We start from the raw sequence: 72,089 nt of genomic DNA on the forward strand, positions 1-72,089 counted from the left end.
ATGATCTTCACAGGCTGAGTTGCCATCGTCAAATGATCAATGCACAGGACAGCATATTTTCATTTATACAGCTCGTTGCACAACACCTGTGAGCGGAGAGTAATTGATTATTCTGTCATGTAGGACTAATGCATATGCAGCGGTGTGTTCTGGGGAATTTGTCGATGATTCAAATTCAATTCGAACATCTATAGGTCCAGACTTGATTATCTCATTCTGTTTAGAGCAGTCTATTACAATGATCGGTGAAAGCTCTTTCAACTTACGAGGACTCAGTAGACACCCCCCTCCCTCTCCTTCAGCAATTTCGTAGTAAGAAGGACGAAACCTTGCATACATGTCATGCGCGAGGCTGTATACATTTTCATTCCATTGCAGATGTAGATTGCCATATGGGTAGAATTCTGAATTGAGGTAGACTTTGGCGTTAGTTAACTTGCAGTTATCGAACACGGTGGAATCGTTTGATGTATTTGCTCTTCTATCAGTCTGAAACGCAAGTATAATGAATCTGGGTGTCTCGATATGACTGGAGGTCTTAATAGCCCATGTTTGTCTGCTCGCGGTCAGTAACACTGGATACTCAGATCTCCCATGAGCGGAAGGTCAGTGACAGAAATGTACCTGAATTCAACACTTTCAAAAGCTTCAATCGTTCCTCGTCGGATACACTGATGTGAGGCATTTTCCATATTAATTTGTTGATTGTGATCCTATTCTCTTCTTGAGCTCCTTGAATGTACGAGTTATTGTCTGTCGCACTCCGCACGAGAATAAGTTCCTGTTTAGCGTTCATAATAATCTCTCATATCCTCAAAATATCCCATAAGTATTTTTAGAGGTATGCATGCAGTAAATCGCTTGCACTCCTGGGGTGTTCTACCCTCCGCATCGTCTATGAACCATCCAGCATTTTCTAAACTGTGCAGATCTGCTGGTGATGCCGAGACGTATGTTTTAAGGGTCGATGTTAGACCAACATTGCGTGTACGATCAATCTCAGAACCATTCAGTTCATAGCGAATCTATGGAAGAGGAATGCCAATGCGTTGCGTGTCAGCTTGGACCCCACTGTATCGGTGCCATCAGTTTTCTTCAATGACCCTTCGAGATATATGAAACTCTTGCACGGAAGAGTGAGTGTGTCCTGGTGCTGTATGACAATCCTGATTTCATCATTCTTGTTAAACGTGGTTGAAGCGTAAGATTTATGAGAGAAGTATTCTTGACGTATAATTCTGTCATCATACTCTACTGGATCCCCCCCCATGAACCATGGACCTTGCCGTTGGTGGGGAGGCTTGCGTGCCTCAGCGATACAGATAGCCGTACCGTAGGTGCAACCACAACGGAGGGGTATCTGTTGAGAGGCCAGACAAACGTGTGGTTCCTGAAGAGGGGCAGCAGCCTTTTCAGTAGTTGCAAGGGCAACAGTCTGGATGATTGACTGATCTGGCCTTGTAACAATAACCAAAACGGCCTTGCTGTGCTGGTACTGCGAACGGCTGAAACCAAGGGGAAACTACAGCCGTAATTTTTCCCGAGGGCATGCAGCTTTACTGTATGATTACATGATGATGGCGTCCTCTTGGGTAAAATATTCTGGAGGTAAAATAGTCCCCCATTCGGATCTCCGGGCGGGGACTACTCAAGAGGATGTCGTTATCAGGAGAAAGAAAACTGGCGTTCTACGGATCGGAGCGTGGAATGTCAGATCCCTTAATTGGGCAGGTAGGTTAGAAAATTTAAAAAGGGAAATGGATAGGTTGAAGTTAGATATAGTGGGAATTAGTGAAGTTCGGTGGCAGGAGGAACAAGACTTCTGGTCAGGTGACTACAGGGTTATAAACACAAAATCAAATAGGGGTAATGCAGGAGTAGTTTAATAATGAATAGGAAAATAGGAATGCGGGTAAGCTACTACAAACAGCATAGTGAACGCATTATTGTGGCCAAGATAGATACGAAGCCCACGCCTACTACAGTAGAAATAAAAGAAATTATTCAGATTGTGAAGGGAGACGAAAATTTAATAGTCATGGGTGACTGGAATTCGAGTGTAGGAAAAGGGAGAGAAGGAAACATAGTAGGTGAATATGGATTGGGGGACAGAAATGAAAGAGGAAGCCGCCTGGTCGAATTTTGCACAGAGCACAACATAATCATAACTAACACTTGGTTTAAGAATCATGAAAGAAGGTTGTAGACATGGAAGAACCCTGGAGATACTAAAAGGTTTCAGATAGATTATATAATGGTAAGAAAGAGATTTAGGAACCAGGTTTTAAATTGTAAGACCTTTCCAGGGGCAGATGTGGACTCTGACCACAATCTATTGGTTATGACCTGTAGATTAAAACTGAAGAAACTGCAAAAAGGTGGGAATTTAAGGAGATGGGACCTGGATAAACTAAAACAACCAGAGGTTGTACAGAGATTCAGGGAGAGCATAAGGGAGCAATTGACAGGAATGGGGGAAATAAATACAGTAGAAGAAGAATGGGTAGCTTTGAGGGATGAAGTAGTGAAGGCAGCTGAGGATCAAGTAGGTAAAAAGACGAGGGCTAGTAGAAATCCGTGGGTAACAGAAGAAATATTGAATTTAATTGATGAAAGGAGAAAATATAAAAATGCAGTAAGTGAAACAGGCAAAAAGGAATACAAACGTCTCAAAAATGAGATCGACAGGAAGTGCAAAATGGCTAAGCAGGGATGGGTAGAGGACAAATGTAAGGATGTAGAGGCCTATCTCACTAGGGGTAAGATAGATACCGCCTACAGGAAAATTAAAGAGACCTTTGGAGATAACAGAACGACTAGTATGAATATCAAGAGCTCAGATGGAAACCCAGTTCTAAGCAAAGAAGGGAAAGCAGAAAGGTGGAAGGAGTATATAGAGGGTCTATACAAGGGCGATGTACTTGAGGACAATATTATGGAAATGGAAGAGGATGTAGATGAAGATGAAATGGGAGATATGATACTGCGTGAAGAGTTTGACAGAGCACTGAAAGACCTGAGTCGAAACAAGGCCCCCGGAGTAGACAATATTCCATTGGAACTACTGACGGCCGTGGGAGAGCCAGTCATGACAAAACTCTACCATCTGGTGAGCAAGATGTATGAAACAGGCGAAATACCCTCAGACTTAAAGAAGAATATAATAATTCCAATCCCAAAGAAAGCAGGTGTTGACAGATGTGAAAATTACCGAACTATCAGCTTAATAAGTCACAGCTGCAAAATACTAACACGAATTCTTTACAGACGAATGGAAATCCTAGTAGAAGCCAACCTCGGGGAAGATCAGTTTGGATTCCGTAGAAACACTGGAACACGTGAGGCAATACTGACCTTACGACTTATCTTAGAAGAAAGATTAAGGAAAGGCAAACCTACGTTTCTAGCATTTGTAGACTTAGAGAAAGCTTTTGACAATGTTGACTGGAATACTCTCTTTCAAATTCTAAAGGTGGCAGAGGTAAAATACAGGGAGCGAAAGGCTATTTACAATTTGTACAGAAACCAGATGGCAGTTATAAGAGTCGAGGGACATGAAAGGGAAGCAGTGGTTGGGAAGGGAGTAAGACAGGGTTGTAGCCTCTCCCCGATGTTGTTCAATCTGTATATTGAGCAAGCAGTAAAGGAAACAAAAGAAAAATTTGGAGTAGGTATTAAAATTCATGGAGAAGAAATAAAAACTTTGAGGTTCGCCGATGACATTGTAATACTGTCAGAGACAGCAAAGGACTTGCAAGAGCAGTTGAATGGAATGGACAGTGTCTTGAAAGGAGGATATAAGATGAACATCAACAAAAGCAAAACAAGGATAATGGAATGTAGTCTAATTAAGTCGGGTGATGCTGAGGGAATTAGATTAGGAAATGAGGCACTTAAAGTAGTAAAGGAGTTTTGCTATTTGGGGAGCAAAATAACTGATGATGGTCGAAGTAGAGAGGATATAAAATGTAGGCTGGCAATGGCAAGGAAAGCGTTTCTGAAGAAGAGAAATTTGTTAACATCCAGTATTGATTTAAGTGTCAGGAAGTCATTTCTGAAAGTATTCGTATGGAGTGTAGCCATGTATGGAAGTGAAACATGGACGATAAATAGTTTGGACAAGAAGAGAATAGAAGCTTTCGAAGTGTGGTGCTACAGAAGAATGCTGAAGATTAGATGGGTAGATCACATAACTAATGAGGAAGTATTGAATAGGATTGGGGAGAAGAGAAGTTTGTGGCACAACCTGACCAGAAGAAGGGATCGGTTGGTAGGACATGTTCTGAGGCATCAAGGGATCACCAATTTAGTATTGGAGGGCAGCGTGGAGGGTAAAAATCGTAGAGGGAGACCAAGAGACGAATACACTAAGCAGATTCAGAAGGATGTAGATTGCAGTAGGTACTGGGAGATGAAAAAGCTTGCACAGGATAGAGTAGCATGGAGAGCTGCATCAAACCAGTCTCAGGACTGAAGACCACAACAACAAATACTCTACTGGATTGGTTATATTGAGTGATGACGTTATTGCAGGGTTTGAGACCAACTGATTTAAGAAATTCGTAGTTCACAGGTGTTATCAGTTTGCTGTTCAGTAGCGAAGTGGCGCGCTGTATATTGCGTGCACTTGTTTTATACCGCAAGCCCATCTTGTTTTAGATGTAATCGTATAATGATTTCCTCACCGCAAAAGTCAAGTTCATTATTCTGATCCACAATATGCAGCTCCAAATAGCCCAATGTCTGAGCAGTCACTGGAAGGTATATTGCATTGGCAGGTGTCTCAACAATCTTATACCCCGCTGCAACTGAGGGGAAGAATCCGTAAATAGTGTGAATGAGAGTATCGTTGAGATAGGAATTCGTAGCAATGTTACACTCGACACGTATTGTGCTGACTGGGAGTATATCCACAGACTGATTGGACTTGTAAAATTTAGTTGGATCTTTCTTCAAAATCTGCCCTTTTGTGAATCCAAGCAGGGGTCCTATTGAATGTTTCCGGCTAAAGTCAATCATTGCATTTAGAGTCTTTATTTCAGATTTAAGTGTATTGATGTTTGCACGTAGTTCAATACCTTTTCCAGACTGTTTTAAGAGTTCGTTTAAATCTTCAATATCGTATGCACCAGATTCTATTTCAAGAATATCTTTTTCACCATTAGTATCGAGATGCAGTTTATTGTTAGTGTTGGTGATATTCGGGATGCTGTTGTACGTCTCCAGTCCAATCAATGCAACACTCCATTGACCTGCACTCAAACCAATTGGTGGGAAGTAATTTGCACGCAATACAGATGAGCGTCCTTTAAACGTCAAAGTGTACGACATTGCATCTGAACGTCAACTGATGAATGAAGGTTTAAACATCCTGCTTATATACGTTAGTTCTTTTTTGTGAACATCAAGAGAAAGATGATGCAAAGATGCCCGCAGAGGTATGTATTAAAGTCCTGATACCGTTGATAATTGTATAGCACATGTCTTCTGTGAGTGAAGTATTGCTGTAATTCTTCGGGTGGTTGCAGGTCACCAAAGGAGTCGAAATAGTAGACTACCCCAGCGTCTTTCATAACGTACGCCACCCAGTGGGTGCCAGGACCTCCGACAACATCTAAATTCACAATACCGCATTCGCCAGTTTTCCACATAGTCTTAGGTAATGTATCCCTCATAAACACACCACGGAATCTTGGTATCTTGAATTAATGTCTAACAAACGTAAGAAGGTCTGTATTTGTGAGTGGTCGATCTGGTAGAACCGCTATTGGGCTTTTTTTTATTTATGAATAGATCAAGACCCTTCTTGTACGGTTTAAAGTATAGGCCTTTTCCAATGACTGCTGCTTCCATCATGCGGTTATGTCTTCTGCCTCTTCTAACTGGGTTTGCGAGTTTTGCGCATTCTTGACTGTTCGAGCGATAGCTGCAGCCCCACCGGCGAGCGAACCTACCGCTGAGAGCGCGGAGAGGGCTGGGATGAGAAAAGGAATAAAACCGCCGGATGTCTTGGGTATTGGTAGAATGCGAGGTGCTTTAATGGATCTTCTCGTTGGTGATTCTTTGTCCTTCATTGCGTTTTTAGCTGCATACATCGCTGTCAGGATACATTTCTTCAAACAACCCTTCTTGTTCTTCATGTTTAGTGCGCGACGTGCAGCGTTCATAACGCGCTTGAAATTCATCACTCCTAATCCTAACTTGATTTTTCCGCGCATGGTTTTATCAACTGCGAATGCTGCGATGCGTTGACCTATACCAATATCTTTTCTTTTCCGTATCGCCTTAGCTTTATCAGCTAAAATCCTATCTGCAATGTGACGACTTGGTAGATCTTTATTTGCTTCGTATGCAATGTCATGTTCCATGCACGCTTCGTCAAGCAGATTCACTCCCTTATCACCTCGCGCCAAGCGTTTCTGAAGCTTTGTCCCAGGTCTGCAGTAGTTATACCCCGGGATGTGTAATTCCAAAGGTAGTTTGTCCAGAACACCACCGCCTCCTCTAATGTGCCCTCGATCGCGCATGTCAGGCTACTGTGGTGGTTGCGGACGATGAATGTTCATTATATAGCAAATCCCTGGCATCAATCCAACTGTTTTGTGTAGCAGGAAAACCAAGCCATTTGACTAGGGCTTTATTTCCAAGTCGTCTTATGACTCGCTCCACGAGAAAAAGATCTGGTTGTGAGCTCTTCTGCATCTCCTCAGTGTAGAAGGAGCCTGCAATTTCTTCACCTTTATTGTCTTTCAATAAATAAGTTCTAGGATTCGTTCGCTGCACATTTGAAACTGTAAATATCTCAGTTGACCAGTTCGGTAGGTATGATTTCTCAAATGCGGTCTTCTGTTTTGAGATACGCACCAAATCACCTACATTAAATTTCTGTTTGCATGGATCCAGTATCTTAATGTGAAAGTATACCATATCCATGAGTGTGTTATAACGAACATCAATTGGCCGCATTTTTATTGTGCTATGTTTGGTTCTATTATATTGAGCAATTATTTCTGGGAGGATATCTGTCCATTTGTATAAGCCACGAAGGTTAAACCGCATCCACATTCTGCCTTTTATTGTTCTGTTCAAGCGCTCTACGATACTTGCCTTCAGGTGAGTGAATGTCGAGTAGTGATGTATTCCATACCGCTGCATCACTGTCTTGAAGTACCTATTGTAGAACTCACCACCATGATCGGTTTGGAGATTGTCCGGGCATCGATTGGTTCCTATCTGTAGCAAGCGTTTAAAAGCATCAGCGACATTTGGTCCGGTTTTTGTCTTGACTGGTACTACCCATGCAAATTTGGAGTATGTATCAATAACAATTAAAATGTATTTGAAGCCATTATTCTCATGTGAATATTGTCGCATATCTACAAGATCAGCTTGCCACAAGTCATCCATCCCTTTAATGATGACATGCCTGCGCCGGTATGTTTTGTGTGCTGGTTTGTGTAGTTCTCGAACTACGGTCTCCATACTTATTCGATGATACCTCTCTCTCGAAGCTCAGAGATTATGGAGATAACTTCATTCGAATGAGCTGTATTACCTGCAGCAGCTGATGCCATGAGCAGATGTAGTCGATCTATTAGTTCGTTGGGGTCGTCATAATATATATACTGAGGGACTCGATTGTTCACTGTCTTAAGACCAATGTCAATACCATCTCCGCTGCTGGCACCGTTGTTGTTGTTTTGGTCTTCAAGTATTGGTTTTGTAATGGTTTTATACTTCCTGTTGGTTAGGCTTTTGGTGATCTTGTGTACACCAGTCATGTGTAGTATTTGACAGTACGTGTCCTTATCACTAACTGAATAATTTATAGGTTTTTTAGTTGTCTTAGGAAAATAAGATTCATTAAGCCTGGTGTTCGGTCAAACTGTCTATCAGCTATTTGTATTTTGTCTTCTGTTACAGTTATGGGATGCGTGCCCAACATGTATGGTCTTCCTGGGCTAACGCCGAATGTTCTATCTATCTGGCCTCGTGCGTGACTAATAATGAATTCATCAATGGCTTGACTGTCGTTTTGGGTTGTTTTTGTTTCTGGTGAGAGCTGTCGGAGAGACTCAGTAACGGGCTTAAAGGTCTCTCTTGGTGTTTGCTGACGATCAATATACCCTAACCTAAGCAACCGTAATTTCTCTCGGACTGCTTTACGGGCTTGAATGACTTTGTTTGGTCGTCGACATCTCAATGTATACTAATCAGACGTCTCTGCGACATGAGGCTTTATATATGCATTCATTTTCTTCAGCTTCTTAGTATGATCACGATCGCCCTTATCGACAACAATCAGGTCTACATCTATTTTTCTCTGAATATGATCGACCTTCTCAGTTAAGTCGGTTACTTTCTTACTGACTTGATTAACTAGCTCATTTAACTCATTCACCATTCTAAGAAGGGTTTGGTAATAGGTCTCTAGTTCCCTGCGCATACTTGCAACTTTAAGAGCCATAGCTTGAATTTTCGCATCCATGTACAAGCGAATGTTCTGTCTGTGTACACCAATCATCTCAGGTTGAGAGGTGGACATACGCGCGAATTTGTCCATGGTTTGACGTAGACTGATGTGCTAACATCTATTACCTTGTTATATATGCAAAAATTCTTGAAAGTTTCGTCTGTATCTACCATCATACAGTTTTCTTGTTTTATCAATAACGAGAAACCCATACTGTGAATGGTTCCAATAGTTTGCACATATCTCTAAGAAATCATTGAACGACATATCCGTCCCCACATGTGCTTGGTAAATGTGTCTTAAACTAAGATTGTCTTGCTTGAAGGCTATAATGAGATTTGCGTTATCCCTAACAAGTTGTTTGGGGATTCTGGAATATGTTTGACTTAGATAAAATACGTCAGCACCCATATGGCGACCAAAAGAGAAATATTTGCGAATTTGGTCTTGGTTTTCTACTGCAACATCGTCAAATATGAATACTGTTTGGTTTTGTTTCTTCAGGTGGGGGGATATCAGAGCTTTCACTGAATGTTGTGTATGTAACGCCATCTACACCTCGAAATATCTCGTGCAATAGCTGATACTTGGGTTGAAAGAGTGTTTTTGAGAATAGACAGACATGTTCAAATCGGACACCTTGCACATGAGTTAGCAGAGTCATGAGGACATTAGTCTTGCCGCAGTTGGATGGGCCTACAATAATTGCTCTTATATTATCGGGAAGGAGAATTCCGTTTTTCTTGTTCTTCTTCTGCTCTTCACTTGAATCTTCACATGACCAGTCACCGACAACAAAGTCCTTGTGGTGAGGGTGCTTCACCCAGACAGCCATGATAGTAAATGAGCCATGTACAAACAAGTACTTGACATATATAGAAAATATAACTGAGAGGATAATAATAATATTTGTGTGTAGCCAGTATAGTTCGATCAATTAACCGATTGAGCTATACTGCCTACACGAGGAACGCATGTATGAAGAGTAAGATAGTCATAATTTAAGTAGAATTAAAAAATTATTGGATCAATTTGATTATAATAGGAGTGGTGGTCTGAAATAAGAGAAACAGGAGATAAGATTAAATATAAATTATTTATTTAAAAATCATACATTGGATGTACTATTTCTGAGGTGTTATCATAATCTGCACGTTTCTTCTTAGAACCTGTACAATATATACCAAATAATTCTCTTTGGTTGGCAATAAATTCTGCACGTATCTCACGCAATCCGATAGGTGACTCTCAGTACTCTGGTTTTTGACACACGCATTTCAATTGGATGTCTGTAGTTTTAATGGCCATATGCGAACGAAGATGCTGTTCAAAATCGTCAATATATATATTATTAACACGTAGAGAGTTTTTAACATCACTATATGCTGCCTCTATGCTAGGAACCCAACGATTCAGTCTCTCGAGAGCAAACCATATAGAGGAGTCTAGGTTGAATAATTTGATAACTGACGGATGCCTTAGATAGACGCTGTCGACACCTGATTTAATGCATAAGACGCAGTCATCATATACAGTAGTAATGGAAAGTGTGACATCAGCAAGACGAATTTCTGGTGGGGGATGAGTTGGATCATATTCGGTGGTCATTTGTTGATTGATGTAACGAGCGCTCTGCATGACAGATCCCGGCCCAGTCGAACTCGGAAATCGAGACTTTAACACTTTTGGAAATATTTTCAATCTCCATTATAGCTTGGATCCCCCAGACATGATGGACGTCTATAGCAATGTTCACACGTTTGGAACCACTGGAGGTTAAATTATATGTCATGGTGAATAGCGTAGCCGCACTAGACGTATTCTTTTTATTTACAGTATCTAAACTCGGTGGTTGCACTATCACAGGAGTGTTCGATTGTGATGAGTTATATGTAGGCATCCAGTACTGACCACCATTTAGTTGATCTTTAACACCACCAGTGGTTGAATTCGTTGTGTGGTGAGCAGATCGAGCGTCTTCATCACATAAGTTGCTGAGTGGGACGGAGAGCAGCAACTCCTTGTCCTGCTCCAACATGTGAGATACAGGATCCCACGTGGTCGCTACTGGATCAAATGAGTCGGCTGTCGCTGGTGTAGGTCTGGATGAGATGGTTAACGAAGCTAGTGATGATGCAGGTTCGGACGCGTCTGCGGAGGTAAGCATGGTTGCGTTTGACTCTGTTGAAAAAAGAAGATGAATGATTAGATATTAGCGAATAAGTGAAAACATTGAATAATAAGGATAATGAACGAGATAGAATAATGTGAATTATGATACTTACTTTTCCGTTTGATCCTGTTCTGAGTGACTGCACTGGAGGTCGACTGGTGCTTCATGATTGTTCTTCTTAGTCTCCCGCTGACTGATTGACCAAGACTGAGGTCCCGGAACGTAACCTATATATGTCCTACAATGAGGTCATAGGATAGTTGAATCCTATTGGTAGAAGTCGAACATGTGACTCAATTAAGGGATCGTATTGGATACAGCCATTTCCACCACCCCACAAAACCATCAGCTGACTTGATGACAGATTACTCTGGTGGCGGTAATAAAGACTAGAGAGTCAACACGTGCCGGATACACTGCGTGCGACCTTGTTGTTGTCGACTAACGATGCTTTGGAATGGTGACGGTGTTATGAAAACATTTCATAATGACTCTGACGTCATGGCCGCCATCATGGATAACTGTATTTTGGAATGGGACCGGCCTTGTTACAATACTTCTGCTTTCCATACAAATTGTAAATAGGGTTCATCACCTGTGTAGATTAAATCTTTCTCCTATAAATATCACGGATGTTTGCTGGATGGTAATTTCAAAGATTGATAGTTGCGGGTTCGGTATTTAAGAATGGTTTCTGCCTACATCGTATCATGTCCTGTCATTGCATCTTGCTTTCGTTACCATCATCCATGCATTTCACTTTAGCAAAGGCAATTTAACTGATACGCATCCAATATTTTGTAGAGTTACTACCTCATAGCTTGCGAGAACATTTAAAGGACGACTTCTTTATTACATCGGCGGTGCAGCTACGCTTCGTTGATCATACACTGCACCTGCTTAGGAAAATTGTAATTGCGAAAAGTTATTCCGTCAAGCCAGTGTTTTGCTGATAGTTTCGATTTAAAGACACGCTTTGCTTTCTCAATGAAACTTAGGTTTTCAGACAGCTGCAGCAATCTTGAGGTACGATTATTCGAGATAATTCCACTCGTGGTTCTTCACTACAGCCCTGCAGAGTAGTACGGCAGGGCGTGCTATGGCCCACGTAACGACGCACTTCACGATTTTGACCCTGTGCCCCTGGTAACTGGGCTCTCACATAATACTGTGTACAAATATGTATGTATGTTCAGAATAGTTCAAATGGCTCTGAGCACTATGGGACTTAGCTTATCAGGTCATCAGTCCCCTAGAACTTAGAACTACTTAAACCTAACTAACCTAAGGACATCACACACATCCATGCCCGAGGCTGGATTCGAACCTGCGACCGTAGTGATCGCGCAGTTCCAGATTGTACCGCCTAAAACTGGTCGACCATGTATGTATGTAAATTTAAAAAATATTGTATTCGAAAAGGTTTTCTTTTTTTTCTGGCACCTCCCATCAATATAAAACTGATAGTCTTAAAGAGGTATTTTATTTAAAAAATATGAAGAAGAAGACAACTGCATTGCGAAAACAACTGAAAGTTTTTTAATTTCGATTTTTTATCGTATTTGTGATATACCTAACAGTTTTGTTGTTTCATAATTGATTTATATTTGTTACAATATACACATTCTTTTATGAATAAGGTAATTTTTTAATTTCCAATATCTATGAAACACTTGTTAGTACCACAAACACACACACACACACACACACACACACACACACACACACACACACACACACACACACACCATAAACATATAAAATACTTCCTTTACACGGATGCATATTGTACATGTTCCACACAAAATATATAGTCTCTCTCTCTCTCTCAAACATGCAGTCAGAACTGTGACAAACCGTTCATCAAACTATTCCACACACACCCAGTCACGTGGAACACCTTTCTACTAACAAATAAACCCACCCAGACACATCAGTAAATAGTGTGGGTGCAGCAGATTTCCAAACCTATGCCCCCTGATGCACCACTTGTGATCGTGGTAGGACACCCCTGCTTCCATCTGGAATTGCAGTATATACCTCAGTATATAACCTCAATCGAAAGGTCTCCTGATAAGCATTTGTGGTGCAGCGCCAATGCCCTTGAGGAGGCACCTGTTGTCCCTGAACGTGAAATCCTTTCAGGCTGTGCATATCGCCGTGTCTGTCATGCAGACTTGTGGGATAGTCCAGCTCTACCTCTAGGACATATCCCTCAACGGCATCAGCAGCCACATATTTGATCTCTTTCCTCAGTCTGGTCATTTCCCCTTTGGACATCCCTGAGAGCCCTTGAAAAGGTACACTTTGTTGCATGGTTTGCCTGTAGAGACAGTTTACATCCAGGTAAAGGATTAAACTGAAATCGCCAGACAACCTGTACTCCCCCTCGATTATTTGCCTTGGCATACCTGTGCACACATTGGCAAAGTCACTCGTGGACCGCATGTTCCAGAAAGACATGCATCTCAACGTTGGTCAAGAATTCGCAGCTGGCTTGTGTCTTTCTTAACATGGCATCCCACGAGATCTCAGCCATATGCTACAGAAGTTCTCGAAGATGTTGGCGGTCAGATGTACATTGGTGTTCATCATTTTACATGTTCTGATAAATCAGAGAAGCCGAAGTCCTGCTGTTCATTCACCAAGTGCCCGTTCTTTCCATTCATTATGGAAATGCCTCTTAGTTTACTAGAGAATCCAGATATTCGTATGGAAAGACCCCTTCTCCCTCACAAGTTGAAACTCTACATCATCTAGATAAGTGGCTCCCTTTGCTACGAATATCTTCAGGACGCGTTGGTTCAGCAAATTTCTAAAGAGACATGAGAATGAAGCGTTGTGAATCGAGGAAGTGGTGTGATCCTCTTTGAAGCGGCATGTATTTGTCAACGGTGTCAGCAATGACACTGATCTTATCATCCTACTACCCAGACTCGTCAAAGTGCTGAACTAGAAAGTGGGCATCATGCTCACTTAAATTGTGGAAAAGATGGCTGTGTGCTGTGGCAGTTAGTACTTAAAGTTACACGGGTTGTCAGCTGCACTCTGGGACTTCCCCGTTACGTGGGAACAGTCTCTACGGGGAGCTTCCTCACCTCTGTCCAGTCACAGTCCCCAGGTATAACGATCAGCTGCCTGCTTGTACAGTGCATCGTTCTCCTACACGTTGGTCACGAGGACGTTTTCACTATAAATGTTATAAACATCCCGTACAAGACTTTAAAGCTCAGTGAGCAGCCATCTCGCACTATTCCCTTGACATAAGATTTTAATTTTAGAGTTATACGTGCTCAGAACTTGATGGGTAGCCACATGTCACAGTCATCATTTTGTGACAGTGATATGGGAGGCAGAGGCACCACGTTCACACTGTACCACAGGAGCTAGGAGGCGCTCTAAATCGACGTAAACGACGAAGGGACAGAAGTGTTGGTGAGAGGCGTTCTTAAACATCTAGAACCGTTTATCCTTGATAAGCATTTCCACACATATTGTTTCCTGGCTCTAGCAGTCAATCAGGTGTCTTTCAAGATACATGCTCTTGGTAAACGAGACATCCACAGCAAAAATATCTTGCACCTTTTTTGTTTTCATTTCAGAGGAACGTAGGTGAGACATGCATTTTATCCAAGCATTGTGTTGCTTATCGTCTTCAGAGATTAGCAGCAGGTCTACACTTTTTGGATGTTTCTCGGCTAATATGGACTAGAAGAGGGAACCACCTTATTTACGCTCGACTTCTTTGTCGATGTGCCACACAGCATGTTAATGTTTGTCTTCTTCTTATGGCTTTCCTACATTCGGCCATAAACGAGAAATCAGAACGTCAGTGGACATCTGGTGTTTGTTGTGTATCGGTATGCCCTTTATTTTTTGGTTAATTTCTATCACTAGTGAGAAGCAACCATGGAAATCAATTTAAATTCCTCTCATCATGATTCTGGGCATTAGGACATGCTTTTTGTTAGCAGTATATACTTTTGAACAGAGATGTAACTGGACCCCACAATAAGTTGATCAAAATCTTATGAACATAAATCAAGGTAGAGCATACAGCTGAGTGTCTTACAGGACTCCCTTTCCTGCATCTCAGAAAAGTGACTCAGTATGACCACTCTGGTATCGACTCACCCCATGACGTCACGACAGCTCTCCCCCTAACTTGGACAATGCTCTTCCCCTCAACACGTCGAACTCCTAATAGCTCTGCACACGTGAAGGAGAAACAGATGCAGTTGATTAGTATCTAAGGAAGGAGAAATAAAAATCCGTATTTGTATAATAATAGTAAATTCTGACTACTTACAAGTAAAACTGTTGTTGTGTTCATTACTGGAATACACTTCTAGCAACTCATCATCAGTGGGCATGTTTGTCATTAAGGGCATATCCCACATGGGTACTAGAGGAGGTGTATGACGTCGGTAGGTGAATGTGTCTGAAAGAATATGGACAAACCCAAACGAAAACACAGGTGCAAAAGAACTAGTAGCTGGTGGTCGTGTCAAAACACCGAAATTCGCATTGAGAACATCTACAAACTAGAGCATCTCAAAAATAACAAACAAAAAATTTAATACTGTAAAATAAGCGATATCTGCCTCTGAACAATCGAAGTCGTTCCCCAGAGATCATCATCACCGTCATCATCATTATCAGCTGCTGGGTTCAGATCCCATTGCGAGTAACGCCTGCTCACACCTAGAAAAGAAGTGGAACCCATAAGAATCACTTACACTACTAGCTATTAAAATTGCTACACCAAGCAGAAATGCAGATGATAAACGGGTATTCATTGGACAAATATATTATTCTAGAACTAGAGTGACAGTGACATTCTAGGCAGTGATTACATTTTCATGGAATTTCGGTGCATAGATCCTGAGAAATCAGTACCCAGAACAACCACCTCTGGCCGTAATAACGGCTTTGATACGTCTGGGCATTGAGTCAAACAGAGCTTTGATGGCGTGTACAGGTACAGCTGCCCATGCAGCCTCAACGCGATACCATAGTTCATCAAGAGTAGTGACTGACGTATTGTGACGAGCCAGTTGCTCGGCCACCATTGACCAGACGTTTTCAATTGGTGAGAGATCTGGAGAATGTGCTGGCCAGGGCAGCAGTCCAACATTTTCTGTATCCAGAAAGCCCCGTACAGGACCTGCAACATGCGGTCGTGCATTATCCTGCTGAAATGTAGGATTTCGCAGAGAGAAGGTAGAGCCATGGGTCGTAAGACATCTGCAATGTAACGTCCACTGTTCAAAGTGCCGTCATTGCGAACAAGAGGTGACCGAGACGTGTAACGAATGGAACCCCATACCATCATGCCGAGTGATACGCCAGAATGGCGATGACGAATACACGCTTCCAATGTGCGTTCACCGCGATGTCGCCAAACACGGATGCGACCATCATGATTCTCTAAACAGAACCTGGATTCATCCGAAAAAATGTTTTGCCATTCGTGCACCCAGGTTCGTCGTCGAGTACACCATCGCAGGCGCTCCTGTCTGTGATGCAGCATCAAGGGTAACCGCAGCCATTGTCTTAGAGCTCATAGTCCATGCTGCTGCAAACGTCGTTGAACTGTTCGTGCAGATGGTTGTTGTCTTGCAGACGTCCCCATCTGTTGACTGAGGGATCGAGACGTGGCTACACGATCCGTTACAGCCATGCGGATAAGATGCCTGTCATCTCGACTGCCAGTGATACGAGGCCGTTGGGATCCAGCACGGCGTTCCGTATTACCCTCCTGAACCCACCGACTCCATTTTCTGCTAACAGTCTTTGGATCTCGACCAACGCGAGCAGCAATGTCGCGATACGATAAACCGCAATAGCGATAGACTACACACATTTGAACATGCATCTCTCAACTTGCTACTACTCTCATTACTTACCAAGCGTGGACGCAAGGCAGCACGAACGGGTTTATTTCTCGTAAGAAGAAGAACTTCCACATTAACGAGTGGGATTGTGCTGTGACAGAAACGCACGAAATGGAATATGCTGGCTGCAAGTAGCTGCTGATCGGCTACGTTTTCAGCGACACATTGCAGAAACTTGGGAAATCATCTCGACAGTTCTCCAAAAAGAGTGTAGATGTCGCCTGGTAAATAAACATAGCTGACAAAAGAACTGTAAGAAATGAGCTCGGGAGTACCTAAATAAATACAAAAATTTTATTAAGAAAATAATATTTGCACATATCTGCAACACAAGTAAATCCGTTTTTCTCTCCACCACCGTACACTTGCCTAAGGTGTCTGACTGACATACAGTTGAATGATTCCAAATTCAGGATGGCAGTGTTCTTGAAAATATCCTACATTCATACCACCACCTCACGACCTTTGACGTGAATGACGCTCTCTCTGTGATCACAGTTTCGGAGTGGTCAGCCTATCCTCACAGGTCATTCCTGTGTCGTGACGGCTACTGCGATAGTGGAATCGAGTGAATCACGCTACTGTCTTCCAAGACATGTCACACTTTGAAACGTCCCATTTTGAACAATTATACATGACTGTGCTTAAACTGACACACAATATTTTGTTAGCGCAACGCAATCTGACTTTCAATAATCCCTACAAAAGAATGGGCCCTGACTAACATTAAACTATACCTTTCACAAATCACTTACCTCACAAAAATCTTCGCTACTCAAGCTACTGCAATACAGCGAGTGCCACTACTGCCAGCTAAATAAAAGATTCAAACTACTGAAGGCACTAACTACTGATAGGGATAGTTAGCAAATGAAAGATATTAATAGAGAACAAACAATGTATTTACCTTAATATCATCATGTATCTAGCAGTTCATGACAAATTACAAAACTCCGCCATCTCTCTCCCCACATCCACCACTGCTGGCGGCTCACCTCCAACTGCGCAACGCTACGCGCTGTTCACAGCCAGCTGCCTAACACTACAATGGCGAGTATTACAACAATGCAAAGCAGCCACAGACTGCACACAGCACAGCCAGTGATTTTCATACAGAGGTGGCGTTACCAATAAAAAAACCTAAACAGCCTACTTACATAGCCCCCATGCTCCCGAAAAAAAATTTTAGAAATTGGATTGGGCAGTGGCCAATACAGATTTGAAAAAATTTTTCATAATTACAATAACAAAGAAATCAAATGCACACACTTATTGATACTATGTTGGTCAAAAGCTCAAATTTTCTCACAGTCCATAAAGACAGTCTTGATCATTCATCACAGTAAAATTGCAATGTTTTTCTCAAAGTCTGAGCAGTAAAAGAAAATGCACACAGAAGTAGTGGATTTCCATGCAGTCTTGAAGAAGTAGTGTTGTCCTTCCAACGGAAAGACAGTGCTGACTCTTGACATGCATACAGGTAATGGGTCACAACAGAGCAAACCCACAGCAGAGTCAGTCGAAATTTTGAAGAGTATTGGTAGGTAGGTCATCACAGAGCAGACCCACTGCAGTCCTGGTAGAGATAATGGTATTGGTGGGCCACCAGAGGTGCAGACCCACTGTAGTCCTTGTAGAGATGGCCAGCAGCCATCTGTTGCGATTGTGCAGGTGCACATTCACCATCGAAGAGTCTTGCGGAGAATATAGCAAGTCCATAAACCACCACTTGTGCACTCACAAAGTTTTTGGAATTGTCCTTAGAACCAGCAATGCTGTTATCCAGTCCCTTGCTGAATTATTAACACACGTGCAAACACTAACAGTCCCTACTTCTCACATATTGTCCACATACTATGACCAACAGAAACGTGTGCAGTGAAATATAACTAACAAGTTAATAATATCATGAACTGGTGACAATTACAATTTTATAACATAAGGATACAATAACAAAGGTACAAAATACATCATTAAAAACATAACTATACAGATAACATTTGTAGTACAGGCTTTACAAAAGAATCAAACTAACATGTACATCAGTGGAATTATGACATGAGTACATACATAAAAGATCACAATAACTTTTGAAACATCAACTTCACACATGAGCATTAAACAGAACGGAATTAATAATGTCTAACATCTTTACAAAGTAAATAACATATTATTAATGCCAATTATATTCGAGGATAACAGTATTCCTCATCATAGTGAATGTAGCTTAATATTAAAAGAAGAAAAAATTCTATGAAACTACACAGAAACAGGAAGAAAACAAATACACAAGGGTACACAAACACATAGTGGGATAACACCAATAGGAAAGGACAGGGTTCGTTTTCAGTGTAACATTTGGTACTGCAGTCCAATACAAAACTTCATATATCTTTCCTCTTATTTCATCCTTTGTTTCCACCAAAAAAATTCTATCTAAGCATGCTTTCTGTATTTTTATGTTCACACATTTCTTACCTCAACATTTATTTCCAAGAAAATCCTACATAAACCTGTTTTCTGTACTTTTTTCATATAACTTCTCAATGCATTTCTTCCAATTCATCGCAACTCATTCTCTTAGAGGCTACCCCCTCTTAAGCTAACTTAAATCTACTGAGCTCAGATGCTAAACTAAGGGACGAGGCAATGCAGCAGCACAAAACAAGTAACACAAACAGCAAGGACAAAAAAAATCAAATTTGCAAAGCAAGCTACAGTAAATCTAAATTACCAAGCAATTCAACATTACAACTAATATGAGGCAATGCACAGCAAACAAGAAAAATAAATCTGGCTTAGCAGAGTAACACAAATTAAAATTCAGTAGCACTATGCCTGGCAAACAGCAGCTTATATCTAAACATGACATAGCTCAAGCAGAAAAAATAGTACACTAAAGATAACAATGCAGATAAGGGAAATGTATAATCACATCTTAATATCTATGTAATTAAAGTGGTGCACCACAAATTATTCTACAAAAGAAATTACCAAGTACTTGAAAAGAAAATTATAGATGCAGTTACTGTTATTAGTCCCTTCTTATTGTTCTCTCCATTCCAAGAGCTCCTTTTTCGGAGAATGTGGATCAGAAAATAATTATTTAATAAATCTGTTGACAGAAAGTGTTCACATTAGCAGATGCATTTAAGTTTATTTTATAAAACCAATGCTGCAACACAGCTGGAAACCAGATATTAAGTGAAATAAGCAATCTCTTAACTACAAAGACAATAGATGTAAAATGTTTCTAATCATTTCATTAGGCATTTTAGTAAATATCATAAATTACGAGCTCCACAGTATGCTTTCTACAAGGAAATGTCAATAGCGAGGACAATGGCCTCCCCTTTCTTTTTTCCTACCTGTGCTTCTGATGAGGCACTCACTAATGACTTGTTCTCCCGGCGTCTGACACAGCTGCGTGCCCACGACGCATTACGTGCAGGTGGTCACTTAACTTTCTTACGGAAATATTTACAACAGCAGTTTTTGCTACAGTGACAGTCTCATATAAAATTTCACAGGTCGAAAATTTGCGTTACAAATGTGTAGAAACAAAATCCTGTAAATATAACAGCGTTCAAAAAATTTTCGTCAGCATTGTGATACAGTCACGCATTTACGCACATTTCATAACTCTTAAAGTACGATTCTTGGTTTCCAACAACCTTTTCCACAAATCAGAGTCACCACTACTCATTATTCCTTACCTTATTCTTCGACACTTTTTCAATATTTCATGATAACAGATACATAGCATACTCAAATAACTCATATAGCATCAGCTTATTGATCATAAACATACCTCAACAGCATAATACACATCGTCATCATAATAATATCATAACAGATCAATCACATCTCAAAATCGTCGTAGCTTTCTGAATATTTTAAACCTACAAAAAATTATCTGCTCATTTCAAAAGTGTCATCTACCTCAAATGTACTATAAAAATCATGATCTCATACCAAATACATCATTCAAAGCTTTCATAGTATCGCAATGGTTCCGAAAAATATGAGCATTTCTCAAAGTACAGACAAAATACAATTTCGTAAGTGTGAAGTTATCCAACTGTGTAATTACGTAAACATCTGTCACTGATGTAGTAAAAAAAATGTTTATCTCTCAGTTGAATGATCAGATAGCTGTGTAATTTACATGTTAGAGAAATATGGTACCGATGTGTAAAGTTGTATAAGCAAATACCATATTAGCTAGGGCTCCTTGTGCTTGCCAAACACATGGTACACAAAGTAAGCATGTACCCCCCTGAGGATTAATGTAATTATACCCTCAGGTGTTACAGATTATTGCAATGGAATAAAATGTATCACGGAAAACTTTCTTTGTAATTCAAAAACCTTTAAAAATAAATGTTTTAAGTATAAAATTAATCACTCAAATACGTGTACTGTAGCGCTAAACTGTGCGTCTTGTTGTAAGATAATCTCCGTGGAAGTGTCGTAGTTGTCGTCCTCCGAAAGCTAAGTTCTGCAGAAGCCAATGTACTTACCTCATGATACACCAAATTTCAAGTAAACCAAAATGTTGCATTAAAATCTCATTAGCGGTACTGGTAAATGTTCTAAGTATGTGAGCCTTATAGTCGTTACGTAATCGTGTAACTAACAAGCAAGAATGTACACACACAATAACACTGTGACTTCTGTTCACTATAACAATGCATTCGTCATTTCTGTTTAAATAAGTTCTCTTTGTTCTTGACTGGATATTTAACTTCAAACATTGTTGCATGGTAAGAGTTTCTAAAGCATACTAGTAACGTGAAGTGAAACGTTTTATTACAAAGACAAAGTTAAAAAGCAGATTATCTTTCAATAAACGGTTTTACATGTGAAATCTGGTGTAAACCTTTACTCTTCATAGTACTCAGAGTTTGAACTTGAATGCAATTGTCATGCGGTATACGTCGGTAAAGAATACTCGAATTTTTCTCAAGGTTAGCGTCTGTGTTATTTTTCTCTGAGCCAGCCGGCGCAGGTGGCTGCCTGCGGTGCGGGTCATTGTCTGTTCCTTTGTTGGCGCGCGTCGTTATTGGGATTAGGAGACCTAACTTCTACAAATTCACGTTGTCGGAAGTGCCTTGCTCTGTTTGAATCCCGCCAGTTCTGATGCAATTCAGGTCTGTCGTTACGAATATATCGTCTGTCGTCATGTCGGTAGCTTCCGTAGTTTCTTCCTTGTCCGTCACGTGGTGGAGAGTTTCTCCCTGAATCGAAACTGTGCGCCGAACTGTTGCGTCTGAAGTTATTCTGTCTCCCGTAATAATAATTATTTTGGTTCCCATATTGTCTGTTTCTCTGATTGTCTCTGTGATAGTCACTACCGCGGAGAGGTGATCTTTCCCTGTAATTATTACTACTCTGCCAACGGTTGTCATACGGGTGGTGTCTGTTTTGGTCACGATTTGTGTTGTGAGAATATCCTTGTCGCGTCCAGTTATTATTTCTTTCATCGCGGAATTGCAACTGATGTGATCTGTAATTGTTGTGCTCCTGCGTTCCGCGATTGTCAGTGTCACTTTCCAGTTCTTGTAACAGTCCCTGAAAAGCTTCAATGTCGTCTTTGCAACGTCCTGCTAAAATATGTCGTAAATGTTCAGGCAGTTTGATTAAGCTAATGCGGATGAGTTCTGAGGGGCTGTATGGGTTTGAAAGATACTGATTCTTATGCAACATGTCTTCAAAATATTTCATAAGACTGGAAAATTCAGATTGTTGTTATGATGCTATGTTTTACTCGGTCTTGTGTGGCTTGAGACCAATATGCTGAGAGGAAGGCATGGTAAAACTCTCCTTCACTGTGGCAATCGTGAATGACCGATCGCATTCTTACAGCTGGTTCATTCTCTAAGTAGCCACACATAAATTCTAATCTGTGCTCTAATGACCAGTTGGGAGGAAAACAATGAGAGAATTGATGGAGCCACGCTTGTGGATGAATGTCGTTGCCAGAATTCTTAAATGTTTTCAATTTACGTGTAGTCATGAACAGCTTATAGTCAAAATCATCATGTCGGCGAGTCGCATATCGGTCATTGTTAGGTCGTGTCGGCCGTTCCATCTCAAAATTCGGTGCACATTGCCAATTTCTTTCATAACTTCCGAAATGCCCTGAGTTATTATTTTGTGGCTGTTCCGTATTTCTGTGTCCCTCTTCCCGTATTGGGGCGCGAGTATCCTCTGAAATACGTAATTCTTGTATTACCTGTGTCAGCTGATCTTGTACTTCCCGGGTTTCTCTTTTGTACTGTGTATTGATTTGATTTTGATTCTGTTTGAATTTTCTTATTTGTTCATACTCTTCTGTGTCAGTGAAGGCTACAGGTCTTGTGTCATTCAGATCATCATCTACCTTTGTAGATAAGTTAGTGACCTGATCCGAAAGTTCGGCTACTTTCTCCGATAGTGAACACATTTCCTCAGTGTGTTTTTCTGAACCAAGTTTGAGTGTCCATTTGTGCTGAAATCGAATCTACTGTGTCCTTTAAGTTTTCCTGAGTTTTTGCAAGTTGCGTAACCGAATCGGTAGATGCAACTGAGTCAATTTTAGCCCACAAGGTCTCATGATTTTCATGAACAATGGTTTGCAGTTCTTTTATGGCTGCTTCGTGATTCTGTAATGCATTTTCATGCCGCGAAAAAATAGGTTGAAAATGCTCACAAATTTGTGTTTTTACGTCATTACAGAGTTTTTGACATTTCGATTCAATGTTATGTAACTCAGTAGTTAAATCTTCACGTGTTTGTTCAAGCGTGGTGTGAAGATTTTGTTCCATTGCGTCTAACTGTTGCTGTGTTTGTCTCTGGTGTTGTTCCATTGTGTCTAACTTTTGAAGCTTTTGCTGTGTTTGTCTCTGATTTTGTTCCATTGTGTCTAACTTTTGAAGCATTTGCTGTCTTTGTCTCTGATTTTGTTCCATTGTGTCTAACTTTTGAAGCATTTGCTGTCTTTGTCTCTGATTTTGTTCCATTGTGTCCAACTTTATAAGATTCTGTTCTATTGTGTCTAACTTTTGTAGCCTTTGTCCCATTTGTTGCATTAACTGTAATAACAGTGCACTGGTGTCTGAAACATGTTCCTCAGTGCTATTCGGCAACACATTTGAACCAGCAATATTCGCAGTTTGAATAGCAGAAAATGTGTCTTGACTTATTTGAGAAAAGGGTGAGGACGCAAAACCTGAATCTACAGTATTTGGAAGATTGTGTCCTGTCATTTCGGATTCCTGAGGCGAGCTGTTGCCGACCGATCGATCGATAATGCTTCCCTCTTCACTAATTGTTTCACTGTCCACGCCATTGTTTGCCGCCCGCTCCATTTCCCTATGCACAATTACCAAATTACTACTTTGAACATCAGTTAATTCATTACTCGGTGGCGCTAACACACTGCTTTCATTTTCACTGTCATTTCTCAGTTTACTTTGGAGCCTAGTATTACGTTTTTCACACGCCATTATTGTCACAGTATTTCACACGACAACACAGAAAAACACAATTTGAAGATCAAAAATAAGAGAACACATTAACATAGCACTGAAAATAATATCTAGTTAATTGCAGCTGCGAAATACTTGGTGCAAATCTACATGCATGCCACAACTGTTTTACTGTACAACAATGAAAGACTGCAACTACAAAGGAGATTTTCTCTACAATTACGTGCTAGCAATAAACAAAATCTACACTAATTACGCAAACTACAACAAAAAATCAGAAGATTCCAGTGAGGTATCCTCGGCTAAGGGTCGACATATGAAACGTCCCCTTTTGAACAATTATACATGACTGTGCTTAAACTGACACACAATATTTTGTTAGCGCAATGCAATCTGACTTTCAATAATCCCTACAAAAGAATGGGCCCTGACTAACATTAAACTATACCTTTCACAAATCACTTACCTCACAAAAATCTTCGCTACTCAAGCTACTGCAATACAGCGAGTGCCACTACTGCCAGCTAAATAAAAGATTCAAACTACTGAAGGCACTAACTACTGATAGGGATAGTTAGCAAATGAAAGATATTAATAGAGAACAAACAATGTATTTACCTTAATATCATCATATATCTAGCAGTTCATGACAAATTACAAAACTCCGCCATCTCTCTCCCCACATCCACCACTGCTGGTGGCTCACCTCCAACTGCGCAACGCTACGCGCTGTTCACAGCCAGCTGCCTAACACTACAATGGCGAGTATTACAACAATGCAAAGCAGCCACAGACTGCACACAGCACAGCCAGTGATTTTCATACAGAGGTGGCGTTACCAATAAAAAAACCTAAACAGCCTACTTACAACTTTATTGTTCTGAGCAGCTGGGCGGAAGTGACAACTGTGTAGAAACTTGTCGAAACACAGACTGAGTCGATGTGTGTGACAACAGCTACATCTTTAATCATCTTTAAACATGAAGCGGCCGCACTCGTCGTGGAGGCCTCGGCCGTGAGCAACAATGTTGTACCAGGAGGCGGGCAGCTTGGACCCTGGCAAGCAGGTGTTCAGCTGTATCTACAGGTGTTTTGTACATAACCTCAGAGACTGAGGTCTAGGGTTGTAAGATCCAGCGATCGCAATGGCCATTAGAGAGGACCCCCCCCCCCCCCCCCCATTTCCAGTCCTACAATGAGTGTGAGTATTCTTCAGGTGCTTGCAAACATTAACATCAAAGTGGAATGATCTTGGATAATGCCCTAAAATACCTTGACTGAGAATCTTTGCTGTTGGCCTCCGATATGGGTGGCGTGGGTGTTGTCCTCATTCTAGATCTGCCTGTTTGGCTTTTGAAAACATCACGGATGAATGAGGCCTCATCCACAAACAATACGAACTGTATGAAGTTGGACAGTACAACGCAGTGAACGATACTGGATTGCCACAAGCAGACATAGGGCTCAAAATCCGTTCGTCGCAGTGCTTGCACATTTCATCTTTGATTATTCATTGTGCACTGTACACAGCAACACACCTCACCATGAACACGACAAAAGCTATATGATGCAATGGACAGCTGACAGCAGGGTCAGTGGTGTGCTTGCGGCACAGGTTAATGCGCCACTGCGATGCTTGAGTGCTACGAGCCTAGTTGTGCACAGTAGGTCCGTTTGGTGGTCAGGTGTCTACACTGTTTATCAGCTGCTACTGTTCGAGTGCACACCGGACACCTGAGATCTTTGCCAGAGTGTGAAGAACTGCAGGCCTCATTGCAATACATGCATGCATTCAGACTGACAGTCGTTGCTTTGAAGAATTACTATGAGCTACATTGTTGTTAGGTGGTGTATGCTGTGTATGCCCTTAACACAATAAATATGCACTTTCGAGTATTGGTTCCCTATCTCAATATAATCTATTGCTGTGTATGCCCTTAACACAATAAATATGCACTTTCGAGTATTGGTTCCCTATCTCAATATAATCTATTGCTGTGTATGTCCTTAACACAATAAATATGCACTTTCGAATATTGGTTCCCTATCTCAATATAATCTATTGCGGAACCACTGTCACCTGTTTCAGTGTGACCCAAAAGGATTGGGGACCCCACGTACAGAGAACAAGAGCAGTTCTGTCCCACTTCCCTCAGACACTCCTGACGGCACCCATGTCTGTGGTGAGCACTCACCTTCCACAACAACATACTGGGTGATGCTAGGGTAGATAGAAGAAAGGAAAACAGAATGGGAGAGTGCGAGAGGGACTCACGCACTAAGGGTTCTGTACAAACTCCCCATCCTCGGAATCGAGATTCCCAATGATTTTTGCCTATTATCGACACTTTGTAACTTTACTGGCAAGATACTGGTCCCAGGAATACCAAGATCGATTCAGAAATTCTATGTTATTTCCTCAGCCCAGCCCAAACAAACAAGAACAAGCAAGCAGAGGACTTTAGTTTATGTATGTAGGGAGAGAAGATTTAATAACACATTTCTGTTTAATCATGAATACAACATAAAATTTATGTTTGGATGCAGTAATGTTCGTATGTTATACTTTCAACAGGTCATGAATACAATGCATGTCCAAATCGAAAACGACATTTTTATGTGATATAATTACAAGTTAACAAGTTTCAGATTTTTTGCTTTACTAGTACCGGAAAACTTAGTTGTTGCCAAATCTCACGATTCCAAGTCAATGGAGAGCACCCTATAGGTTTCGATGACTGAGTTTTCGATTATCAAAACACGGGACATAAACGGCCGTATCTGTTGACTGGAGTCAGTTATAAGCTTACAGTTTTTACGCCGCCAAGGGTCCGTATACCTTTGTATGTGACATAATTTGAACATGATACCCAGAACGTATCCAGAGAAAAAGATTCCTAAGAGATGGACAGACAAATAGACACTGTTAAAAAATAATACGAGAAGTATTTTCTAGAGTTATACAGTTACCAATTACGGATTTTAAGATTTTGTCCTTTATTTGCACTGTGAAATCTGGCTTCTTCCAAAATGTCATGATTCTAAATCAACAGGGAGCACCTTATGGATTTTTGTGAGTGATTTTTCAAGTTTGAAAATGGCTCTGAGCACTATGGGACTCAACTGCTGAGGTCATTAGTCCCCTAGAACTTAGAACTAGTTAAACCTAACTAACCTAAGGACATCGCAAACATCCATGCCCGAGGCAGGATTCGAACCAGCGACCGTAGCGGTCTTGCGGCTCCAGACTGCAGCGCCCTTAACCGCACGGCCACTTCGGCCGGCCCAAGTATGAAAATATGTAATTTAAATGGCCATATATTTATTGCCATGACTTAGAAGCCTACAATTTGTACAACGCCAAAGTAGCATAGACCTTAATATGTGATATAAATGTGAACTTCGTACCCGGAAATGGTCCAGAAAAAATGATCTTAACACTCGGACAGTCAATACATTCCTTCAAATCTGCAATATTCGAGACGTGTTCAGGTACAGACGACATCGTGTTAGATGACGAGCTACAAACGCAAATTTTCGGCAAAAGCGATCAGCCAGACGACAGACAAACGCTACAACATTTTGAGTCAAACTGACATTTCGTGTGTGCACAATTAACTCAGACAATGTTTCAGATATGGAGCGGCTGATGTCTATCGTTGCGTTTGTAGAAGGTCAAAACATGTGTTCAGGATTCTCACAGCGTAGGTAACGAGTAGGATTTTGACGTATTTGTCAACAGTGTGGCCATTCTATTTTCGAAAATCGTTCAAAAGTTTGAATAGAATCTCCTCAGAGTTCCAGCCACGCCATGTGGCTTTACACGTAGGAACTCGACGCTGCTGGCAGCTCCAGAACATTTCAGTTGGATACATCGTCACGGGAGTATACATTCATACATTCAGACGTCTGTAATGTCAACTACCAAGAAATATCTGCACCTCTCTAATCTGATGTCACAGTTTGAAAAATGTATTTATTTAATAAAACCCCACTAGGCATCTGCTGTGCATTAATGTTTTTATGCCTGTACAAAACTGAATGTACTACACTCATGCGCTGGCAGTAATTTCAGTGTCATGTAATAGTGCTACATGTAACTGTATATTAAGACAGGCTGCTGCTTGTGGATGTTATGAAAGTAATTTGAACTATTTTCTGTGTGTCTCAGGGTAACCACGCAAGTGATCAGCAACTCCACGGTTGGATTAAGGACATGGAACGTGTGAAAGACATGCTGCGCACGAAATTAACCGGATGGGTACAGAACTTGCAATTAGCCAGTAAACAAGTGGAGCACTACGAGGTGGAAGAAGACAAGGACAGGCCAGGGACCTTGATAATCAGGTATAAACCAGTGTACACTCAAATGTCTGTCGTACTCACTATGGTTTTTTGGAGTTTATCTCACTTTTATCCATGGAAGTATTCATTAAAGTTATAGAAAACACAGGGATCATTTAATTCAGAATGGAGTAAAGAGCTAACACTAAGAGACAGTAGTGAAGGACATGGTTACAGAAACTCGTGATTTACAAAGTTTTTTGACTCCGTTTAGCCTTCGATATTTTGATTCGTATTGTGTCTTAAAATGTGCCACGTATTACGTAACAGACAAGCGGAGAAAACTGGCACAATAACTTATGTTACTGCATTTACTAGAGAAAGTATTGATGGTTACAGATACTTCCGAAGTTTTCATAATTTGTGGAAACAATGATGTGGAACCTGAAACGAAAAGTGAGCGTGTCCTCGTCTTATTCGGGACAAAAAAAAAAAAGAAAAAGAAAAAAAAACACTTCGGGAGAAATTACGGTAATACCGTGTAGTAGCGACTCTAGTCCAGATACTGGCATCCAGTCGGTCAGGAAAAGAGGCCACAAGTCATGTTCATCTCAATAGATGGAGGAAAAATCCAAACAGCGATGAGGGCAGGAAGCGGATGGCCATCGTTCTTATATTTTGTCCTGTGTTTGGTGTGTTTAAATCAGTCCGTAGCATAGAGCGTAAATACTGGAGGTTGCGAGCGGGAGGAAAGCGGAATAGTCTGTCGAGTGGTTGACATATGGGGCCGTGGAATGGAGTATTGTAGGAGATATGTTGGCACTATGGAGGGTGACCAGATGGCTTCCTGTGTGGGAATGGGCAAGCTCCCAGCAGGCACCCCAGGTCTTGTGGCGGTGTTGTTGGATTCTTTTAGGTGGCTTATTGTGGGATAGCTATGGAGGTGGAAGACGTGGATTAAGATGGACAATTAGATTCAGTCGTGATTGCTATCAATTGGATGAAAGACTTCTGCAGTTGTATCTGAAGAGGTCGATAGGGGAGTCACTTTGGGATGAGTGTGTCTGGGAAATGGACTAGGTCTTTTGAAACGAAGGTGATCATCCGACATCTACAGTTAAGTTCATCATGGGAACTGATGTGGGTAAACAGCTGTGGAGAGGCAGTGGTCAGTGTGAGGAACGAAATTATGTGCTATAGGATTTCTCGGACAGAGACAGGCAGTAGGACAGATCACGGCCACGGTGGTAAAATACACACTCACGATAAAGTATTATGCAGGATGATTGAACATGACTTGTAGCCAACTGGAGCTGTTTTCGAGGAACGGTATTGTTACTCCACAATGTTTATTGAGTGGGGATTTTTGGTTTGCTACTCCACATCTGTCATCAGAACTGTGAGTGGGTTACCGGTTCACTGTGTACGGACACATGCAGATAGTGTGACGGGATAAAACTATCGACATTGTGTCAGGCAGTGGGAATGAAGGTAACAGTGGTTGGGAAGGTGAACTGAAAATCGGAGATGGGTAGATTTCAAGACAGGGGTGCACTACACAAAGGAAGCAGCTAATCGGATAGCAGAGTACTTGTGGAGTGCACATGGGGGGTTTCAGACTAGCCAGTAGTTTGAGGTACTCTCATGAACACTCGCCAGTTGGTACACATTTAGGGAAATCAGATAGCTTTCAGAGTAAAGTCAGATCGACTCTTAAACTTTTATCAGTCAACTGTCGAAGTATTTGTAACATAGTTCCCAAATTTGCTCTCCTCCATGAACGCTCTCAGCCTCAAATTATTCTTGAATTGAGAGCTGGCTAAGACCCAAAGTAAAAAAAACTCTGAGATATTTAGCGAGTCTTGGAATGTTTATCGGAAAGACATATTCGACGCCGTAGGAGGGGAAGTGTTTATTGCAGTTGACAAAAAATATTCTCTTTACTGAGGTTGAATTTGAGTGCAATAGTGAAGTTACGTGGTCGCACATAACAGGACTAGGTGAAACCATATCAGTTGTTGGATGTTTTTACCACGCACCCGACTCCGCTGGGACAGATGTGGAGCCATTCAAAGAATCAGCATTGCATAAATATCCAGATCACGCGACACTAGCTGGCGGTGACCTTAACCTACCGAGTATAGACTGGGACGTCTATGGATTCACTGCAGGTCGTGCAGACAGACAGTCTTGAGAAGGACTTTTGAACACATTTTCCCAAAACTGTGTTGAGCAGCTAGTTCGTCAGCCAGCACAAACAGGCACGACCTTATCGATGGCGTCAGCATAGAGATGGGGATTAGTCAACATGATGTCATCATAGCGACTATGGTTACGAAAGTCAGTAAATCAGTCGAGAACGCTAGGAGAGTTGATATGCAGTTGTCAGCGTCTCACTTAGACAATAAAATACAATCATTTAATTCCAGAATTATGGTCATAGAGGAATTATGGCTAAAGTTTAAAGAGATTGTAAATCGTGATCCGGAAAAGTATGCGCCTACTAAGAGGAGTGCGGGCGGAAAAGACTCATCGTGCTTTAATAACAAAATTCGGAAAATGCTGAGGAACGAAAGGCTGTTACATTCTTGGTTCAAAAGAGAACGCGCAAATGAGGACAGCAAGGTTTGTAGAGATTCGTGCGTCTGTGAAAAGATCTGTGCGCGAAGCATACAACAGCTACCACCGGAGAACCGGAAAAAGTTTTGCTCCTCTGCAAAATCGTTAAGCGGATCTAACGCTTCTATTCAGTCACACGTTGACCAGTCTGCTTTGGCGCTAGAATATTCCAAAAGGAAGGCCGAAGTTAAAAATTCCTCGTTTAAGAAATCGTTCACGCAGGAGAATGGTACAAACGTGCCGTCGCTTGACCGTCGCACAGAGTCCCGCTTGGAAATCATAGTAATGAGTACCGCTGGCGTAGGGAAACAGTTGAAACAGCTGAAAATAAATAAGTGGCAATGCCTAGATGGAATGCCAGTTTGGTTTTACAAAGAGTTGTGTACGGCACTGCAACCTTACTTAGCTTGCATTTACCGCGAATCTTGCGATCAGCTCTCAGAACCAAGCGAATGGAAAAAAGTGCAAGTGAAGAAAGGTAAAAGAACGGACCCACAAAATTACAGACCAATATCCCTAACACTTGTTTGCTGCAGAATGCTTGAACATATTCTCAGTTCGAACATAATCAACTTTCTTCAGACTAAGGAGCTCATGTGCACAAATCAACACGGTTTTGGTAAGCATCGCTTCTGTGAAACTCACCTTTTCCTTTTCTCACGTGATGCACTGAAAGCTATGGATGAAGGGCAACAGGCAGATCTCATATTTCTAGATTTCTCGAAAGCATTTGTCACGGTGTCCCATTGCGGGGTGATAACGGAAGAACGAGCATATGGAATGACTGCAGGTTGACACAAGATGACAAAATTTCTAGTTGGTGTGATGAATGGCAGGTGGCTCTTGCTGTAGACGAAAGCGGATGAGTGGCAAGAACGAACCCGCAATATCCGGATAAGGCACTCCAAGTGTCCTACTTGCCACAGTCACTTCGTTGAAATATCTGGACGTAATGTTGCGAAGCGAGATGAAATTGAATAAACGTGTGAGGATTCTGGTAGGAAAGGCGAACGGTCGACTTGGGTTTATTGAGAGAGTTTTGTGAAAGTGTGGTTCGTATGTAAGGGAGACCCCGTGTAGGACGCCAGAGCGACTTCTTGTTCAGCATTGCTCGAGTGTTTGGGATCTGCTCCAGGTCGGACAGAGAGAAGACATCGAAACAATTCAGGGGGAGCAGGTAGATTTCTTACCGGAGTTTCGATCAGCATGCAAGTGTTACGTATATGCTTCTGGAGCTCAGCAGGGAAGAAGACACTCATTTCGAAGAAAACAACAGAGAAAATGTAGAGAACCTGGCTGCAGAACGATCCTAATAATGCCAGCATACATTTCTGGTAGGGACCACGAAGACAAGATACGAGGAATTACGGCTCCTAAGGAGGCATATAGACAGGCGTCTGTCCATCGCTCTGTCTGCGAGCGGAACAGGAAAGGAAACGACTAGTTGTGGAACAGGGTACCCTCCGCCACGCACCGCACCGTGGCTTGCAGATTATGTATGTAGATGTAAACACAAAGGACGACAGTTGAGAGGAATTATTGGTTTCATGTCCGAAAATTTAGTGAAATCATTTTTGGCTTGGTTTCATTTGGAATCGTGAGGTTTTATCTATTCTATTTAATTTGTTTGGTCTTGTGACTGCATGCATGAGGGTTGTGGTGTAATAGGTGGCCCCAGTTGTGTGTAGATAAGGACATTGACAGGAGTTCATGACTGCGTCGACGAAGCTACAGTGGTGGTGGATGTGGTTGGAACTTCCTGCACCGGCAGTGGTGGGGGCGTTGGGGCGGGCCGCGGTTTGGGGCTGGCGACGGTGTTGGCGACAGAGCCAGCGACGCTGCTGGAGAGGGAGTCGACGGTGGTGCAGGTGGCGGCGACGGTGGTGGAGCATTTGACGGAGGCAGTGGCGAAGGGGCTGCCGGACTACGGCTCTCTGAGAGTGGTGAAGCAATGAAGACGACGGCGAAGGGTGGGAGATGATCGGCGAAGAACCACTGGGAGAGTCCATGTGAGAGCTGAGGTGCTGGCGAAGTGTAGTGGGGCGTGTCAGTAAAACGGAGGATATACTTCGTACTGGAAATTTTGGGAGGACATTTTGAGGTTCACATGAGTAAAGCGAGTCAGAGAATATACTCCAGCCGAGAATGTGCTCATCGCGAGTAAAAGGGTGAGGGATGTTGCTCAAAACAAAGATCGTTCTCCGATTTCGTGTGAACAAAACTAGAGGAGCTTCTCACAACCGGAAAATATTGAAGCGAGATCTGTAGCACTCTTCGGGCTGAGTAAGTTCTGTTAAGTTTTATCTACATTTTGGCAATGATGGCAGAATTCATATTGCTTGGGAGGCAAAAAAAGAAATATATAGCCCAACGAAGTGCTGAATTGAGGAGCTGTAGAAGTTTACATCGCTTTGACAATAAGAACATCATCTGCGGACGACCTCTCAAAAGAAGTGAAGATTGAAACATTTTTATTGCTATTTAGTAGACCCAAGTTTTCAGACTGACGTACGAGAACATTTAGCTGTAGGCCTACACCAAACAACCGTGTCGCTGACTTTTCCAGACGTTCACCATCATGTCTTCTCACAGCATAAGTCTTATATAGTGTGATGTTAGAAATAAGTAGGGTTACCAGAAAAATTAATAACTAGTTTATCGCAAACCTAGCGACCTGTTACTCGTAACGAACGCATGGTGGGGCGCTTACGTGCTTGCCAAGCGAGCAGACAGTTGTGGGCCGTATTTAACCAAAATTATCTCGTGTTAGAGAACTCTGACAGAGTTCCGGCTTGGAGTAGATAAAAAGTCATGCAATCTTAAGATTTCGTTCGCATAATGTTCGCCTAACTTCTATAACTGAAAAGTTTTCCGCATGTTGTAAATTCGGTAACCTCAAGAAAATGCATTTTCATAAGCTGTACGTAATTGTCTTAATAATTTGTTGCCGCACATAAAATAAACAAAATGAAACGCAGTGCAACTCTGCCTGAACACACTGATGCCGGTTCCAGACATGTTGCCCGTTTGAGCGAGCTGAATGACACGTGACACTGCGTGTGCTTTCTGTGCCGGACACGGCAGACCACACACACCGAGAACTCAGCAGGGAGCAGAGGTAGTGAGAAAAAGGAACACTCTCGTCACAGATTATGGCTTCGAATGTTTTGCTCGTAAGAACTTTCCCTGAGAATGTTCTTTTGCTTGGAGAATCTTCTCCAGAGAACGTCGTCTTGTTTATTCATACGACCCAGCGTGTTTAACTTCTGTTAGATGTCAGTACAAAGGCGATAACCAAAGACGCATGAGGGGCCACAGCGGCAGTGGTGCAGCTTAGGTACCGCCCTCCTAGTCCAGGCAGCACGCCATTTCGTGTCTCTTCTGTAGTTCACGTATCGCCATTTACAGTCGGTCATTTCTAAATTCCGTCAATCCACTTCGTTACTGGACTCGCATGACACCTTCAGTAATGGCTCCAGCACTACAGGCCAAAGCCGCCTATATGACACTGACCCTGCCTCTGCACGCAAATTGTCGACGATTGACTTCCGTCGCAGCGGTCTGCCCCGCTTGTCGACACTCCAGCTCCATGTGGTGAGTATTTATTTCGTCCTCTGTGGCAACGCACTTGCTCCTAAACTGAATATGGCAGTCAGTGTTGTATCATTATAGCTGTGTAGTGCATTCCCAACTGTCCAGAAGTTTCGAGATTTTCTTTAGAGCTTGTTTCACTGGATATTGTTTGTTCACTTCCTCGCTTCATTTAAATCCGTTCTTTCGTTGCCTTATGGAATGAACGGCTCCGTTATGTTAAAAACAGCCCTTTCCCGAAATTCTTCCACAACCAAATCTCCGTATAATGTTTATTCAGATCATTGTCAGTATGCACGTACATCCTGCATCTGGGGCGTAGAAATGATGATTTTCATCACGGCACGGGTTCTGAGTCCCAGCTTGTCAGTGGAGTAGGTGTGGTACTGTACCTCCAAGCAGAACAGCGTGCTGGTGTACGTGGCGTGGAAATGATTTGCGAGCCTTAGCACCATGGCACCACATGTCTTATGGGAGGGACAGCTTTCCGGTCAAACTGGAGACCCAGACATCACACAGAACTCATTATGATGCAGCTTCATGCTTTAATTGGCAACGTCGTTGTCAAGTAACAGTGATAACCAAGGACCATACTACAAGGAGTACAGGGAGTACGGATTGTTCTGCATTGTATGGAAACTTTCCATCGTTGATGGGCTATAGGGAATGTAGTCGTAGATTAATCAGGAAAAAATTGTCTCATACCCGATTCTGAGGGCTCCATTCTCATCATAATATGTACCTGACACATATGTATCGAATCGATGTACCGAACACTGACCTTAGGACAAAGTTTTACGGCCAATAATTTCTATATGATAATTTTAACTGCCAAACGAGAGACCCGCACCAACCAATCACGAAGCGAGACGGAGCGAATGCTTCAGAGCCAAGTAAACAAGCATTTTTATGCAATAGTGAAGCGTCATTTTGTCAAGTTTTACGTCAGCAGACATGTACTTCTGCACTCAAGCACAGCAGTGTGAGATGGTGGGCTGCGCACTGCCAGATGTAAGCGGAAACATTATAAAAATGCCACAACTGATAAGGGTATAATGAGTAAAACGAAAGACCTATTGAGAAATAACAACACATGTTTGGTATTTGCAAAGACGGATTTGAAATAGTGTAAGTCATCGTATCGCGCTGTCCTTAGCCGTTGGATTAGCTGAAAGGGACTGAGTAAGTGGACCTGCTCGACGGTACACTCACGTCTGTCCATAGAGCTCTTCTTCCTGTGGGAGTTCTGCTTTCAGCTGTCATACAGTCTTCACGGAAAATTATCGCAGATGTCACTTCACCTAAAGCATATAGGAAACTCCCTGGCAGGTCAGAGCCGTGTGTCGGATCCCCGACGTTTCAAGTGACTGCACTCTCCACTGCAGAGTGAGGATTCGCCCAGGAAGCAACTCCCGAGGCCTCTGGTCACTGCAGTGCCCATCCTTCCGGGAGCGCTGGTCCCGCCAGCCGTGCAGGGGAGCTTCTGTGACGGCTGGAAGGCAGCGGCTGAGCTACTGGCGGAAGTAAGGCTGTGACGGCGGCTCTCCGTTCCTGCCTGCCAAGCTCGATGTCTATTTTCGCCATTGACTATAAAAATTGTTTTACAATTGCAGTTTCGGCCTTTTGAGCCATTTTCAAGTGGTAATGAGGACGATTTTGCTTCAGCTAATGACAGACATGTCTACATGTCAGCGTCTAAAATCATCTATAATAAATTCGAACAAGTCATTCATATCCTTAACATAAATATCACATGTTCACTCTCTTGCAATGCATACGAAATTCTTCTTTAAAGAATAGAGGTATTCTGCGGCAAGCGCTGCAGCTCTGCTGTTTGATGTGTCTGAAACCAGTTAAAACGATATAGCAGCACAGAACGGAGTGGATGATCTGCAAGAAATAGTTACAATTGGTATCTCACTCAAGTGCTCTGAAATCTAAAGATGAAATCTCGATGCGCTAAAATGCTAAGAAGACCAACGGATTTGCGATTGTTTGCTGTGTTACTATGCATCCTTTAAAGAATGAAAAAGTTCCAGGTTTGTGTCCCAGTCTCGAACACAGTACTGATCTGTCAGGAAGTTTCTAATCCACTGCTGAGTGGAAATCCGTTCTGAATACTTGTACGTTCTTGCATAAAGTATACATGCTAGGTTTTCAACTTTTAACCTGGCAGCTTGTGTGCTACAGGCGGCCGCTGTTGAGTGAAACTTTCGAAACATGAACTTCACACTTGAGCATTGAAACAGAACAGAATTAATAATGTCTAAACATCTCTACAAAGTAAATAACATACTATGAGAAAAATTGTACAACATAACTCTTATTAGCTAAACACATAAAGACAGGAAAAACATAAATTCATATAGCATAATAACACAAAGGTACAGGACAGGGTTTGTTTTCAGTGTAACATTTGGTACTGCAGTATTTTTCAAACAAAACTTTTTTTTTCTTGGAGATGTCCCTTTGTTCATCATTATTCCCAAAAAGTCCTATCTATATCTGCTTTCTGTACTTTTTTCTTATAACTTCTCAATGCATTTCTTCCAATTCATCGCAACTCATTCTCTTATATAGTCTACCCCCTCTTAAGCTAACTTAAATCTACTGAGCTCAGATGCTAAACTGAGGGATGAGGCAATGCAGCAGCACAAAACAATTAACACAAACAGCAATGACAAAAAATGCAGATTTGCAAAGGAAGCAGCATTATAGAAGTTAGCAAAGCAATTGCAATAATACAACTAATATAAGGCAATGTGCAGCAAACAAGAAAAATAAATCTGGCTTAGCAGAGTAATACAAATTAAAATTCAGTAGCACTATGCCTGGCAAACAGCAGCAGCAAATGCAATAACTTATATCTTAACATGACAAAGCTCAAGCAGAAAAAATATTACATTAAAAATGGCCATGTTTAATACCTATGTCACATCTTAACACTAGAGTGATGTGATGCATCACGAGAACTTACACTAGCAGATAAGTTACCAAATCGTAAAAAAATTATTTATGCAATTCCTGTGAAGGGAAATGTCTATTTATGTGCCCTCGTTTTCTTGGAAGTAGATCATAAATTTCTTATTGACTGGATCTGTAGGCATAAAATAACTATATTAGTACATCTATTAAACTTTATTTTAACCAATACTGCAGTGCAGCTAGAAACTAGATATTAAACAAAATGAGTAAATAAATACATAAAGCAAGCCATATGGCATTTCTCTCAACTAGCAAGACAATAGCCATGAAATGTTTCTCATCATTTCATTAGGCATTTTAGTAAATATCATAAATTAAGAGCTCCACAGTATAATCATATGTTTTCAAGTATTTGCGATGCTTTCTACAAAGCAAAAGCGAGGATAATGGCCTCTTTTTTTTTCACCTAATGGCTTCCTTTTGTCAGACGACTATCTCTCAGCTGGGCGTCAAAATACATTATGTCAAGGTCACTTACCTTTCTTACTGAAATATTTACAACAGCAGTTTCTGCTACAGTGACAGTCTCATTAAAAATATTTTCACAGGTTGATAATTTGCGTTACAAATGTGTAGAAAATAAAATCCTATAAATATAACAGTGTACACAAAATTTTCGACAGCATTGTAATACATTCACGCATGTACACACATTTCATAATTCTTAAAGTACGATTCTTGGTTTCCAACATCCTTTTGCACAAATCAGGACCCCTAACCACTACTCATTAATCCTTACCTTATTATACATGTACATATTCGTCAACACTTCTTCAATATTTCATCATAAGAAATACGTAGCATAATCAAATTCCTCATATACGGTAGCATCATCTTATTGATCATAAACATACCTCAACAGCATAATACACATCGTTGTCGTAATAATATCATAACATCTCAGTCAATTCTCAAAATCGTCATAGCTTCCTCCAATAACTTCAAAACCTAAAAAAAATTCTCTGCTCATTTCTATAGTGTCATCTACCTCAAACGTACTTTAAAAATCATGATCCCATACGAAATACATAATTCAAAGCTCTCATAGTATCACAATGGTTCCAAAAAAATATGAACATTTCACAAAGTACAGACAAAATACAATTTCATGAGTGTAAAGTTACCCAACTGTGTAATTACGTAAACGTCTGTCACTGATGTAGTAAAATAAATGTTTGTCTCTCCCAGTTAAATGATCAGATAGCTGTGTAATTCTGTGTTAGAGAAATATGGTACCGATGTGTAAAGTTGTATAAGCAAATACCATATTACCTAGGGCTCCTTGTGCTTGCCAAACACATGGTACACAAAGTAAGCGTGTACCCCCCTGAGGATTAATGTAATTGTACCCTCAGGTGTTACAGATTACGGCAATGGAATGAAATGTATCACGGAAAACCTCTGTACATTGTACTTCAAATATCTTTAAAAATAAATGATTTAAGTACAAAATTAATCACTCAAATACGTGTCCTGTAGCGCTAAATGAGCGTCTTGCTGTAAGATAATCTCTGTGGAAGTGTCGTAGTTATTGTCCTCCGAAAGCTAAGTTCTGCAGAAGCCAATATACTTACCTCATGATAAACAAAAGTGAAATGCTTGGCGTATAGATATCTTAGTTATTACGCTTATTACCGTGATGAAGAAGGTACTGTGCTGTAACGTATTGTTGTGCTATGGAAAAGGCAGCCTCATTGTAGCTATACCACATAAGTTACTACTAAAACATGTTTTACTTTCCAGAATAATACAGAAAAACTGTGCAGATATAAAACAGAAACACTGCAAAAGAAACATTGTAAATTGTCACTCATTAGTAGCGTCGTGATAAAATCGTGTAGCTGTCACATAAACTAACCACTGTCTCATCTGGTATCTCACAGAAAGTACTTCAAATAAAGAATGTATTTTCAAGTAAACGAAAATGTTGCATTAAAATCTCATTAGCAGTACTGATAATTGTTCTAAGTATGTAAGCCTTATAGCCGTTACGTAATTGTGCAACTAACAAGCAACAATGTAGACGCACAATAACACTGTGTCGTCTGTTCACAATAACAATGCATTCGTAATTTCGGTTTAAATAAGTTCTCTTGGTTCTTGAATGGATATTTAACTTCAAACATTGTTGGATATTAACAGATTCTAAGTCTGACACAGCATACTAGTAATGTAAAGTGAAAAGTTATATGGCAAAGACAAAGTTAAAAAGCAGATTATCTTTCAATAAACGGTTTTTCATGTGAAATGTGGTGTAAACCTTTACTCTTCCTAGTACACAGAGTTTCAACTTCAACGCAATTATCATGTAGTATACGTCGGATTCTGTAAGGTCCATTGTAAACTAGAAATAATTTGTGACTCAAGTGTTTCTTCTTATGTGACAATGAATGAGCCTTAATGAGAACATTCTGACCAATATATAATTTCTTCGCATTTGCTTTACCGTGTAGTTTTCTCCTTTTGTTTGCTGCAGATTTTATATTTTTAAGAGCCAAATCAATTATGTCTTTGTGTCGAAGTTTACGTGTATTCACGAAAGGTACAAGCTCTCTGATTCTGTTCGGTGGTTCTTCATTCTTCAGTACAAGAATAGGTGGTAAATCAGTGGAGACATGAGGCATTTCATTCAGCACGTTTTGAAATAAGTGTAAATATCTGTCCCAATGCTGATGCTTTCTGTGACAATAAAGTCTGCAAAGCTTATTGATTTCTTTCATAATCCATTCAGACGGGTTACAATGTGGTGAGTACAATGAAATAAAAACAGGTTTGATTTTATGATTCCAAAGCATGCGTGACCAAACAGCAGATCCGAATTGCGGTCCATTATCTGAAATGACTTTACTATCGTGTCCAACTTCACGTAAAAAATTTTTAACAAAGGCGTTGGATACAGACCGTCCAGTGGCTTTACGTAACGGAGTGAAAGAAACAAATTTTGAAGTAAGTTCAACAGCGACTAGAACGTACGAAAATCCATTAGATGTTCTGACAAGCGGTCCCAAGAGATCAACAGCAGCAAATTCTTTTAATTTAGAAAGAATGATAGGAAACAATGGAGCACGATGGGAGATAGTAGATGGTTTCGCCTTTTGACAAAGTTTACAAATAGACAAGACTCTTCGAATTCGCTTTTCCATATTGTTAAAATAAGTCGTCCGAAGAATATGATAACATTTTCGTGGGCCAAAATGTGCATAGCTGAAATGAATGTACCACATGAGCTTATTAACAAAATCGTCAGGAATGCAAAGAAATAATATGTCCCAGAAACCTCACCTTTGACCTACCGAATTCAGACTTTTCCAAGTTAACTGTAATTCCAGATTCTGCAAAAATACGTAACAAACTGTTGAGGATGCGATTATGTTGTTCCCATGAAGCTTCTGCTATTAGAATATCGGCCACATATAAGGTGATGTGACGTTTTAAGAACTCAGGTAATATGGAATTTAGCCTGCGAATGAATGCTGCCGAAGAAATGTTCAAACCAAAAGGAAGGTGATGTGCCGTTTTAAGAACTCAGGTAGTATGGAATTTAGCCTGCGAATGAATGCTGCCGAAGAAATGTTCAAACCAAAAGGAAGTTTCCGAAACTGATAACAAACGCCGAAACAAAGGAAAGCTGTGTATTTTCTACATTCTGGATGAAGTTCGATCTGATAAAAGCTGGATCTGAGATGAATGGAAGACAACACTTTTCCACCATTAAAATTTTGAAAAAGTTCTTCCAACGTTTGCGGCCTGTCTGTTTCAGGATTAATGATAGTATTGATTTGTCTCGAATCTAAGACAAGCCTGATCGATCCATTTTTCTTCTCAACAACATGTAATGGGTTATTGTATGAGCTTACTGCAGGCTCAATAATGCCCTCGTCAAGCATAGATTGTATTTCTGTTCTAACACGATCCCTATAATGTGCTGGAATTACGTATGGTCTAGCACAAAATTTAGTATGCTCACGAACACGAAATTGGTATTTAAATCCCTTGATTGTTCCTGTTTTGTGAGTAAAACCTGTGGAATGTGCTTGTAAAATCTCAAAAATGTCCTGCCTATCAGTGTCATTACAATTCTCAATTGTTTGAATTTTATTCTGAATTAACTCATTAGTTTCAAATATGCCGTCGATATCATCCCTGTCAGTACTTGCAGAGTGATTATTAGTGTCCAGTTCCGTAGAAAATTCCGAACTGTTGTCTAACAGAAGGTAAAGCCGATTAATTTCCTCGTCATGGTTTGCGTGCCAATCTTCAAATTTCAAAGCTATTGACTCACCTTCTTTCACTAAAATTATTTCAGCATCGTGAAAGTTTAAAATTGCTTTGTATTCATTCAAAAAGTCTACTCCCAATATAATTTCCGTCGACAATAATGGAACAATAAGAAAGTTCATAGAGAAGCTGTGGCTTTGACAAAACAATTCTCAGATGGTTTGTTGGCGTACATCTACACTTTTTCCAAAGATTGCACCCTGTAATTTAATCTTACGTAACGGAAGTGTGGGGCAATCGTTCGATTTGTTGCGTCTGCTAAAGGCTGTTTCACTAATTACTAAAATGGGACTGCCAGAGTCAAGTACTGCCGTAAATTTTATGTCATTTACTGTAATGTGAATCACAGGATATGCAATGTTGTTATGTTTTACGTCGTGTTCCTGGAGTAAGATGTCCCTAATGTCTTCCCTTTTTACGTAATTACTAGCTACGGCAGCTGCGTCGTCAGTTTCATAAGTACGTTTTGTGGCTGCCAGCGGTGTGAGTCATTGCCTATTGTCTCTTTGTTGGCGCGCGTCGTTATTGGGATTTGGAGACCTAACTTCTACAAATTCACCTTGTCGAGAGGGCCCTGCTCTGTTTGAAGCTCAGCCCGCATCTCGTGGTCGTGCGGTAGCGTTCTCGCTTCCCACGCCCGGGTTCCCGGGTTCGATTCCCGGCGGGGTCAGGGATTTTCTCTGCCTCGTGATGGCTGGGTGTTGTGTGCTGTCCTTAGGTTAGTTAGGTTTAAGTAGTTCCAAGTTCTAGGGGACTGATGACCATAGCTGTTAAGTCCCATAGTGCTCAGAGCCATTTGAACCATTTTTTTTTTTGTTTGAAGCTCGCCAGTTCTGATGGAATTCAGGTCTGTCGTTTTGTCGGTAGTTTACATAGTTTCTTGTTTGTCGGTCATGTGGTGGAGAATTTCTCCCGGAATCGTAACTGCGTGGTGGACCGTTGCGTCTGAAGTTATTCTGTCTCCCTTGATAATAATTATTTTGGTTCCCATATTGTCTGATTCTATGGTTGTCTCTATCGCATTCATTACTATGGAAAAGCGATCTTTCTCTGTAACTATTATTCTGCCGATGGTTGTCATACGGATGGTGTCTGTTTTGGTCACAATTTGTGTTGTGAGAATAGCCTTGTTGTGTCCAGTTAGTATTTCTTTCATCACGGAATTGCGACAGATGTGAGCTGTAATTGTTGTGTTGCTGTTTTCGCGTTCTGCGATTGTCAGTGTCAATTTCTAATTCTTGTAAGAGTCCCTGAAAAGCTTCAATGTCGTCTTTGCAACGTCCTGCCAAAATAATATGTCGTTCAGGTAATTTGATTAAGCAAATGCGGATGAGTTCTGAGGGGCTGTATGGGTTTGACAGGTACTGATTCTTGTGCAACATGTCTTCAAAATATTTCACAAGACTGGAGAGTTCAGATTGTTCGAAATGTTTCATCATTATGATGCTATGTTTTACTCGCTCTTGTGTAGCTTGAGACCAATATGCTGAGAGGAAGGCATGATAAAATTCTCCTTCACTGTGACAATCGTGAATGACCGATCGCATTCTTACAGCTGGTTCATTCTCTAAGTAGCCACACATTAATTCTAATCTGTGCTGCAATGACCAGTTGGGAGGAAAACAATGAGAGAATTGATGAAGCCATGCTCGTGGATGAATGTCGTTGCCAGAATTCTTAAATGTTTTGAATTTACGTGTAGTAATGAACAGCTTATAGTGAAAATCATCGTGTCGGCGAGTCGCACATCGCTCATTGTTACTTCGTTTCGGCGGTTCCATCTCAAAATTCAATGCGCCTTGCCAATTTCTTTCCTAATTTCCGAAGTGTCCTGTGTTATTATTTTGTGGTTGTTCCGTATTTCCATGTCCCTCTTCCCGTACTGGAGCGCGAGTGTCCTCTGAAATATGTAATTCTTGTATTACTTGTGCCAACTGATCTTGTACTTCCCGGATTTCTCTTTCGTACTCTGTATGGATTTGATTTTTATTTTGTTTGAATTTTCTAATTTGTTCATACTCTTCTGTGTCCGTGAAGGCTACCAGTCTTGTGTCATTCAGATCATCATCTACTTTTGTAGATAAGTTAGTGAACTGATCTGAAAGTTCGGCTACTTTATCCGATAGTGAAATTATTTCCTCTGTGTGTTTTTCTGAACCAATTTTCTGAGTGTCCATTTGTGTTGAAATCGTATCTACTGTGTACTTTAAGTTTTCCTGAGTTTTTGCAAGTTGCGTAACCGAATCGGTAGTGCACTAGTACTGTACTAGTGTTAAGGATGCGTATTACACTGGCACAAGGACGATAAAGACACCCCATTTAATGATACATTAACAGAAAAAAATGAATAAATTCTAGTGTCCGATTTCACCCTCGGCTTTGACTGCAGAGCGAGGACTAAGATACACAGAATTTATTTTCTGTTGTCGACACACATTGCCACCGCGGACATGTGATCTCGCGGTGGCGTAGGTTTCTCCATAAAACGTCCTATAAATTTTGAATGCCGCCATATCATTAGCACAGATAGAGTCCCTTCGTAGGTGCTGTGTATTTGGGACAGGCGTTTTGTAGACACCTTACCAATTTGCATTTGATACCTGAAATACATTGTTCTCACAGCTTTGATCAGCAAAATAAGTGGGCATCACGTCACAGCATCGTCACGTCAGCGTGTATTCACACTGTCTGTCACGTCATGTAACATCAAGTTGCTTAGTCTGTGTCAGAGTATAGTATTGCAAATGAGGAAGTAAGGTGATTAATGGGTAAAGCAAATCTCATAACTTGTGTTCTTGATTAGTTTTGTTTGTTGAAGTGCTGAGACGTGAAACAATATTTCAAAACATCGATATTTCTGTGCAATGGAAAAAAGGGCGTCTGTTCTGTTATTGTCAAACCTAAATAATTTTTCGCTTCCAGATATCTCACATTCTTGTGTTAGAACATCCAGCCAGCGGAAATAACACCAAACATTTTCAATTTGCCACGAAAACAAAGTACAATAATACTAGAAACAATAAGAAGATACAGAAGCACAATATCCACTACTATAACACGAAAGGCAAAATAGGTTAACTTACGATGATAGCAGACGATGATACTGTCGGCACTTCCTTCCCGGGAAACCTTGGGCTGCCGTGACGTGACGTGACGGTCTGTTGAAGACTTGTCCGAATGCCGCCATTTCATATGCATTGTGGAATGTTTTGATTTGACATTACGGGACACGTAGGACAGGCGAACTGGTCTTAAAAAAGAGTCATCTCGAGATCATATGACAATTTCAGCTCAATGTTGACAGCATGCGCGGCATGCAATGCTCGCTCCAGAGATTTTTCTACTCTATGGCTTTGACCGACGTCATATCTGAGTCACAGACGCTACTTAGAGGCGACATCTGAAGGCAATAAGGTTTATTCCTAAATCAAAGGCTGTATCACAGAAAAGAAAGATTATACACATACATACAATAATATTCCATTACAGCTCACGCGAATAATTAAATAGCCACAAATTATATCGCAAAGAAATTGATGTAACAAAAAAAAGTAACAACATGAAAAACAAATTCATGCATCAAATACATTATTGTCACAGTTTACCAAAGAAATTGAAAGAGTCATAGAAAGCCTTTAAAGTCCACTACAATGTCACTCGTAGTAAACTCGTAATCTACATCGACATCTACATGGATACTTTGCAAATCACACTTACGTGCTTGGCAAAGTAACCTTCACAATAATCCTCTATTATTCCAATCTCTAACAGCGCGCTGGAAAAACCTGTATCTCTCCGAGCGAGCCCTGATCTCCTTATTTTATCATGATGATCGTTTCTGTCCGTGGAGGTCGGCGTCAGCAATATGCTTTCACATTCGGAGGAGATAGTTCGTGATCGAAATTTCGTGATAAAGTTCTGCCGCAACGAAACACATCTTTGTTTTAATGATGTCCGCCCCAAATCCCGTATTACGTCAGTGACACTGTCTACCCTATTTCTCAATAATACTAAATATGCTACTCTTCTTTAAACATTCTCGACGTAGCCCGTTAATTCTACTTGGTAGGGATCTAACACCGCACAGCAGCGCTCCATATGCGGACAGACAAGCGTAGTGTAGGCAGTCTCTCTAGTAGATTTGTTACATCTTCAGCCAATAAAACGCAATCTTCGGTTCGACTTCCTCACAACATTTCCTATGTGTTATTGCCAATTAATTTTGTTCATAATTGTGATTCCTAGGTGTTTAGCTGAATTTCTGGCCTTTGGATTTGACTGATTTATCGTCTAACGAAAGTTTAACCGATTCTGTGTACCACTCATGTGGATGACCTCACAATTTTTCATTATTTGGATTGCTGTTTGTGAAATGATGATTGTTGATTCCAGGCAAAAATTAAACACTATGGTACAGTAATTAAACCGGATGCACTATGCAGATGTAAAGCCTAACACCAAGTACAAGAGGTGAACAAGAAGAACTGGAAAAGTAGAAAAACTTCAGGGCCACAAGAGAACAAAAGTAATAGCTTGACGACGAGGGGAAACGAGGAGCTATAGAGAAACGTAGGACCAATTGCAGACACAATAAGAAAGAGGAGATGAAAGTTTTACGGTCGTATTCACAGAATGAATGACAACAGGCTAGCAGAGAAAATTGAAAAACACCACGAGAGGGCTGGAACAGACAAGAAAGGATCTGAGAAAACTAAACGCCACAGAAGACACCAGATAGGACAGGGAAAACTTCAGTCTAAGCCATCTACAGGTGACCAAATTCAGTAATAAAAAAAATAGGAAACTTAAGTAGGTCGTAAGCAGGGAATAAAGAGAAACCAACATAGAATTCCTAAAAGAAGCGCTATAGTGGTAAGGAAAATTCATGATAAAAGGGACAAATGTTGGAACTGGGCACTAGAACTCAGCTATATATTTCAATTCTAGATAGCGAGTCCAAGTTCCTTTATTTTCAGCTTTTCTACAGTAGGTGAGTGCAGTTCTTTGTTACAAGATTTCTCTTGTTGACATTACATTCTGTACTACTTCGACGAATAAGAAATTCTGGATTCGACAACTAAACTTGACCTAGATAACTCATGTACAGAGGCAAGAACAAAAAAAATCCTTAAAAGTAATAACAATACACATTGAATGAAATGGCAGGAAAATAACGAAACATGGAATGGAGAACTATAATTGACCTATGTAGGCCCAGCTGTCCTCTTAGGTTCCTTCTTAACCTGACCCTCACAAATCGGGTCGTTTGTGGAAAAGTAGATCAAAATATTCGTGAGTATCAAGATTATAAATAAAACTGCTAATTGTTCCATTCGCAGCAGTTTAACCTGCTCTCTCAGATTACTGCACGACCTCCACTTCGAAAATCAGGTCTTACTGGGAAAGAAGTAGTCAAATATTTTACGATAACCAAGATTACAAATACGATTGCTGCTTGATTCACTAGCAGCAGTTTAAGCTGTGCCCTTAGATTGCTCCCTAACCACACGCACGGAAGTGGCGACATATCTACAATAGACAGCACTGTTCACGTCAGGCACAAGGACAACCACAGATAACATTTAATGACAGGAGACTTTCATCTTTCTCATCGCTGGTCAAAGCTGACGACTGCAATAGGACACTAGAACTGAGTCAAAGTAGTTCTTAATGCACGAAAATACTCTGTAGGCCGGTGGAAAACCTTGTAAAAATAAATTATGTTCTAGATAGGTCCATGGAGGACGCGTGTTTCAAGAAACCACGGCGAGGTACTACCTTTGCCGAGCATGATCCAAACGAGCGAATGAAGAAAGAATTTGGCGTGGCAGCTTTGTAGGAGCATTTATAATTTGCAGACGCCCGATCTTCCTGTAATTAAAAGAGACGTAAAATTAATGTTCCTCCTACACAGACTGCCTTAGACAGATTCGTATGAATAATCAGTTCGACTGCTTTGTTATAACCACCCATAGTGTTTTTGTTTATGCGTTATCACAACTACAGTTGTTGAAGCAGTACTGTAGTACGCTCCATTTGAACCTTTGAGGTTAATTTCTTTGACAAATTAATGTGCATGACGTGCAGTTACCCCTCTAGCCAGCTAGTTATGGAAAGTGGTCATTGGAGTTTTATTTTTATTTTTTTTTTTTTTTGCCACACTTCCTTTATTTCTTCTTCACTGTTTCTGTATAGATGTGATTGGCTGAAAGTAATTATCTTGGGAGTTAAAGCATGGGGCTACTGAATTAGCAAATCTTTGACGTACAAGAGTAAAGTTGGCAGTGGCTTGTTTGAGTTTCACCTGTTTCTGGAGGACGAGGCAGGAAACAGTCAATGAGCGGCGTATTCCTCGTTTCGTTTGAATAGGCGGTCGTTGGGGTAGCTTTCCGCCATGTTTAGCACTCTGCAGCGGAGTGACCTAGGGTGAGGATGGGTCCCAGAAGCAGTGGCAGAAATGGTGAGATAACCTGGTTGGAATGACTTAAATTGTGTTAGATGTTATGTGGACTGTTGCCTTTCAAGTACAACTTGGATAGCTTACATCGAGAGCTTCGACAGCTGTAATTATTTCGCGATACTCAATTAGCTGCGGTCGCGAGGTCTCACTTATAACATACGGCATTTGTCTTCAGTGTAGGATTGTAACTGTCCCCTCCCAGGGGACACCGCCTTATAGTGGGCACCTTCAGTGCCGGGCGGGAGGGTTTGCGTGCTTCGCTGAAGTCGAGAGCTGTGCCGGGGGTAGCATAGCTACTGGCAGGGTCACCCAAGCCGGATTGGTCTCGACAGAGGAGCCAGACAAAGTGTGCCCCACAACATAGGACAGGGAGGGCTCTAGAGGCGTAGTTAAGTCAGCTTCCCTAAACCTCATACAAATCCTAGTACTCCAGGTTGGGGTTGGGCATGGGGCTAATAACCCCACACTGTAAAAAAAAGATTATTACAGAAATTCAACAGAAGCCTCGGAAACTGGATGCAAAGCATGTATCATGACCCTGGCGAAGGAAACAGATAAAGGATCTGACAGTAGCATCGCGGAATCTGAGGACAATGCTTCAGCCTGGAGAAATGAAAGAAACAGCCAATGAAATTTTAAAATTCAAATATGATATCGTAGAGCTACAGGAAATAAGATGGCAAGGGAATGGGCCGACAGATAAACCTGACTACTCATTGGTATATAGTGGACCAGAAGAAAGAACAGGCCATCCTGGAACAGGGTTTATAATAACTAGGGAAGCTAGGAAAAGTCTTCTGGAATTTGAACCCGTAAATGAAAGGATGCGCAGACTCAGTCTAAGAGGGAAGTTTAGGAGTATACCAATAGTTAATGCACATGCACCGACAGAGGAAAAAGAGGATATAATTAAAGAACAGTTCTACAAAGAATTAGAATAGGTATGCTGCGCAGTACCTAAATGTGACCTGTTGCTAGTAATAGGAGATTTCAGTGCAAAAATAGGAATGAACACCCATATGGAGTTTCTGGAAAATACTCACTACTTGAGGAAAACAATGAGAATGGAGACTTACTATCCCAATTCTCAGCAAGGACTAATAATTAAAAGTACCTGATTTCCACACAAAAAGAGCCATCCGAGTACTTGGAAGTCTGCAGCCAATGGAGCAGACCATATTTTAGTGAATGCACGCCACTCTGACTCAGTTACGGATGTACAGAGCTGCAGAGGACCACACTGTGATTCAGACCACTTTGTGATAAATCAGTCTTGAGACAGAAACTGTCACTAACAAGTGGCAACAGAATAGGAAAGATGATGAAATGGAATACAGACAAACCTAATATCCCTGATGAAGTAAAAAAAATACCAAGTAACACTAAGCAAAAAAGTTGAGCAATGAAGAGACAGCAGTAGGAGTAGACAAAAGGTGGAACAGGATTGAAAAAGCCATTAAGGATGCTGCAGAGGAAATAACAGGCATAAGAAGGAATAGAAGAACCCAGGAATGGTTTGATGAAGACTGCAGGTCAGCAATAGAGGAAAAGAACAGGGCAAGAACAAAAGTGCTACACAGAGAAACCAGAAGAGAAGGAAGAGAGAGTGGAATAACAAGAAATTTCAAGAACTAGAAGAATTAAAGGAACAGAGTGAAATAAGAAAGTTCTATCATGCTACAGGCAAAATGAAGAACAGATTCCAACCAAAAACAATGGCCCGCTCCAGTGAAGATGGGAAAATAATAAGGGAGGAAGAACAGATAGTTGGAAGATGGGCAGAGTATTTCAAAGGTACACCAAGCACCAGCCTAGAAGATGAAGAGACAGCCACACAGGAGGAAAGAGTGGAGCTGGAAGTAAATGAAACCAAAGAGGCAAGAAAGTCAACACTATAAGAGCTCTCCTAGGCTGTGCACAGCTCAAAAGTCTTCCCTGGGGAAGACAGCGTAATTGCTGAATTAATAAAAACTGGTGGTGAGGCTGTAATAAAGGAGCTGCACACATTAATATCAGATATATGGGAAACAGAAACTATGCCAGGTATTTGGAAAATTGGAATAATAATCCCCATTTATAAGAAAGGGGATAGAACAGCATGTGAAAACTATTGGGATATAACACTCCTAAGCACAGTGTATAAGAACTTCACAAGTATATTAAACGAAAGGATACAGAAGTGTGCAGAAGGCATACTAGGGGAATATCTGTATGGCTTTAGACCGGACAGTGGAACAAGTGATCAACTATTTGTGATAAGACAAATGATGGAAAAGCCCTATGAATATGATATAGATCAGCATATCCTATTCATCGACTTCAAACAATCCTTTGATAGCACAAATCGGCAAGAACTATACAGAGTACTGAAAGAAGTTGGTATATGTGCTAAACTAATAAGACTAATCGGAATGACAATGAACAAGTGAACAAGGGATCAAATATTTGTGATAAGACAAATAACGGAAAAGTTCTATGAATATGATATAGATCAGCATACCCTATTCATCGACTTCAAACAAACCTTTGATAGCACAAATCGGCAAGAACTATACAGAGTACTGAAAGAAGTTGGTATATGTGCTAAACTAATAAGACTAATCGGAATGACAATGACAGAGACAAGAGCAAAAGTAAAGGTCCTTAGCAGGACAAATGAAAGCTTTGACTTTAATAAAGGTGTGAACAAGGTGATAGTCTCTCCACCGTCCTATTCAATATAGCCCTGCATGGTGTAGTAAATAAAATCAACAAAAGAGCACCATATTTATGAAAACTAGCCAGATATGTGCATGCGCTGATGACATTGCTATAGTAGGAAGAATTACCAGTACACTCCTAGAAACATACCGGGCAATGGAAACAGACGCCTTAAAAATTGGCCTCATAGCAAATGAAAACAAAACAAAATATATGGTAATGTCACAATCTGAGGACAGAAAAACCCCTAAAAACCTAAAAATCAATGGGAGATGCTTCACAGGTGTGTCCTCTTTTAACTACTTGGGAGCCCTAATAACAAATGATTACAGTATTGGAAAGGCTATAAGGGAAAGAATACAAGCAAGAAACAGAGCTTACTTTGCAAATATGCAACTTTTCAAAAATAGCCTTGTTACAAGAAAAACAAAAATGATAATATATCATTCCATAGTCCATCCACTTACCACACATGGGTCAGAGATACGGACGTTGACAGATCACAATTAAAAGGCACTAAGAACCGTTGAGCGGAAAATACTACGCAAAATCTATGGACCAATAAGGGAGGAAGAAAGCTGGAGAATACGCTACAATGCCGAATTACAAGAGTTAATACAAGGCAGGGACATAGTAAAATTCGTGAAATCACAGCGAATACGATGGCTAGTACACTTGGAGGGAATGGCAGAGGATAGAATTCCAAAGAAAATGATGAAGGGTGTGATCTGTTCAGCTAGGCTAAAAGGGAGACCTAGAAAAACATGGATCGACGAGGCAATAATGGATATCACCAGCATGGGAGTCGGGGGTGGAAAAGAGCAGCAAATAACTGAGAAGTGTGGAGGAAGATTGTTGAAGAAACCAAGGTTCAGCAAGGGCTGTAGCGCTACTGAAGAGAGAGATAGGACTTAACTTTGAAACGTCCCCTTAGAACAATTGTACATGAAACGTCCCCTTAGAACAAATTATACACGACTGTGCCTAAACTGACACACAATAATTTTTAGCGCAACGCAATCTGACTATCAAAGATCCCTGCAAAAGAATGGCCCTGAGTAACATTAAACTATACCTTTCAGAAATCACTTACCTCACAAAAATCTTCGTTACTGGAACTACTGCAATACAGCGAGCGCCACTACTGCCAGCTAAATAAAAGATTCAAACTACTGAAGGCACTAACTACTGATAGTCTTAGCAACTGAAAGATTCTAATAGAGAACAAACAATGTATTTACCTCAATATTCATAAGATATACAGCAGTTCATGACATTTTTCAAAACTCCGCCATCTCTCTCCCCACATCCACCACTGCTGGCGGCTCACCTCCAACTGCGCAACGCTACGCGCTGTTCACATCCAGCTGCCGCTGCCAAACACTACAATGGCAGACAACAATGCAAACTAGCACACAGACTGCACACAGCACAGCCAGTGATTATCATACAGAGCGCTACGTGGCGTTACCAATATAAAAACCTAAACAGCCTACTTACAACTTTTGGTATTTCAGTGTGCTTGATGGCATTTTCACTGTTCTGCTAAATTACGTATTTTCGTGTGTCGTTGGGTTACTGGTGGAGCCATGTGCTTTGCGCCAAATTATTTTAGGGGACGGGGTCTCACTCAGTGCTAAGGGACATGTCTTCTGATTATTAACATCGTAATCCTCAGGTAAAATTTTGCATCAAAATATAATAAAATTGTGTGTGGCTTGTGAGATGTGTCATAAGAAAATTGTGTCAAGTGTGTTGTTGCATGCGGTATTTTACAGAAGAGCTAATATGATGTTAAGTGATCATTACCTTCTGAATGATGCAGAAAAGCAACTTTGGTTGTGAAGGTAATGTTGAAATTTGCGAAAGGTAGGGCAGACTTTATTGTAACTCACACAGCCACTGCGACTCTTGTTGCACAGCCTGTCCCACGTCATCATTAGGCAGCAAAGCCTTAGCATTTGCATGCAGAGTGTGTAGTGTAGAGTTGTAAATGTGCTCAGGAGTTTGGCTCCTATACATCACTAATTAAGCTCACTCTTTCGGTACTAATAGTGTGGCAACCATTTTACTAACGTAGACCAATGTATTGTTGATGACATATTTTATGGTGTCATTATCAGTCTTTGTTTATTATGATTGCTATTCAATTTGATTTGTGAATATCCTTTTTAATATCTTGCTTACCGAACGTGATATTCGAATGATCATCTGACATTGAACTTTGATATAATAAAAACCTAATTTTGTTACTGAGCTGGATCACGTGTCGATTAGATAACATTTCCGTATGCGCCACCTTAAAATTATTCTGAAATTTGGTAAAAGGATAGAAAGAGGTAACAGTTTTTGGACATTAATTTTGCATAGTATTTGAGACATTGAGTAAAGCATATCATGGACGAATCATATGTGAACCTCCCTCTGTATCGGCTGTAGTGGAGCTTGGTGGTAGGCTAGCGTTATACGTTGTGTTGGAACAATCTGAGCACTGAAAGTGACGGTAACAAATCGGATAAAATACTCAAATCGGGCCTAAATAACTTGTAGAATAATGCCTAATGTCAGACCACGTGATTCCGTAGTAACATGTGTGAGCAAATAAGATAGGAGGAAGTTAAGGGTAGGTTATACCTGGCGAACGCTGCTCTGGGATGTTTCTAGAACTGTTGGGACTTATTAGAGCAGGCAGATCTTATTCTCTTTCACTATGCATACTGTGCATTTATTAACTTCTTGGCAGTTTAAAACTGTGTGCCGGACCGAGACTCGAACTCGGGACATTTGCCTTTCGCGGGCAAGTGCTCTACCGTCTGAGCTACCCAAGCAGGAAGTTTCATATTAGTGCACACTCCGCTGCGGAGTGAAAATCTCAATTTGGAAACATCCCTCAGACTGTGGCTAAGCCATGTCTCCGCTATATCCTTTCTTTCAGGAGTGCTATTTCTGCTAAGTTCGCAGGAGAGCTTCTATGAACTTGGAAGGTAGGAGACGGGATACCGGCGGAAGTAAAGGAGGGGGCGTGAGTTGTGCTTGGGTTGCTCAGATTGTAGAGCACTTGTCCATCAAAGGCAAAGGTACCGAGTTCGAGTCTCGGTCCGGCACATAGTTTTAATCTGCCAAGAAGTTTCATATCAGTGCACACTCCGCTGCAGAGTGAAAATCTCATTCTGTGCATTTAGTAATTTGTAGGAGAAATTTTTCCCTTTGCTAAGCAACACCTATGAATTAGTACATGGTATTGTTTCAACTACTGACGGCCTTGGGAGAGCCAGTCCTGACAAAACTCTACCATCTGGTGAGCAAGATGTACGAGACAGGCGAAATACCCTCATACTTCAAGAAGAATATAATAATTCCAATCCCAAAGAAAGCAGGTGTTGACAGATGTGGAAATTACCGAACTATCAGTTCAATAAGTCACAGCTGCAAAATACTAACACGAATTATTTACAGACGAATGGAAAAACTGGTAGAAGCCGACCTTGGGGAAGATCAGTTTGGATTCCGTAGAAATGTTGGAACACGAGAGGCAATACTGACCTTACGACTTTTCTTAGAAGAAAGATTAAGGAAAGGCAAATCTACGTTTCTAGCATTTGTAGTCTTAGTGAAAGCTTTTGACAATGTTGACTGGAATAATCTGTTTCAAATTCTAAAGGGGGCAGAGGTAAAATACAGGGAGCGAAAGGCTATTTACAATTTGTACAGAAACCAGATGGCAGTTATAAGAGTCGAGGGGCATGAAAGGGAAGCTGTGGTGGGGAAGAGTGTGAGACAGGGTTGTAGCCTCTCCCCAATGTTATTCAATCTGTATATTGAGCAAGCAGTAAAGGAAACAAAAGAAAAATTTGGATTAGGTATTAAAATCCAGGGAGAAGAAATAAAAACTTTGAGGTTCGCCGATGTCTTTGTAATTCTGTCAGAGACGGCAAAGGACTTGGAAGAGCAGTTGAACGGAATGGACAGTGTCTTGAAAGGAGGGTATAAGATGAACATCAACAAAAGCAAAACAAGGATAATGGAATGTAGTCGAATTAAGTCGGGTGATGCTGAGGGAATTAGATTAGGAAATGAGACACTTAAAGTAGTAAAGGTGTTTTGCTATCAGGGGAGCAAAATAACAGATGATGGTCGAAGTAGAGAGGGTATAAAATGTAGACTGGCAATGGCAAGGAAAGCGTTTCTGAAGAAGAGAAATTTGTTAACATCAAGTACAGATTTAAGTGTCAGGAAGTCGTTTCTGAAAGCATTTGTATGAAGTGTAACCATGTATGGAAGTGAAAGATGGACAATAAATAGTTTGGACAAGAAGAGAATAGAAGCTTTTGGAATGTGGTGCTACAGAAGAATGTTGAAGATTAGGTGGGTAGATCACGTAATTAATGATGAGGTATTGAATAGGACTGGGGAGAAGAGAAATATGTGGCACAACTTGACCAGAAGAAGGGATCGGTTGGTAGGACATGTCCAGAGGCATCAAGGGATCACAAATTTATCATTGGAGGGCAGCGTGGAGGGTAAAAATCGTAGAGGGAGACCAAGAGATGAATACACTAAGCAGATTCAGAAGGATGTAGGTTGCAGTAGGTACTGGGAGATGAAGGAGCTTGCACAGGATAGATTAGCATGGAGAACTGCATCAAACCAGTCTCAGGACTGAAGACCACAACAACAACAACATTGTTCCTTATGCTCATGTTGCAATAGTACAAATTGTGTATCCTGTGAAATGTTGTGCCATTGCATGTGTAAGTAAGCTGTTTAGGTTTTTATGTTGATAACGTCATGTAGCACTCTGTATGAAAATCACTGACTGTGCTGTGTGCAGTCTGTGGCTGGTTTGCATTGTTGGAATATTTGCTATTGTAGCGTTGGGCAGTTGAATGTGAACAGAGCGTAGCGTTGCACAGTTGGAGGTGAGCCGCCAGCAGTGGTGGATGTGGGGAGAGAGATGGCGGAGTTTTGAGAGCGGATGTTCTGGACGTGTGTCCATCAGAAAAAGGAAATTTGTAAGACTGGATACCATGAATATACAGGGTGAGTCACCTAACATTACCGCTGGATATATTTCGTAAACGACATCAAATACTGACGAATCGATTCCACAGACCGAACGTGAGGAGAGGGGCTAGTGTAATTGGTTAATACAAACCATAATAAATGGACGGAAGTATGTTTTTTAACACAAACCTACGTTTTTTAAATGGAACCCCGTTAGTTTTGTTAGCACATCTGAACATATAAACAAATACGTAATCAGTGCCGTTTGTTGCATTGTAAAATGTTAATTACATCCGGAGATATTGTAACCTAAAGTTGACGCTTGAGTACCACTCCTCCGCTGTTCGATCGTGTGTATCGGAGAGCACCGAATTACGTAGGGATCCTAAGGGAACGGTGATGGACCTTAGGTACAGAAGAGTCTGGAACAGCACATTACGTCCACATGCTAACAGCTTTTTATTGGTCTTTTTCACTGACGCACATGTACATTACCATGAGGGGTGGGGTACACGTTAGACGGGCGTTTCATAGGACGTGGAGGACGTATAAATTGGCCAGCCCGTTCTCCTGATCTTACACCTCTGGACTTCTTTCTGTGGGGTACGTTAAAGGAGAATGTCTACCGTGATGTGCCTACAACCCCAGAGGATATGAAACAACGTATTGTGGCAGCCTGCGGCGACATTACACCACATGTACTGCGGCGTCTACGACATTCATTACGCCAGAGATTGTAATTGTGTGCAGCAAATGATGGCCGCCACATTGAACATCTATTGGCCTGACATTTCGGGACACACTCTATTCCACTCCGTAATTGAAAACGGAAACCACGTGTGTACGTGTACCTCACCCCTCATGGTAATGTACATGTGCGTCAGTGAAAAAGACCAATAAAAAGGTGTTAGCATGTGGACGTAATGCACTGTTCCAGTCTCTTCTGTACCTAAGGTCCATCACAGTTCCCTTTGGGTCCCTATGTAATTCGGTGTTCTCCGATACACACGATCGAACAGCGGAGGAGTGGTACTCAAGCGTCAACTTTAGGTTACAATATCTCCGGATGTAATTAACATTTTACAATGCAACAAACGGCACTGATTACGTATTTGTTTATATGTTCCGATGTGCTAACAAAACTAACGGGGTTCCATTTAAAAAAACAACCGCAATGAACGACAAAATTTTAGTAATAGCAACAAATGTAATCGACGACAACGGTACCGTGGTCGTAGCAGCGGCGGCAATAGGCCGAACCATCAAGGATGGCAATTCCACAATCGAAATCAGCAGCCACGAGAAAACGGAAATCACGTACAATTTAACGGACAGAGGATGGAGGACCACCGTCAAAGAAATAACGGAGAGTAAATGCAAATTATAGAGGCGTGGCAGGAGGAGGGTAAGCTGGGAGGTGATGACCCAGTAGAAGCAATCTACTGCATGTATATAGAACAAGAGGACGTCAGAGAAAGTTTCTTAGAGCAAAGTATTGTTGTTCCTGGTATTAAGTGCCCCATTATCTCTATTAAAGCGTGTAACATTGTAATTCCATGTCTGCTTGACTCAGGCAGCCAAACACCAGTCATAAGAGAAGACATTTTTGAGAACTGCCGCAGGGTTTGAGATTGGTCCATAGAAGTGCAGTAAGGATAGAAATTGGCCTATTTTGCTTTTGCAACAAACGAGGATTCATAAGGCTATACCAAATAAAAGCTTAGAGGCGATGTGCCAAACAGAACTTGAATTCCGTTGCCAGTCTCATGTATTTTTCTGTGTTTATAATTCTGAAATTACTTACAGTGGGAGCTGTGCTAGGGGTAGATTTTCTGTATAAATACTATGCTGTATTGGACTCTCCTAACTCGTGTACGAGAATGATCAAAGACGGAAAGGAAGTGTAACTGCAGTTCGAGGAAGAAGTGAATGTAAGTCGATTAGCCAACCCCTTAGTATGCTTATGGAGGAAGATGACGATGACGTAAGTTGCTGGTGTAGGTTAGGCAAGGTAGAGGAAGACCGTCACAGGGTACAGAGTGTAGACGAAGTCATAGAGGAGAAGACAGAGCACATAATGGATTCAGAGCATAAGGAGGAATTGCGCCAGGTACTCGTCAAGAGAAAGGGAGCATTTTCGGAGGTGCCAGGTCCGATCAAGAACTTGCAATACAGATTTAAGGTCATGCCATATCAGACATTTTCGGCGCATACTTACCCGATACCTGTTGCATATAAAGACAGTCAGGAAAGAATTAGGAAAAATTACAGATTTAGGGATTGTTGGATCTGTGGTCAGCTCGTATAACAGCTCGATACGTACTGTGGGAAAAAAGGGACTCAATAAGACTCGTACTAGACTCCCGCAAAATTAATGAAATCATAGAACCAGAGACGGAGAGGCCAGAGACACTAGAAGAGATCCTGCAGAGATTCCATGGCGTTAAAGTCCTCACACCCATCGATTTAAAATGCAGTTACTGGCAAATAGAGCTTGCAGAGTCATGTAGGAAGTACACAGCCTTCCTATGCTTCGGAAGATGCTACCAGTAACAAAGATTACCTTTCGGGTTAAATGTATCAACTGCAGCGTTTATTCGAGCCGTAGATGCAGTGCTACCCGAAGGGTTACGCAGTAGAATTACCTGCTATATCGATGACGTGCTGGTAGCAGAACAATCGTAAAGCGAACGCAACAAGGGGGTTCATGGCTTATTAGAAACCTTTGAGTAGAGGAATGTGAGTGTGAACATGTGAAAGTCCGAGTTTGGTAAGAAACAGCTGCATTTCCTAGGACACCTAATTTCGGCGGAAGGAATACTTCAGGATCAGGAGAAGTTGAGAGCCATTCGTGAGTTTCCCGTACTTCACACTAAGAGAGGGTTCAGATCGTTCTTAGGATTTGTAATTCTTTCCAAAAGTTTCATTTGTCTGAAACTGCCACACTGCGGTTATATCAACTAACGGGGAAAGGAACCCAGTGGGAACGGGGCGAAAGTGAACAGCAGGAATCTGATGCACTAAAAGGAGCCCTATTATGCGCATTGTTGCTTGGACATCCGCATATGAATAAGGAATTCTGCATGTCCTGTGATAGCTCCCCGAATGCAATCGGGGTAGCGTTATTCCAGGGAAAGGAGGAAAACGTTAGGATATTCCACAAGCCGATAGCATTTGCGAGCCGCGTACTGAACAAAGCTGAGCGTAATTATACGGTAACAGAGATCGAAGCGCTCGCGGTAGTGTGGGGTTTTCAAAAATTCTGCTACTATCTTCTCAGATGTACCACTAAAGTTTACAGTGGCAATAGCGCACTGCAGTTCTTGCTCACAGCCAGGCTTACCCATAGACGTTTTATGAGGTGGGTGCTCTACCTTCAAGAGTTTACATTCAGTATCACGAACATCCCAGGGAACCAAAACATAATAGCTGAAGCATTATCCTGCAGTCCTGTGGGATTGGTCCGTGGGAGTGAAGTCGAAATCGAAGAGAACAGGTATGACATAATGTGTCTCAGGAATGTGCCCTTCGATAATTATGTTAGGACAAGACTCACCAACATCAGTAGAGAGCAATAAAAGGATGAGAATTCCAAAATAATAAGGGAAAGACTCCACAATATAGACGAGGTACAGTTGAGAAAGTATTACGTCATGAAAAATGAGGTGCTGTTCTATACACAACACGAGCACAATGACCGTTAGCTCTCGTCCATCCGTGACGAAGTGGTGAATAAACTTGTGTGGTACACAGACCTATCTTATGGTCACCTATGGGCAAGGAAATGCTGTATGAAGCTGAAAGAGATGACGTACTTCATCAGCACGGATCGGAGAGTGTGCAGAGTTCTGGGCCCCTGTAGGATTTGTCAGCGTGCGAAACACGCTACAACAAGTACTCTAGAGCCTGTGTTTCAGATAGTGCCCAAAAGGCTAAAAGAAATCGGGGCCACGGATATCTTAGGTCCATTGCCAAAATCTGTGAACGGATATAGGTGTGTGACCGTGGCCACTGAGTTGGTTTCATAGTACGTTACCTTCACGCCCTTGAAGAGAGCCTCAGGCAAGTCTGTTGCGCCGACTTTTCTTCGGCACTTTATACGAGATGTTGGAAGAGTCGAAAAGATTATCTCAGATAACGGTCCTCAATATCGTTCGAAAGAGTGGGCAACCTCTCTAAAGGGGAGGAGGATTGAGCCAGTTTTTGTCTCACTCTGGCATCCACACTCAAGTCCGGCAGAGAGAGTCATTAACGAACTGGTAAAATTCTGCCACGTATATTGTCACAGCCAACACCGTAAATGGAACCTGTATCTTAAGTGACTTTCAGCAAATTATGAACGATATGCCCCATGGCACTAAAGGCTTCAGCCCTACAGTCGTGCTGAAGAACCGTTCCCCGATGAATAGAATAACTGAATTGATTTTCCGACGACTAAGAGAGCAAGGATTGGGGAAGTAATCAAGCTAGCAATAGACAGGATAAAAAGGGAGGCGTTACGTAGGCAGCGCAACCAAAAAGGTCAGATTCGTAATTTGCATCTGAAAGCGGGCGATAAAGTCCTTATCAAAGCCCACTGACTATACAAAGGTAGCAGATATGTATGAAAGAAATTTTACATTTATTAAGGACAGTACAGGGTCAAACGCATCGATCATCCGAACGACCTGGTCCCCCAAGTCAAAACGAGTTCACCACGTGTTGGGGAAGGAGTAAACGGTTATAGCAGAAGCTAAGAGATAGGGTCAATTTATGGCTTCGTGCCCACATTGTATGAAGTTTATTAACGATGGCACATGGCCTAAGTAATGTAAGTTAACTGTATACATGGTGTCGCCGCGCGGCCGACGTACAGCGCCTGGTAAACAACAGCCAACTCGTCATTCGACGGTGACCACCAATCACAGCACATGACACAGGATCCAACATATAACAGAGGTTACGTTCTCCCTCCACCACAGTGACCTATTAAAATAAAGTTCCCTCTCGTTCTTCCTTAAGCGACCAATGAAACGAAATATCTTTTAAAATGATGACGTAATGGCATGCGCAGTGAACAGTAACAACAAACTATAACTTACACTGCATAGCTACTAGAACGCACCAGTAGACCCAGAAGAAGGCCGCTGCAACCGTGGCCGAAACTTTGGTTTTTCTCCAACAGCAGAATTTTATACAGTATGACGCGCGATACCATACCCAGAGAACTCTTATGTCGACTGACTATGGCCGTGGAAGCCTGCGCAATTACACTTCTGGTGTTACTATTATGAAGAAGAATACAAGCTGGACTGCGAGGGTTTAGCATCCACATGCAGTAACGAGTGTGAAAACGCAGAGTATAAAAAGTTGCAATGTAAATTGTGAAGGTGTGTGTAAGTAGAACATCGTGTACAGGCAGGGCTGTGACCAGCCATGTTCCACCACAGGCAACACGTGAGTGTGCGTTACATCATGTTTCCAGTTCGTCACTGGAAGAAGCCGATGAAAGCCTAGGTGAGCCGTTGAATAGAAGCGAGATCGTGGCTATGGGAAAGAAGCCGAAAGCTAGACAGATAGATTTTAGTGTATAGGTTACCCCTGACCAACTCCGCAATCTGTTGAGCTTTCGGCACGAAAACGAAACAGTAGCGGATCGAGAAAACATTTTGTATTCCGAGATATACGCTTAAAACACATGTGGTTGGCAATTACACTGAGTTATATGCATGCACAATAAATTGCAATGAAACCACAGTCGATTTTGCTTATCGATCCATTATGTCCGAATACAGAACTGAAGCCGTTGGGTAACTACAGTATGCTTCAGTGACATCGAAAAAGTTCAAAGGACAGGTCGTTTTGTATCATCGCGAAATAGGGGGCATAGTGCCACAGACATCATATCTGAACTGGAGTGGCAATCATTAAAACAAAGACATTTTTCGATGCGACGGGATCTTCTCATGCCCGCAGCTCGTGGTCGTCCGGTACCGTTCTCGCTTCCCGCGCACGGGTTCCCGGGTTCCCGGGTTCGATTCCCGGCGGGGTCAGGGATTTTCTCTGCCTCGTGATGACTGGGTGTTGTGTGATGTCCTAAGGTTAGTTAGATTTAAGTAGTTCTAAGTTCTAGGGGACTGATGACCATAGATGTTAAGTCCCATAGTGCTCAGAGCCATTTTTTTTATCTTCTCATGAAATTTCAGTTATCCGTTTTCTCCTCCGATATGTAAAAACATTCCGATGGCACACATCCTCATAGGGAGAAATGATCATCACAATAAAATAACAGAAATCAGGGCTCGCAAGGAAAAATTTAAGTGCTCGTTTTTCCCGCGCGCCGTTCCAGAGTGGAACAGTAGACAGACAGCTTGAAAGTGGTTCCTTGAAACCTCTGCCAGGCACTTTATTGTGGACAGCAGAGTAATCACGCAGATGTAGATCCTCGTGACTGCTGTAGGAAAGACAGGCTGACGGTCGAAAAATCTCGAATTTGTCTTCATTATGAAATTCGAATGTATATACATTGAAGAATTATTCCCCACAATATTATGCTAGAACTCTGAAAAGGAACGATTCTGTGAGCGTGTGAATCCGAGTGTGCACTGCACGCCTCGGCGTTTGAGAACCGCTTTCCACAAGTCGTTATCGATGCCTTCACCCCCATTTTTACCGATTTGAGTAAACCTGATTTGCCGGAGCGTTCTTTGGACGGTTTTATTCAAAATGTGAACGAACGTTTTAATAGTTGCATTCCGAGATATGCTCCAGAAATAACATCCAGGCGAAGCGAAATTGTCAACTTTGCTTCAAACCACCACCATCAGTACCTGAATTTTGACAGCTGTCATCCCTTTCAGACCAAAAAAATCCCTCCCATGTAGGCTGGCTACCCGAGGATGGCATGTGGGTAGAGAGATGAAAACTGTCTGGTGGAGTGTGCAGGGACTAAACTTCTAACAGGTGCAGCATCAGGAGACTGTGGACCAGGGAGGTGGGAAAAAAAGGAATAAAAAAGGAGAGGAGCAGAAAAAAACGGGCAGATGCGTTGGGAGAGGGCTGCAAATAAACTGGGTGGGAGACAAAAATGCGGAGGAGATGAGAGGACAGAGGAAACTGGTGGAGGATGTGGAAACAATATGTTACCAAAGGTTGAGGCCAGGATGATTACAGGACTGTAGAATGTGTTGTAAAAATAACTCCCATCTGTGCAGCTCAGGAAAGCTGGTAGTGGAGGGAAAAATCCAGATGGCTCAGGTAGTGAAGCAGCCACTGAAATCAAGTGTGTTACGTTCAGCTGCATGTTGTGCCACAGGATGGTCTACTTGGCCTCTGTTTGACAGTGGCCATTCATCCTGAAGGACAGCTGGTTGGTAGTAATACAAATATAAAAAGCTGTGCAGTGATTGCAGCAGAGTTGGTAAATGACATGGATGTTTTCACAGGCGACCCAGCCCCTGATGGGGTAGGATAAACCTGTGACAAGTCTGGAATAGGAAGTGCTGGTGGGGGATTGGGCAAGTTTAGCACCTAGTAACTTCACAGGGATGTGACCTCTTGTGGCAAGGGCCTGGCATTTGGAGTGGCACAGGGATGGGCTGGGATTTTGAGGTTGGGTGGGCGACAGAACACGTTTTAGGAGGAGTGGGAAGTATTGCATGTAGGATATCCCTCATTTCTGGACACAGAAGGATATGGTTCAGTTGTTCCAGTTCAGGATGGTACTGGATGACAAAGTGGACACTCCTTTGTGGCTGGTTTTTGGGGGGTGTTGGGAGGATTGGGGTTATGAGGAGAAATCACATGCATGAGAGATCTGTTTGTGGACTATGTCTGGAGATAGCGCCTGCCTGTGAAGGCCTTAACGAGCATCCACATACCGAGCAAGGGAGGTTTTGTCACTGCAGATATGCTATTCTCAGGTAGCCAGGCTATATGTGAGGGGTTCTTTGGTGTGAAAGGGATGACAGCCGTCAAAATGCAGGTACTGTTGTTAGTTGCTGGGTTTATTGTGGACAGAGGTACAGATGGAGCATCATAGAAGGGGAGGTCACCATCTTGGAAGTTGGCACACTGGGTTGAGGAAGACCACATGAAGTGGTTGTGAAAGAAGGTGTTGAGGTTGTGAAGGAACGAAGATGGGGTGTCTTGGTACTAAATCATGAAGATATCATCAATGAACCAGAATGAGACTAGAGGTTCAGTGTTTTGAGAAGCTAGGAAGATCTCCTCTAGATGCCCCATAAAAAGGTGGGCATAGGAGCGTGCCATGCAGATGCCCATAGCTGTACTGCTGATTTGTTCATGTACCTCCCCTTCAAATGGGAAGTATTTGTGTTTTAGGATATAGTTAGTAAGGTGTGTGAGGAATGAGGTAGGGGGCTTGGGAAATATAGCATTCAACAGTGGTAAGACCATGGGTATGAGGGATGTTGGTTGATAGGGAGGTGGCATCAACAGTGATGAGTAGGTATTCAGGAGGTAAAGAGGTGGGGATAGAGGAGACTCAGGGAAGGAAGTGGTCTTGACTTGTGAGGCTACATTACGGGCAATTGGTGGGAGATGTTGATGAATGAGTGCCAAATAATGCAATGTCAGAGCTGTCACTGGAAGGCACATTGAATCGGCAGGAGTCTCAACAATCTAAAACCCCATTGTAACTGAGGGGATGAATCCATAAATAGTATGAATCAGACTGTTGTTGAGATAAGAGTTCATTACAATGTTACACTTGATAAGGATTGTACTGATGGGAAATATGTCCACAGCCTGATCTGACTTGTAAAATTTACTACGTTCCTTCTTCAAACGTGCCCTTTCGTGAAACCCAGTAGGCGCCCTATTGAACCTTTCTGGTTAAAGTCAATCGTTGCATTTACAGTCCTTATTTCAGATTTAAGTGTATTGATGTCTGCACATAGCTAAATACCTTTTCCAGACTGTTTTAAGACTTCATTTAAATCGTCGATATCGTATGCACCTGGTTCTATTTACACGATATCTTTTTTACAATTAATATCCAGGTGCAGTTTGTTGTTATTCTCGGCGATATTTGGGATGCTGTTGTACCTCCAGTCCATTCAGTGCAATACTACACTCACCAATACTCAAATCAATTGGTGGGAAGCAATTTGCACGCAATACAGATGATCGTTCTTTTAACATCAAAGTTTACGACATTGCATCTAAAGTTTAACTGATGAAGGAATGGTTAAAGCTCCTCCTTATATAGTCTCCTTCTCCTTCTTTGTAAACGTCAAAAGAAACATGATACATAGTTGTACACAGTGCTGTGTATTAATGTCCTGATAGCGCCGGAAATTGTAGGACACACGTCTTCTGTGAGTGACGTGTCGTGGTAACTCTCCTGGCAGTTACTGCCGATGCAATATACCTTCCAGTGACAGCTCAGGTATTGGATTATTTGACGCTGTGTATTGTGCACCAGGTTAAACACCTTGTGGACTTTCGTGGTGAGGAAATCATTGTACGATTACATCCAACGCAAGATGGGCATACAGTGGTCGCAATCTACAGAATGTCACCAAACTGCTAAGTGATAACACGTGCGAACCATGAGTTTCTTAAGTCAGTTGGCTTGAAACCTCGCAATGACGCCCTCACTCAATATAATCAATCCAGCAGAGAATGATGAGAGATTTATACCTCAAGAATACTTCTCGCATAAACCTTACACTTCAATCACATTTAATAAGAATGACGTTCCTGTTCCACGTGATACTCTATGAACTCAGTGGGTCTGAGATCGACTGTACACGCAGTGTCGGCATAGCATCAACTCTGGATCACGTGCAGATTTGAATAGTTTAGAAACTGCGGGATGATTCATAGATGATAAATAGGACAGAGCAGTTGCAGAGTATAAGCGATTTGCTGCATGCATACCTCTAAAAATGCTTATGGGGTACTTTGGGGACATGAGGCATATTATTATGAACGCTAAACAGGAACTCATTGTGGTGCGAAGTGCGACAGATAATAAATCATACATTCAAGGAGCTCAAGAGGAGAAAATGATCACAATCAGAAAGATAATATGGAAAATGGCTCACATCAGTGTATCAGACGAGGAACATTTGAGGCTTTTAAAAGTCCTGAATTCTGGTACATTTCTGTCACTGACATTCCGCTCATGGAAATTTTTCGAGTACCCAGTGTTACCGACTGCGAGCAGTAAAACAAGGGCCATTAAAACCGGTGGGGTCAGGGATTTTCTCTGCCTCGTGATGACTGGGTGTTGTGTGCTGTCCTTAGGTTAGTTAGGTTTAAGTACTTCTAAGTTCTAGGGGACTGATGACGATAGATGTTAAGTCCCATAGTGCTCAGAGCCATTTGAACCATTTTAAAACCTCTTCGCAGCTAGAGACAACTCAATACATCATACTTGCGTTTCAGATTGATAGACGAGGGAATATAGCAAATGATTCCACCGTGTCCGACAAATGCAAGTTAACTAATGCCAAAGTCTACCTGAATTAATATTTCTACCCATATGACATATATGCAAGGTTTCTCGCTTCTTACTATGAAAGTGCCGAAGAAGAAGGAGGAGGTTGACTACTCAGCCCATGGAAGTTCAAAGAGCTATCACGGATCATCGTAACAGACTGCTCGAAACAGAACAAAATAATTAAGTCTGGACTGATAGACATGCGAAATGAATTTGAATCTTTGACAAATTCCACAGAACACACTGCCGTGTATGCTCTAGTTCTACATGACCGTGTGATCTACTACTGCCCACTCGCCAGTGCTGTGAAACAAGCTGCGCAAATGAACAGGTGCTGCACCATACCTAGAGCATTTTACAGTGACCTCTCAAGGTGTGAACATCATTGCGGATGCTCAGGGTGTGTATGATGGTGGACGTAGACAGTTAATATTTAAATATGTTGCGCTTTTAGCACACACAGAAGATGCAGGAATAATAAACACATTCTCAGTAAACATTGCATCACTTAGGTCTGTCAAGTGTGTGAAGTGTGCTAAGACACGGAAGAGTGCAAAGTGGTTAACACATTTCTACCATAGAATTGACTGGGATGATCATGGAATACCCTGTAAAGAAATGGTGACATCGCTTAAATTATTCGACCACACGGATACCATCATATACGTGATGGGGAAGGAGAAGGGCTCATGGATGCATCGAATCTTTAAGTTTGCTGCTACTCAAGACCTTGAATTCTACAGGTGTCCTTCTCTCCATCGACTCAAGAAGAAGAACAAGAAGATGTGTGGAAATATTGTTGATGTGGCTATTTATGAAAATGTAAAATTACTTCCAAGTTGGATTACAAATAAATGATTTTTTACCTCACAACCTCTGTGTTCTTGTTTTCAACCCTGTTCCCACTTTCACAGTGTACATTTTTAACCACATGCTATGTCTGTGGTTTCCTTCAAGCACAGAAGATATAATTTTAGAAATGTGATGGTACGCATTTCTCGTCCTTGCAGGAGGCATCACAACATTTCACGAAGCAACGCCAGTCAACTGCTGTTTGTGTATGACAAATCGGTTGGAAACTTTCCTCATGTCAGCACGTTGTAGGTGTCGCCACCGGCGCCAACCTTGTGTGAATGCTCTGAAAGTTAATCATTTGCTTATCACAGCATCTTCTCCCTGTCGGTTAAACTTCGTGTCTGTAGCACGTCGTCTTCGTGGTGTAGCAATTTTAATGGCCAATAGTGTAATAAAAATGAATTTGTCACCCCTGAAATCGTCACCCAAGATACCCCGGTTTGCGGGTTCCCGGGTTCGATTCCCGGCGGGGTCAGTAATTTTCTCTGCCTCGTGATGGCTGGGTGTTGTGTGCTGTCCTTAGGTTAGTTAGGTTTAAGTAGTTCTAAGTTCTAGGGGACTTATGACCACAGCAGTTGAGTCCCATAGTGCTCAGAGCCATTTGAACCATTTTTTACCCCGGTTTGCCCCCTCCCCCTCCCGTTCCGCCTTAGATCCGGGACCAGCTTATGAGGAGCACCTTGTCAATTACATGTCATCATTTTTCATTCTCTATGCGCAGTTGTTTTGCTAGCTGGACTGCTGTCAGCACTTTGAAGCTCACGAGTGATTCCTTTCACTGATTTCATGCGATTTTCTACAACCCCCTCCACAGTACTCGACAGTCCCCGTCCGTCACTACATGTGGTCTACTCGGTCACGCTCCTTACACCAAGCGAGGCATTGTTTGGCATTTACCGGCTTATGAGTAGCCGCTCGATCATGAAATCCAAGTTTTCTCACCTGCCCCCTGACTGTCATAGTACCTGTAGTTTGTAATTCCTGTGTGATGGTCTGGATAGATGTCTGCCTATTACACATTATGACCCCTTTCAACTGTCAGCGGTCTCTATCAATCAACAGACGAGGTCGGCCTGTACGCTTTTGTGCTGTACGTGTCCTCTTCACTATCACATCGGAAACAGTGGATCTAGGCTTGTTTAGGAGTGTGAAAATCTCACGTACAGACATATGACACAAGTGGCACCCAATCACCTGTCACGTTTGAAGCCCGTGAGTTCCACGGAGCGCCCCATTCTGCTCTCTCACGATGTCCAATGACTACTGAGGTCGCTGATATGGAGTACCTGGCAGTAGGTGGCACCACAATCCACCTAAAAGGAAAAACGTCTGTTTTTGGGGGTATCCGGATACTTTTGATCACATAGTGTATACTCTATATTATATTATACCTAAATTCAATTTAGATAGTGTACAACCGATTGCAGTGTTTCCAGTTATACCTATCTTATTATTTCAATAGAGTACGAACACTGTTCATAAAATACGATGCTTACGAGAATTACTCAGTAGGTAATGTTATAAAATGTCCCTTGCTACTAATATTTATTAGTAGGTCCAGGTATCTACGCAGTGATGTTTGATGGAGTTTTCTTTTCTTTTTTTTCCAACTTTCGGAAAGCGTTTTCGGCAGCATAAAGAGAGTGACGACATTCACTAAAGGACATGTGACGCTAACACGCCAGGTTCCTTGCATTATATTTGTTCCATGCCGGCTTAATCATATTTGGGTTTCACTGAACTTTGTTCCTGTAAGCATTATACGCAGTGCTGTTTTTCTGGGGAACGCTGGGAGATGCGTACCCCTAAACATTTTCGTCGACAAAGTAATTCTTTTACGATGTTGAGAACTTGGAAGAGTGCCAAAAATTTATTTCACGGACGTAAATTTTTTATTTCTTTTTGTCGTGTTGGCAATTGCAATACGAACGATACCAGTGCAATTTTTGGTGGGAAAATCGATGTCATTGACTATTTCAAGCATTTCGAAGCTGCGGCAACCGTTTTCGACAACTGAATCGCTGGCAGCCAGTTGGACAAGCACGTAGTGCCTTCGTCCGTTAATAGTGGGCGATGGTAGTGCTAAACGGATATGCGTACGCTCAGATCGCATGCTTCACTTGAGGTGATGTAAACTGAAGTGTTCGATACAACTTGATCTTGAATGTTTCTCGGCATCGCCTGCTTCATTTGAGCTGTAAAGTCAACTTCAGAGTCCGATACCAATTTTTGTTTTCGTAGTTCGACATGTTGATGACGTCATGGCTAAAAGCTGACGGTGGTATCCCATGCTTCAGTTATAACTATTTTTCGCTGCATTATATCCCATGTCGGAGTACCCTCAAACTTTTATTTTTTTAAAAAAAAGCACTTATTATATGTAATTCGAAATTAGTGTCGAACAGAGTTGCAATCTAGGGCATAGGTTCATCAGGCTACTAAAAATAAACTGACGGAAAAAAAACTGCAACACCAAAAAATATTTACTGTAGAGTAATGAAATTTCGCGAATACACTTGTCTAGTAATATGTGTAAGTGATTAAGATTGCGAGACCACACGTTGATGTAAGTGCGAGATAATTGCAGCCACACATTAACAAATACCTTCTCAGAAATGATCACGAAACGTAAGACGTCTACCATTCATTATATTACGACAAGAGACTACGTAACTGATAGAAACCCGCGTTATATTTGTGACCTGAAACTTGTAACAGAGGAACACGAATTTTTCATTAAAATGCCGTTGAAGTTGCATCTAATGTTACTCCGTGAAGAGGGGGCTGTGACTGTTTGTGTGGTGGGGAGTGGGGGTTTGGGGTGGGGGATGCGCAAAATTCCCATCTTGAGAGACACACACACACACGTCCGTGCGCGCACATGAGAGCGTGTAGGTGTGCGCATGCGCGAGTTTGCGCGCTCAAATACACTGTCAAAAATGAACTCATGAAACTTTTACGCAACCTGCTAACAAATAACTTACATTATTGCACATAGTGCCAAGACTGACTAAACGCATTCTGGAGAAAACGCCTCACGGAACGATAGCACCAGCTGAGTGGTACTAAACGAACAAGGCAGTCATTGCCATCAACAGCATGTTTGTAAGTTTTGAAAAAAAAATGGTTCAAATGGCTCTGAGCACTATGGGACTTAACTTCTGAGGTCATCAGTCGCCTAGAACTAATTAAACCTAACTAACCTAAGGACACCACACACATCCATGCCCGAGGCAGGATTCGAACCTGCGACCGCAGTGGTCGCTCGGCTTCAGACCGTAGCGCCTAGAACCGCACGGCCACTCCGGCCAGCTGTAAGTTTTGAACATTAACTCGACAGGCAGTAGATCACGAACGTAAAACTGACCAGTAACTTACTACGGAGCAGCGACGCTAAAGAAGACACACGCAGCCAGTATTTTACTGTTCCAGGCCACTGACAACCAAAAGAAACACAATTTCAGTTATCGTAGCGATTTTGCTTATGAGTGATCACGAAGGAAATGACTGTCCCAGAAGCTGCAGAACACGAGAAACTGCGTGCAGTTAGACCACGTATGTTTTTCATACATGTTGACATGTCTAATAAAGACGCAAAAACCTTAACATCCTAGAAGAACACCAACATCACACATTTTCGCAACTACCTATGAGCACAATCGCTATTGATTACGCGTCAGCCACATCTTGCGCTACAAAAGTTGAGTATCTCTTACCTTTTCGCCGAGAGAATTTTCTACTGGACGCTGGAAACATAAAATAAAAGCTTATGTTACAGAACTCTGTTCTAGAATTCTGCAAGCTTCGAATTCGCGTCGTATGTAACTCTCGAGGGCAGCGCAACAAGACAAGTGTCGCAAACCGACAGCTGCTCGTATAAATACGCCATTCAGAGAGCAATTATTCGTAGCGGGAAAACGCTCAGAGAGTAAATAATACGTGGCGGGAAAAACAATCTCGCAGCGAATATGACTGAAAGATGCGCATCAGTCGTACAGAATTTTGACATGAGCTAAAAATAAAATGTATTAACTGAAGTAATGTATAGTTTTGTAAATAGCACCGCCGATTGCACTAGCCCTCTGTCAACCTGTATGTTTACAGAAATAATCCTCCAAATTTTTCCAGCCATTGATATGACGCAATTTATACACACCAAAAAAAATTTTGCATCACCTCGGTTCCGAGAGTTCCGGAACCTGTACAGAAAACTGGAATAGAGGTCAACATAAACACCATTTCCGCCCTTTTTATTGCTCATGAAAACCACACATTGCATGTTGTACCACCATACAGCGAAATGTTCAGAACTGGTGGTAATGATTGCTGTGCACACCGGTACCCAGTAGCACGTACTCTTGCATTGATGCATGCCTGTATTCGTTGTGGCAAACTATCCACATGTTCATCAAGCCACTGCCGGTCCAGACTGTCCCACTCCTCAACGGTGATTCGGCGTAGATCTCTCAGAGTGGATCACGTCGTCCACAGACAGCCCTTTTCAATGTACCCCAGGCATGTTCGATAGAGTTCATATGTGGAGAACATGCTGGCCACTCTAGCCAAATGATGTAGTTATCCTGAAGGGAGTTATTCACAAGATGTGAACGACGGGGGCGCGAATTGTCGCCTCGCCAATATGCTGCCGATATGGTTCCACTATCGGTCGGAGGATGGCATTCACGTATCGTACAGCCGTTACGGCGCCTTCCGTGACCACCAATGGCGTACGTCGGCCCCATACAATGCCACCCCAAAACAGCAGGGAACCTCCACCTTGCTGCACTCGCTGAACAGTGTGTCTAATTCGTTCAGCCTGATCGGGTTGCCTCCAAACACGTCTCCGAC

Source organism: Schistocerca piceifrons, unplaced genomic scaffold (genome assembly GCF_021461385.2).
Source record: "Schistocerca piceifrons isolate TAMUIC-IGC-003096 unplaced genomic scaffold, iqSchPice1.1 HiC_scaffold_1872, whole genome shotgun sequence".
Taxonomy (NCBI): domain Eukaryota; kingdom Metazoa; phylum Arthropoda; class Insecta; order Orthoptera; family Acrididae; genus Schistocerca; species Schistocerca piceifrons.